The 66,830-nt window shown below is 40.5% G+C and overlaps 2 protein-coding genes and 1 pseudogene across 13 annotated transcripts; 2 read left to right on the top strand and 1 right to left on the bottom strand.

Moving 5' to 3' along the window:
* The first annotated feature begins 6,802 nt into the window (after window positions 1-6,802).
* LOC148359108 (cytoplasmic polyadenylation element-binding protein 4-like) lies at window positions 6,803-42,775 on the top strand. Of its 7 annotated transcripts, none has more exons than XM_088344203.1 (12): window positions 6,803-6,930; window positions 10,807-11,918; window positions 15,767-15,865; window positions 17,210-17,300; window positions 19,397-19,447; window positions 19,617-19,640; window positions 20,157-20,333; window positions 28,562-28,651; window positions 28,723-28,841; window positions 31,892-32,006; window positions 33,114-33,295; window positions 39,981-42,775. In XM_088344203.1, exons 2-12 carry the CDS (start codon window positions 10,863-10,865, stop codon window positions 40,206-40,208), a joined length of 2,232 nt encoding a protein of 743 aa, XP_088200329.1. In that variant the 5' UTR covers window positions 6,803-6,930; window positions 10,807-10,862; the 3' UTR covers window positions 40,209-42,775. The 7 variants fall into 7 exon arrangements, with proteins under 7 accessions (XP_088200329.1, XP_088200327.1, XP_088200333.1 ...); XM_088344201.1 differs by having other exon boundaries at window positions 17,207-17,300; XM_088344207.1 differs by lacking the exon at window positions 39,981-42,775 and adding an exon at window positions 39,271-39,964 and having other exon boundaries at window positions 17,207-17,300.
* On the bottom strand, window positions 29,332-29,477 carry LOC148359109 (5.8S ribosomal RNA; annotated as a pseudogene).
* Window positions 42,776-47,076: 4,301 nt separating the features above from the next.
* LOC148359107 (B-cell receptor CD22-like) lies at window positions 47,077-66,152 on the top strand. 6 transcript variants are annotated; one of them, XM_088343972.1, is made up of 9 exons: window positions 47,077-47,176; window positions 50,053-50,376; window positions 51,837-52,058; window positions 55,458-55,736; window positions 58,027-58,278; window positions 58,357-58,435; window positions 62,369-62,396; window positions 64,287-64,570; window positions 64,693-66,152. In XM_088343972.1, the coding sequence occupies exons 2-9, from the start codon at window positions 50,058-50,060 to the stop codon at window positions 64,769-64,771; spliced, it is 1,542 nt and encodes a 513-aa protein (XP_088200098.1). In that variant the 5' UTR covers window positions 47,077-47,176; window positions 50,053-50,057; the 3' UTR covers window positions 64,772-66,152. The 6 variants fall into 6 exon arrangements, with proteins under 6 accessions (XP_088200098.1, XP_088200095.1, XP_088200099.1 ...); XM_088343969.1 differs by lacking the exon at window positions 47,077-47,176 and adding an exon at window positions 47,249-47,816; XM_088343971.1 differs by lacking the exon at window positions 47,077-47,176 and adding an exon at window positions 49,803-49,857.
* Window positions 66,153-66,830: the final 678 nt, after the last annotated feature.

Here is a 66,830-nt window from a genome sequence, read left to right as displayed (position 1 = left end):
CTCCCAATATTGAAGTTGCACAATTCCAAACCAGTAAATTGTGCTACACATGCAGAACAGACAATAAGTAGCTACTGCATGTAAAAGCTCAGCAAAGCCACTAAAAATAGTCATAACAACATTGTCAGGGGCCACATGCAATACAGTATATAGCAATGGTTACCAAACTTTTGCAGGCTGGCGCCCCTTGGTCCCCAGTGCATTGTACGGCGTGATGGGCGCAAATGCCAGTCCAAGTGTAGATGAACCTTCTTCGTCTTTTACTTGTAATCCTTTTTATATGCCGTGATCATTTTTGAGATGCTGGTACAAATGACTTGTGTTTCCTCTGGACCTAGCGACTACGCGAAAGTAGTATTTCTGCAATGGGCGTTTTCTTTTGTTTCATTAAAACCAAGATAGGTCCAAACAAGTGATGTACTGCCCTTCTTCAGTGCAAGCTTCGTTTCCTTCTTGTTTGTTGACTTTTTTGAGTCTGCCATGACACTCAATGAGCTCACAAGGTGGATGTGGCATAGTATGGTGCTTGCAAACTTTGAATCGCTTGGGCTATTATTAAAACTTGCCTCTGATTGGTCGGCGCTCTTAAAACTCGAATTTAACCATTGTGGTTGGCCAAAACTCCGTCACTCACTACAAAACCTGGAAAAAAAACGCAGTACTTTGCGGTTTCACAACCGCACTACATTCAAACTCCTGACTTCGACTTCGGACTGCCGCCCCCCTTAGTACCCCCCTACCGCCTTCTTCCTCCTCACCGCCCACTTTGGGAACTGGTGGTATACAGTAGGTCAAAACCCTGTGACCTTGGTGTGAGCAAGCAGTTTGGTTGAATGAAGGAATAAAGGAAGGAATGAACTGTACTGTAGCACATACCTGTAAGCTTGTTGCTACAACACTGGATGACCCTTAGCATGTTGTTGTTTGGATTTTAATCAAATACACTCATTTGGTTGATATGGAAAATGAAATCTAGCCTCCATCAATATTAAAGTGTGCAGAGAGACCACCAAAAAAGTATCCTCTGAGCTGAGAAACCTGAGATAACCATCTTGGCTTCACAGTCACTGTGGGAACTTTTAAATAAATGAATGACTTGGTGTGCAGATAAATAAATACTTTAAAATCAGTCATTGTTTTGCTTAGAGCAAACGGATAATGTATCATAAAAATATCTTTAAAAATCTATTTAAAAACAACAATGCATTCAATACTAAGTCAAGCAGAAAAGATCAGTTTTAAAACATGAGGAGAACTGGGACAAAAATCAAACAACTAAATAGCAACGGTTTAAAGGAAGACGAACACTTGCCATTTATTCAGATAAAGATCTCAATACAGACCACTTTATACTGTATACTCCACGGTAAATGCAGCGCCTTGATGTCCATCTTGTTAGTTTATGGTAGCTTTTAAGAGCAGGCTGTGTTGTTAAACCAATCCAACAGGCCCTGCAGCACATAAATGTGGGTTGGGTGGTGCTAGCAGCAGAGGACACAAATGAAGGGTGGTTGTGCTTATGCAAATGGGAAACACATTAAGAGAAAATGTAAATGGAGGGGAAAAAACACATATCTGGTAGTATTTAAGGATTTTTGTATGTACTTAAGCATACATGTCAACCCTTTTGAGATTAAGAAACGGTGGATTTAATTCTGCATTCTATTTTTATGCGCGAAACATAATCTGTCTTCACAATATTAAAAAACAAACAACATGTGCTTGTTTAAAACATGAAGTGGCAAACATTGACCGAAACAAAAATAAAATGTGATCCTTGGATACATTTTTTGCGCACAGACTCATCTTGCTTCAAAATAAGGCAGCCGTTGAAAAGAAAAGAAAAAAAGGAAAGAGAAAGAGGAGAACTAAAAATGAAACGAAGAAAAAAATTCAAGTGAAAAAGGGGGAAAAAAATGAAGATTTTTTTTTTTTTAAGATGCCCAGCAATCATGTCACCTCCCTCTAGTTGAGACTCAAGTTATGACAAATAATTCAAATTTTTCGATCTATTGTCAGGACCAGAACGGAAACAGGACCCAATTGCGTAGTGTTTACCACAAGTTTAATTGAAAGAAAGAGGAAGGGCTGCGCCCACGATCCGGTGTTCGCTGGACGCGGGAAGCAAGTCGCTCTTGTACTCGGATTGTGATCGAAATACGGAAGTGGATCTTCCGTAGGGAGCGATGGCAGTGTCAGGGACGGAAAAACTGGTCGGTAGACGGGACTGGGAGAGCAAAACGTGGTCTGAAACGAGTCGCAAGCCAGAACTGGAGAGTAGACGTAGTCTGGGACAAAAAGAGGTCCTAAGCCGGGACGAGGGAGCAGACATGGTCAGCATTAAAAACAGGTTGTAGCCGGAGACAGACAGGAGCAAAAAAAAAACGGGACAGGTTGGAGTCAGTGTCGAAAAAGGCTTGCCTAGTATACACTGATGTTCACAGATGGACTGACAACAGGGGATTGACAGGACTGGGTTCAAATAGTGACAGGAAGCCAACCAGAACATGCGGCAGTTGGCGCCAAATGAGCGGGCACAGGTGAGTCACATCAGTAATCATGACACCTTTTAAAAAATACACGTTTAAATAAGAATATTTTTTTTTTTAATGAACAAAGTTTTTCCAACCACTAAGAGGCACTAATTAATACACACCGTTTCAGTTTGGTTCTGGAGCTGAATGTTATGTCACGGTCTAGGAACGGAGACGGGACTCAATAGCGTTCGTTTTACTCAGTTTTTATTAAGAAAGAGAACAGTGCTTGCATTCACGATCCGATGATCGTCGGTCACGGGTAGCAGATAGCAGGAACGCGGAAGTGGTACCTCCGTGTCGAGTGAGGGTAGTCGTGGGCAGCGAGAAAAACAGGTCGATGGCCGGGTCAGAGGAGCAAAAACAGAAACGGGTCCCGAAAAGAGGTCGGCAACAGGTATCAGGCAGGAAACAGGGCAGGATAGTGTCGGAGAGTACAAACCTTGCCTAGCTGAGAGCATAGGCTCGCAGACGGTCAGACGGGTTCCTTTTCGGAAGACGGGAGTTTAAAAAAGTCCAACAGCCAATCCGGTCCCGTGGCTGTTGGCTCCAACGGGGAAGCCGCAGGTGGCCCAAATCAGTAATCATGACATTTAGACTTTCTATTATCAGGCGGGCCGGATCAGTATAAGAATGTCAACTTGAAATTCTTATCTTAGGGTAGTTTTTTGTAAAAAAAAATTATGCTTTATCATTCATCTTACTTAAGTAGTCTACTGTAAATTTTAGAAATATGGATGACAAGGGATCTTTTCTAAGCACAACACATTTTTCACAAAGAATGGGGGTATTAATGATTCTTATTTTTGCCATTGAATGCGTTGACTATTTTGTTTTAACAGTTGAGTGAAGCAGTTTTACACTTGCACCAACTCACCATGCTATACAAACTCAAGTGGGAGCTATGACAAAAAAAATAATGTTTGCCGACATTGTCATACTGGTTTTTAATGAATAAAAATCAAATTCAAAATGAAAGTTATCAGAGCATGGCCGATAAGAGGCTTGGCTCAAAAAAGCTGACGGTACATCTTTTACAGGGTGTCCGTGGCACAGTTTTGAGGTAATAGGTTCAAGTACAGGTACCAGCCTTCCTGTGTGTTTTTTTTACATGTTCTCCTCCATGTTGGATTAATTGGTGACTCCAAATTGTCCCTAGATATAAGTAAAGGAATGGTTGTCCGTCTGTCCCTGCAACCAGTTCAGTGTGTTCCGTGCCTACTGCCAGAAGATAGCTGAGAGAGACTCCAGCCCCCCCCACTACCATACTGAGGATAAGCGGTGCAGATATCCTTAACTTCCCTCTAGCGGCCAGAGGGAGGATTTGGTTTGCATTTATTTCATAAATCATCACTATTGATTTAATCGCTTCTTTTTTGACATACTCAGAAATTTATGGCGGGCTGAATTAGATTATCCAAAAGGCTAGGTCCAGAAAGCTGACTGTATGTTTGACATGCCTGCTTTAATCAGATGGTGCCTGCAGCATTAAATAATAATATACCGGCACGTACAGTATGAATGGGTGATAATTATGCAACATGCTGCTACTCAATCTAAGACTCAAGGAAAGAACGGCAGTGATAAAGAAGGCCCAGTAGCGACTCCACTTCCTGAGATTGCTCAGGTGAAAGCACCTGAAGGAAAAGCTACTGGTGACATTTTTCAGCAACACCATTTAAAGCATCCTAAAGTAATGCATCACGGCATGATCCGCAGGATGCTCCGCAGTGACAGGAAAGCACTACAGAGCTTTATAAACACCGACTGCCCTCTGCCCAGCCTAGACGACATTGCCAGCTCTCGCTACTTCAACAGAGCTAAACACATCCTCAAAGACTCATCAAAGTCCGGCAAAACTCTTTTTGAACTGAAGCCAAGGTTCAGATCCCACAAGGCCCAGACAAACACACAGACTGATAGTTTCTTCCCCCAAGCTATCAGCACACAAGATCATAGCCGTGAAACACAGTTCTAGAGTGCAACGTCCCTGTTTCTAAGTACAATAACGCGGTTTTTAAGTGCAATATCCCAGGTTAAGTGCAATTTTGCTGTTGTGTACAGTTTTTATTCAGATGTTTCTTGTCTTTATTTGTTTTAAAACAATTGTGCAGTAGAAGTATTTTTGGAGTCGTTCATGCAGACTAAGTATTTTTCCCTTTTTTATTTTTATACTGTAAAATCTTTTTACATTGTACTGTTTACCGTATTTACACTTGAATTCATATCTATAATATTATGCAAATGGAAGGTATTTTAGTCATGTTGACTTGTCACAGTTTAAGTGCAATATCCCTGCTCAAGTGTAATATCCCGGTTGTGTATGTTTTTTATTTCAGATTTAAACGCTTTGTATTATAAGTGAACACTTTATATTTTTCTATTCATTAGTCTTTTTTTTTTGTACATTCTTGCCAACTGAAGTACAACCGTAATTAAGTTGTAGCAATACAATGATAATAAAGGCTATTCTTATTCTGATAAAATAGATTTTAAATAAATCCATTACAACAAGGTCTTTGAAAAACATGCAATCACAGTATAAGTAGTGTTGTAAATGACGCTGTTATGTAACGGCATTATTTTTGTTCAGTAATGGGGAAATCCATAATGATTTTTTTCTGCCTTTACAACGTAGTTACCAGTACTGACGGTCAAAAGTGGTGCGTTACGCAGAGTTTGATGCATGTTTACGTACGTTTTTGGGTGTTTTAGCATACGTTTTCCTGCATGTGTGTATGTTCTTAGATAGATAGATAGATAGATAGATAGATAGATAGATACTTTATTCATCCCCGTAGGGAAATTCACACTTCCAGCAGTCTACCCCGTTGTTTATTAAGAGATGAACATGATGCCCTAGGGGTGCTTGTAGCGAAGTGGATGACATCACGCCAGTCCAAAAGTTCAACATCCCTATGGCAGATGGAAAACTTTTCTTTGTGAAAATCCAGGGATACACCACCTCGTGTTAGCAAGTCCGCCTCCTCTCCGATTCCCCCCGGCTTTCGTGTCTCTGTTTAGCGGCGTTGAAGCCGGATTGCTCCGGGTAGCTCCGGGTGCTGTGTATTTACGTACAATTTATGTTTTTTCGTGTTTTTTGTGTGTTTGTGTACCTTTTTGTGTTTGTTTACCGAGGTTTTTTTTGCATGTTTACCTACGTTTTTGTGTGTGTTTATGTAAGTTTTTGTGTGTTTATGTACATGCTGATTGTTATTATATTGTTTACTGTTTGCACTTTGGATGTAGGAATAATCTGTTGCTGGTGAGGTGCAATAAATAATACAAGGTTATATAGTGCAACTACCAGTTTGTTCATCTCTATTCAACTGGCTCAAATATTGCTCAGAAAATGTCAAATTATTTGACATACAGCTACTTTTTTATCTATACATCTATCTGTCTACCCTGGTCATATCTCTTGAGAGGGGTGACCAACAGCAAGCCAAACACAGACACAAAAACAAAGAAAAGGGAAAAAAATGGACCATGGCCAACCCATATGCCCGAATACCCAAACAAGTTAAGCAGCTCGGCACCCAAGTTGGTCATGCTTTCGTCTCTCCAGATGAAACAGGACAAGAGAAAGCGGCCATGTCACTCGGGTCAGGTTGACACAACACACTCTTCTTTTCAACAGCAGGGCCCGACAGCTTTCACTGGTTTACCCCTGCCATATCATACAGGTGCTCTGCCCATCCCTTAGAACACGTCCAAACATCCCACTATCTTTTCACAGAACCTCTCCACACATTCCTATCACAAACAAGAGTTCTAGCTTCCACTACATTGAGACCTCTTTCATGCATAACACGATCATAACACCATCCATCCTCGTCAATTGCGGCCTTCCTCTTTCTCCTTCCATTTAATTCTGCTCTGTAGACCCTCTTCAAAGTTACGTAAATTGTAACTTGCCCTGGAACTTTTGTTATAGAGTAATTCAATTTCTAAATCAGTTACTTTTTAAAAGATTTAGTGAGTTACTACAACTGATTATTGTTTTAAAGTAACGTGCCCAACACTAAGTATGACTACTTTCGATTACTAGAATTCTCTCTTACTACTCCTCCTATCGATTCCCATGCAGCCTTATTTGGGAGGAGAACATGTGCCATTCGTTGAATTAAGGCGTGCCATAGGCGCGGCAACACAATCTGCATCCAATCAGATCCAATAAAAAAGACGTGACTGGGCGGGACTATGGTGGAAATCCTGACACTCATTGGCTCCCTGCTGCTACCCAAGGTGTGGTTTGTAGTCGGAAGTGTCCACCGACTGGCTCAGCTGTCATCTACATGAAAGGAGAAACCATTTACACCGGCCGTCTGGGAAACGCACAAAAAGCCTGAAAATGGAAACATCAAAACGATAATATCATGACGCCGAATTGAAGGTAGTTACCACCGAGTAGCCACCGATTGACTGTGGTTGTCACTGTGTTATAACAACGGGCGGGATTTGCGCTGCGTTGAACATTTGGATGGCTTGCTGCGTGTGACATTGAACATACAGGGCACGAAATTATGAGGTCGCTTTAAGAGCCAAGCTCAAATTTTAACTTTTCGTTCCCCGGAATTTCCTTTCTACTTTCCCCCATTACGGCGTCGTGTCCGTTTTTCGGCCTCGTCTGACGTTGTTATCCGCATAAAGCGCATTAATAGCAGCCAGCTGCTGTGCAAATATGCTAGCCATCTAAACGTCCCTTATGCTAGCATAGCGGCTCTGGGAAGGGAACTGCCCTACACTCAGGACTGACGACAGACGTCATCACCATTTTCCCGTCTTTAAATGGCCCACTACGAGGAGGTCATAGAATAGAAAGGAACATTTCTCGGTAGGTGTCCATACCGTCATAAATTCACTTTTCATTTTTGGTTGCGCTTTAAAATAGTCTGGTTGTAAGTGCATGATGAAAAGGACATATGCAAGGTGGTGAAGTCGATGTTAGCCTTGCTGCTAGCTACGCGACGACCTTTGTAGGCGTCTAACCGGCTGTTAGCGTCTTCTGATGCTGGTTCTGTTGGGTGTTTTCCCCTCTCACTTACCATTTATTATTTTAATGAGATATATCTTTCATTTTGGGGGTTGCATTTTGAAAGACAACGCAGTGCAAGTGCCGTACGTGTCCTTTTACCTGGGGTTTCCTTTCTAATTAAACCGAGGGTTTCAAACACGGTTCCCCGGAGTCAACTATAGCCTGCAAGATGGCTATCTGAGGTCCCGCCTTAATATGAAAGTTTAAAGGGACAATGTGTACTGTTTGGCTCTTCTTGGTGTTTAAAACCCTATTAATTTAAATAATCGGTAAAAACACATGAACTATGATGAGTTAGGCTCACACTGCAGGAAAATCAGTTTGTTTTTTTTTTTTTTTTTTTTTTTGCACAGACCCGACCTGTATTGGATCTGTTAAAGTCTGTTCGAATGGCACAAATCTGCTTTTTTGCACACCAGGCCCAGGCCACTTCCATATGTGGTCCTAAATCGGATACATATTTAATCAGTTGAAATGCGGTCAAGGAGCATTGATGTGACCTCCACATCGCCGAGAGGCAGGATGAAGCGTAGAACTTAACAACCATGGCGCATGAAAACACGGAAAACATTAATTGGAGAGAAAGTAAGGTTTTGTATTTAATTATTATTTGAGGGGAACCCCCTCTGTTCAGGCTCCAGTAGCACAATAACTATATATATATATATATATATATATATATATTCTGTTAGCATCCGTAAACACTGGGTGCATTCAGTGTGACATCACTCCTTTGCGCAGGCACCGTTTACAAAGTAGATCACATACAACTTGCACTTAGATGGAAATGTGAACGCTACCACAAAAATATCTGGATTGAGCCTTAAGCTCTGCAGTGCAAAACTAGCCATACAAACATGCATTTTTTTAAATACTTGAGAAATCTGCATTTATTTTACATATATAAGGCAGAAAAAACCTTGTTGCACAGTGCATACATTTTGAGCCATCAGACCAGCACTTGGAGTTGATGCGCGCCATCATCTAGAACAGGGGTCGGGAACCTATGGCTCGCGAGCCATATATGGCTCTTTCTATGAGTATCTGTGGCTCAGAGACCAATTTGATTGCATGCAAAATTTCTCCATCTTGTTCAAAACCGGAATTGTCAATCCTATTCAGGTACACGTAAAGCCAGACAAAGCTAAATGTAAAAGCAACACTTCGCAGTATATATAGGGCACGTTTTTCACTACAATTTACAGTCAAGGTGTCACACAAAAAAGGGGGGAAAAAAAAACTCGTTTTGGTTGTACAACGCTAAAGAATCCTTTATTTAAAAGTTCACTATATAATCTGTGTTCAGTGTTCAGATACTTTATGATGAATCCACAGAACTGTAAATAGGCCAAAACACCGGAAGAGAACTTAGTCATTTGATTGGGTGAGTGGGAGGGATGGGTGGAGCTATGCAAAAAGTACAAGCATTCCCTCCCATCTCTCGCCAAAGGTAAGCACATAAGGCTCCCTATTCTCAGAATGTTGTGACGTTTTTACAAAATAAATGCTTGCATCTGGTTTTGAGACTAATATGTATGAAAAAAAGGGTCAAAAGGAGTTTAACCGATCTTGAGTAATTGCAAGAAAGAGACAAGTTTAAAGTGGTCTGTTTGTTGAATTTGGGACAGGGGCTCTGGCATTATTCTCTTTTCATAATTTTGATCAAATCATCAAAAATAAATGTGCTGAAGACTAAGCTTTTGTCTGGGGCGCCGGTTTAGCAATTTAGTAAATTTGTCTCATAATATATGGTGTGGCTCTTTCCCAAAATAAAATTAATATTTTTTGCTTTTATGGCTCTTTGAGTCAAAAAGGTTCCCGACCCCTGATCTAGAACCTGCTACTTCAGTCAATATTTTAGAGCTGGAAGCTGTCAACTGGACGTTCTGTTAGCGGCGCAGTGGTTAGCGCTTGTGCGGCACAGTTCATGTCATGGGAACCTGTCGTGGGTTCAAATCCAACTCCAGACTTTCTGTGCAGAGTTTGTATGTTCTCCCCGTGCTTGCGTGGGTTTCCTCCGGGCACTCCGGTTTCCTCCCACATTCCAAAGACATGCATTTCAGGTGAATTGGCCGGTCCAAATTGTCCCTAGGTGTGAATGAGCGAATGAGTTGTCTGTCCCTGTGTGCCCTGCGATTGGCTGGCAACCAGTTCAGGGTGTCCCCTGCCCACTGCCCGATGATTGCTGGGATGGGCTCCAGCCCCCCGCGACCCTACTGAGGATAAGCGGTACGGCTAATGAGATGAGATGAGATGTTTGTGTATTGCAACATCTATTGCAGCATGTTCATCCTTGAAGGGGTATTCCTTGTGTTACCTTCTCACAGTTTACTTTATTTTTCTCATCCTGAGGTTTTTGAGTTTTTCTCTGCCCTCAAGTAGGTTCCAGATAAGGGGATGTTTTGAGTGTGGTCTTTGCGGCCCTTTGAGACTTTTTGTGTTCAAGGTCTAGACAAATAAACATAGCTTGACTTGACCTCACCTAGAGGGAGCTGAGATAATTGTCGGCTGTCTTGTTGCTACCAAATCTGCCTTTTTTATCTCCCCCTTTTTGCCTTCTATTTTTTTTCTCTTTTTTTTCCCTTGTTTCTTTTTTTCCTGTTTTTTCTCATTACACAAATTTTCTCTTATTAGCCCCATTTTGTCGTTCGTTTTTCTTTTGTCTCCTTCCCTTCCTCCCCTTTTCTATTTCTTCCTTATTTTTTTTCTTGTCATTTAGAGGTATTTGTTCTCCGTCTTGCTGCTAAAGGTACCCCCATCCAAAAAACAGAAACTTTGTTAAAGGCTTGGCAAAAAAATAGAACAATGGTCAAGTTTGTTCAAGTTTGTTCAAGTTTCTGTAGTTTGTCTTACTTGTATCACTTGTTTTCAGTTGCACTACAAAATAAAGTGACTTTAAGTGTTCAAATAATGCACACTGTCCCTTAAATGTAAGTGCGGCCCACGAAAAATATGGATTCAACTCCTACGGATTTAGTTTCATATTGATAATTAATATTTTTATTTTTAGATCTTATTTTTTGTAGCAAATTCTAAAAATTTGTGAGAAAAGTGGTTTCTTTGTCTGAGATATTTTCTTAGTGGGAAAACACTATTTGGCCCAATGTCACCCAGATCCTCACTTCAGTGGCCCCCAAGCCATATGAATTTGAGACCCCTGAATAAAAAATTCAATGTGTACCTGGTATTCTGTTAGGTCATCCTTGTGATCAGTTTGCACCTCTTGTTTTTCAGGACATAGCAAAAGACGGTGAAAACCATTACCTACTAATTGTGTAAAGGTTTCCTAAATGGGGGACTACGGGTTTGGGGTTCTGGTGAAAAACGACAGTGGTAACAAATCTGCTTTCCCAGTAAGGATCCCGCCTCACCTTCAACCCCAGCACCCCCACCAGTCCTCTAACCCGCCCAGCCCCCCCTCCTTTGTAAACAACACCTGCTCCACCAATGGGGGCAGCGCTTGGCTGTTCCCTATAGCCCAACACAGTAACATGCAAGATGAGACGCTGGAATCAGACAATTCCAACACTTTAGACCTCCGGGAAATGCAGGAAAAGTCTCAGGTCCAGACCCAGCCTCAGGCCCTCTCTCCAGGTCAGCAAGAAGCTGGCACTCCCTTAGTGGAGCTAGAGGGAGGTCTTCCTGAAGATAACTTGATGGAGAAAGGTTCATTGGAAAGCAGTGGTGGTAAAGAAAAGTTAAGGATGGAGTCACCAGTTTTAAGTGGGTTTGACTACCAGGATACCCTGGGAATGAGTACGGGGTGCGCACAGTCTCCCACTGCTTCGCTGACAAGCTTCAACAACTGGTCCCCTGCTGTTCCTTCTACCCAATCTCCAGTGGGAGGTGATGATGTTGGGGGTTTCTTTGGTCCTGCTGGCTCCAATGGAAACACAGCTCCTCTGCTGTTCCAGAGCTTCTCCCACCACACCATGCCTGGCTTTGGTGCAGGTGGCAGTTTCTCTCCGCAGATTGGACTAGTATCCCAGCACCATCCTGCGACACCCCACCCCCAACCCTATCACCCTCATGGGCAGGGCATTCCACCACAGCATCGGCGATCCCCAGCGAGCCCTCACCCTCCGCAGCCCCCATTTCCTCCACATAGTCATCGGACCGGAGGCTTTCCCAATCTACCCCATCTGACTCCTGCCCAGAGCAAACACCCTTCACCCTGGGGAAGTTACCAGAGCTCCTCCACACCCACATCAACCACCTGGAGCCCCAGCGGCTATGGAGGTTGGGGCGGTACACATGGGGTTCGAGACTACAGGCGTAGTGTAAGTGGAGTAATGACGGGCATTAATTCCATCTCTCCACTGAAGAAGTCCTTCCCTAACAGTCAGGTGGGTGAATGTTTCATTTAATGGAATTTTATTGGGAATTGTACTTTAGTTTTCTTGCTCTATTAAAGCAGATCCACCCTAACAGCATGGAAAGAACAGCAACACAATTGGCTGATAGTTACAATGATGTAAACAGTCCATTATATTCAAAATAATCAACAACAGTGACTGGAATCCTATATAATCTCCTTTGCAGGTGTCCAATATTGATAAGCGAAAAAATATATCAGTATGCTACATAAGTTACAAATTTCCCATGTTGTGCCTTAAACAAAGCTTAAAGCTAGATGCAATAGTACAAGATGGCTATGTACCACCTTTTACACTACTCAAGGTAATTATAGCTCTGTATATTGTTTTCTCTTTGTGAACGAAATATTCACAACTGAATTGTACATTCTGCTTAAGAGTTAACAGTGCGACTTTTTCAATTGACCATGTCAGTCATTACTGATGAACTTTTTATTAGTTATACACTAAAAATAATAATACAACTTTTAAAAGACAATTTTCTAAAAAGGGCCTTTTTGAAGCTGGCAGAAGTGCATGAGCTTTATCACCATTTAGTGGCACATTCAATGGTCACAACACTCAATAGTACACCACTGGTCCCAAACATTTCTGTACGGACCAGTCTATTTACAATATTCTTGTGGCCCGGCCTGGCCCAATAACATTAGTGAGAATAACAACAACAATAATAATAATAATAATAATCTTTAGACCTAAAGGGGTGTAGATTACATAAGAAAAGTAATTCGATTTTATTTTATCACTCTGTTTTTAGTCACAGTACCGTCCTGAAAGTTTTAACGCAAAAAAGTACGACGAGGAAAATACTTTATAGTGTATCAGATTATAAATCAGACTTTAAAAGGCGTTCAATTAATTCATTTCGAATTTTACTTTGGAATTGTGTTTATAGTTTATGTTGTCAATAAATTATTTTGAACATAGCCCCACGTATTCAACAACGTAGTAAAAATAAACCATATTTTACTCAGCTTGGTGATTTCCGCTTAGTTCCATTTTAAGGATGGAGTCACCAGTTTTAAGTGGGTTTGACTACCAGGATACCCTGGGAATGAGTACGGGGTGCGCACAGTCTCCCACTGCTTCGCTGACAAGCTTCAACAACTGGTCCCCTGCTGTTCCTTCTACCCAATCTCCAGTGGGAGGTGATGTCCAACTCAAGGAACAAATGAACTTTTCATATTCAATATTGTTAAAATTTTAATAATAATGTGTAAAATGTAAAAAATGTGTGATAATGATATAAAATCGAATGTGTTTTCTCCACCCCTTGTGGTCTAGTAATAAAAATATGTTGCTCACACTGCTGCGATCTGGGTTTGTTTCCCTTTGCAACCAATGTTGTGCTAATGTGGTCAGCGATGTTTTTCGACGGTAATATACAAACCTAAATCCTCGTGTATAATGTGCACCCAAAATTCTGAGTTATTTTCTTGGGAAAGATGTGCTTTCTACACAGATGAATATAGTATAAGCAAAAAAAAAAAAAAATAAGACTACCCTTTTTTCCTCACTAGGCAGCCTGGTAACAAACTCGCAGCCCTGTGGTTGTGGACCATTTTATTAGAGCACTCATACTCTGTAAACTGCATATTGCTTTTTACATATAGAAATTATTTATTAAATTGCAAGACAGCCATCAAATGTTAATTTATGTCTCCTGACTCAACTAGTCAATTTGTGTTAGGACAATATTCTAAAAATTATGTGTTGCGGATTATGATTTCAGGAGCAAAATTTATTCATTTTTATTCATCTGAAGTGGTTGCCATTTTGTCTGTTGTTGAGGATGAAAAATGTTGTGGTCATTTCTTGAGAAATTGCAAATCACAGATCATCTTTTTCTTGTGATGTTTACAATTCATGATCAGCGAGGCCTGAGTAACTGTGATTCCATTTCAGTCGACTGTGCCAAAATGGCCGCCCCTTTGAAAGGAAGTCAAAGCAGTGAGGTATACTTCCTAATTTCAGGGAGAAGCAATGACTGTTCTTGTCAAGAAAATGTTGGTTTTCACTTCCCCTGTAATGATACATGATACTATTCTGCTGATTTTACAATTCAACATACAATTGTTGCCCCTATCATTTTTTAGAATATTCTAGAGCAGTAATATTCCTCTGGCTTCTTGAGACTAATGTTTCCCTCAAGCAAAGAAAAAATTTCAAAACACTGCAACTAAGGATGCCTGATAATAATCTGATATCGAGGAAACAAATACTTTCGACTAATCATCACAGCTTTAATTCTAAATAATCTATTGTTGTTTTGGTCATGTCACTTAATTTCAAGCTTGTAGCGTGTGACTGAATAGGGAGTATAGGGGTTGACACAGCTTTGAGAGTACTATTCACTTTACTATTTAAGTATCGGTCATGTGAGCTACCTCCCGGATGGCCTACTTTAGTAGGTAGCCAGAGTGCTCTGAAACCCAAGAGTGCTAATGAACCAGCCATGCCCTTTTTTATAAATGTAATTCTGTCCTCGCTGCAATACTATAATTGAGTGGACTTAATCATAATACAACACAAGTTGAAAGTTCCACTGTCTTTTACTGCACTTTGAAAAGTCCCAAATGACATGACTCTACCAGTAGAATAATTATGGATTGATGTCAGCTTGAATGGGTGCAGTTATCCTGGTGCCACTAGAATCTAGTGACTAAATGAATACTCACAGTATTTGACATATTATTGAACAGAAACCATATTTTACTCAGCTTGGTGATTTCCGCTTAGTTCCATTTTCTTTTTTTTCTTCCGTCCAACTCAAGGAACAAATGAACTTTTCATATTCAATATTGTTAAAATTATAATAATAATGTGTAATAATGTATTTCCTTGCTGCCCAAAGTCACCTGGGATGGGCTCCAGCACCCCCATGACATTTGTGCGGCTAGAGCTGTTGGAAAACGAACAAATGAGAAGGTTCATAATGTGATAATTTTGTTGAGGTTATAGATACAACATCAAACACAGTGCTTTTGATCTCTCTTACCAAGATTTAAATAATGATCAATTGACAAGACAATGAAGATGAACACTTTTTTTTTGCCTGTACAAGTAGATTACATTTTTAAGGCATTTATGAATCTATAACGGTCGGCAGTGGCTCAGGAGGTAGAGCGCTCATCTTGGGATCAAGAGATCTCAGTTCGAATCCCGGCTCCTCCGTGTTACATGTCGAAGTGTCCTTGGGTAAGACACTGAACCCCTAATACCCCCAATATGCAGGTTAGCGCCTTACATGGCTGCACGGCCGCTATTGGGAAATGTGAAGCACACTGTAAAGCGCTTTGGGAAGCCTTACTTGAAAAGCGCTATATAAATGCAGATCATTTCATTTCATAGAACGTCTTTCAAAAGTTAACATCCTCACCAGACATAAATTTCTGATAAACTCTGCTGTCTTAAAGGTGGAGGAATGGAAACAGGCGGAACAGTGGTTCTGTTGGACTGCTGCCCTTAATCTTTCTTTCAAATGAATAGTGCCCTTTGGTCATCTTAATACAGCTTGTATGTGTCATATGCAAAAGTGTAATGGGCAACATGTTTTGGTGGTGGTGGTGTTGTCAAGTCGTATTAATTTGTATAACCCTTAATTACAAAAATTCTATTCTTGTTATACATAATGAGCCTAGAGAATTGCTTTGTTGCAGCTGCAGCTGTGGAAAACTTTTTCCATAACGTTTAGCGCTATACAAGGTTAGGTGACGTGTGATTGATTAAAATCCAATTTCTACTGTGTATTCATACCCACTGGTTCTATTTACACAAAATAATGTCTGCCTCTAAATGAAACCCGTACTGTTCTCCAGGTTCCTTCACAAAAGTTTCCTCGAAATAGCTCTGGCTTCAATCACAAGGGCTGGGTTGAGGATGCTGTGAACCGCAGTGATAGTATCTACCCTTTCCAGGTGTGTTTTTCAGTATTTCCATACATTTTGTTTATCATATTGTGGTAAGTCTCTAGGAAATTGGGGAAAAAATGTTAAACAGGTAACTTAAGTGATGGTTTATTAGTAAACATTTTCCACAAATGGTAAAACATGATGCTTTCAATAAATCATATTTTTAAAATGTCCATCTTACCACCACAAATTAGCAGAAATAGAAAAATAATGTCAAGTTCCAGGCATTAGTGTGTGCAAATCAATTCAAGACCAGGGTTTGGGTACCTCTTAGTCCTTAGTAGATGATGAGAGATGTTCTCCATGAACTGTATAGATCTGGGGTCGGGAACCTATTGCTCTTTTCATGAGTACAAATGGCTCGGGATTAAAATTTGAACAAAGCATAGTTCCCTGTTCCAAAATCGAGTGGTTTAAACTCAATGTTGGTATATGCAAACCGAAGCAACACTGACTTGGATTTTTGTAAAGTCCAATGTATACATATAGCTCATTTTCAACTACAGTTTACAATCAGTGTGTCACACGACATACTGCATTTTGGCAGTCGATAGCTAAGAAACTTTTTAAATGTTAGCTTAATAAACTGTATGTTCACTGTTGAGATACTATGAAGAAGACTCACAGAACAAACGGCAAATACCCAAAAACGCCAGGAAACCACTCCGAGCAATTTCATTGGGTGAGCGGTAGAGGTGGGCAGATATCTGCAAACAACACAAGACTCTCCCTTCTCTCTCTCACTATTTGGATTCTGCTCCAAAGGTAAATACGACAATATCCTCATTATTGACAGCATTTTGTGAAAGTTTTACAAAAAACTTTGCTTGCACCTTGTTTTGAAACCATTATTTAGGACAAAAATGACAGTCAGAATGAGCCTTTACGCTAGATTTGATCAAATAACACATTAAAAATGAAATGTAATGTGCTAAAGATTCAGCTTTTTTCTGGAGATCGAGTTTGGCGGTTCTTTTGAATTTTGTCTTAAAATATATGGTGTGGATCTTTCAAATTAAAAAAAAAAAAGATCTTTGCTTTTAAGGCTCTTTGGGTCAAAAAGGTTCCGGACCCCTGGTATAGATAGTACTCATGTGACTTCTACAACCCACACCTGACGATATGACTATACAATTAACTTTATTTATTTATATATTTAATTATTCATTTTATTACCTAACACTTAACAACCTTTTACTTTAGAGGTGCATAACGACATGATTGTTAGACACAGCAAATATAAATGTAAACAGAAAAGATCATGGCTAGCTGTGGGGCCTACCACTGCCTGAGATGGTGTTTGGAGTACTGTGGGGAAACCAATTGTTTTTTTTCCTTTTCTTTCAGCAGGAGAAAACCCGCTCCTTTGATGGATTCAACATGCACTCTCTGGAGAACTCCCTGATCGACATCATGAGGGCTGAACAGGATTCCTTGAAAGGTTAGTTCCCACAGTAACAATTGGGAGGACAAGCATGTTTCCACTGGCTATAAATAAATAGAGCCTTATATAATAGAAGTTGGCGGCACAGCGGCTGGTAGGTTAGTGTGCAGCCCCACGGTGCAGAGGTTTAGGGTTCAAGTCCAGCTACTGCAACCTCCCCGTGTGGAGTTTGCATGTTCTCCCAGTGCCTGCGTTGGTTTCCTCCGGGCAGTACGGTTTCCTCCCACATTCCAAAAACATGCATGTCAGGTTAATTGGCCGGTTCAAATTGTCTCTAGGTGTGAATGAGTGAGTGAGTTGTCCGTCTCTGTGTGCCCTGTGACTGGCTGGCAACCAGTTGAAGGTGTCCCCTGCCCAGTGCCCGAAGCTGGCGACCGTACTGAGGATAAGTGGTGCACATAATTTATGGCTGGATGGATGGGAGGGTGTCTTCAAATAATGTGTAATTAACACTACTTAAACGGTGGCCAAAGCTGAAATTATGCTATACTTTATGACTGGACCACTGCTTTTTTCTAAAGAACACTCATTTTTGCCACTTGAAAATGTCAATATTCTTGTTTCATCTTTTACTGAGGAAAAAACAATTTTCCCGTGACCACAAACCAGAGTAGATGGTACCTTAAGAGCAAGATCTTGGTGTGAAGGGTGTATTTGAAAGTAAATTTAGCTTTTTTTTTTTTTTTTTAGATTTGTTAGCGTTCTGTTAAATAGCCGATGGACTCAACAGATCGAGGAGATCAAGCAGGGCATTATCACCATCTACGTTAAAGAGTGTAATTGACTCTCTGATTTTTTTTCTTCGCATTATTTTGTCAAGGAAAGGCCCACGACCCATTGAAAAAAGGTCTGTAACCCAAAAGTGCATCCTGTCTGACCAGTTGAGAAACACTGTTCTAAACAATACGTGGGTACAAATTAGGTGGCCTTAGACATCTTGGGTTGAACCATTCCATTATGGCCAGACATTTTGGTTATTAAGACAATACAATTGATTGACCTACTAAATGTGTACCTTTTCCTTCACCTGTTTCTGAAATAATAAAATATATTAATAACTTTTAATATTCGACACGTACCATCATTTGTGAACTTAAAGCCTTACAAAATAGACAGCCAAACGATCATATTAGTGTGGTGTGTAAATTACGTAATTTAAGGATGTCCTACATTTTGACTGACTCTTTAAGCAGTTTTGCTTTTGTCTTCTATATAACGCACATTATTTATAACTGTGAAAACGCAGGCCAACTCCTGCGCATTTTTCTGAACTTTGAGAAATGGATCAAATATGTGATGCAAAATCATTTATGAGGTGACTGGCCTTACTGTTATCAACATATCAAAATACGGGAGCAGATTGCTTATGACGATCTTATTGATGATTTGCATTAAGGAAAGCCAGAAAGGTTGTTTTAGATTTTTTTTTTTCATTATACAACTTTTTTTTTAGCGTGTAGGGTTGTGTGATTTGTTGTGTAAGAATATAGGTCAGTTTTATTATTCTATTATTGTTCTCTTTACAATGTTCGATGACTATTTGCCATTTTTACGTATATAGTCTATCTGTATTTATTATTTAACCACCTTTGATAAACATTTTCCATTTTTATGTATACATTTTTGGAGGCGTAGTCTCACCTAGGATGCAATTTAGTTCATAACCGCCACCAATAAAAGTGTCAAGTACAAGAAAACAAGTATTTATTTTTGTTGACAGAACCCTATTAATACATTTTACACAGATGGTGCAAACATCTTGAAATTAATTCCCAAGTTACTGCTTTAAAATGTCAGGTTGCTCTTGATTTTATTCAGAATGTAGCAATAAGATTCTGCTGATGTTTGATGTTTTCCGCCTATTTTAAGAGTCGCTAATGAAAATTGAAAATTATTTCTTTTTAGTCGTTGCAGGATTGTGGAATTTTTACTACACTTGGAATGAATGTTTGAAATGAGACTTTGTTATTTTCAATACATTTTCTTATAAACACAAATTCAATGCAAACAACCCTTTTTTGACGGAAATTAGGTAATACAAGTTAGTTCATAACTTTATTTGAAGCATGTTCCCGTTTTGTCATTCAATGTAGGACGCTTCGGCTTCTCTCACCAGGGCGGGGACGGGCCTCTGCCTATGAATGGTATGTCAAATACCTGCCTACAAATCACCAGGGCATGAGTGAAACTTGCATAGCATTGTTTAAAAGAATAGTAGACCCTTATACTCAACCTAACACACAAGATAAAGAAAGATGTTTGCATTAAACGCTATAACAATCTCAAGGGTTTCTTGTTTTGTTTTACATGCAGCGAGAAGCTATGGCAGAAGACGAGGTACATTTTATGATGTATTTGAGGGAGGGAAAATCAGTCCTGCAACAATTTGAAACAAGTTCAAGAGTTTATTTTATGTTTTTATTGTATCATTGTAGCTCATTGTTTTTTGGTTTTAATTGCAATTTTGCAATCATATTCCAGATCTCTTCACCATGTTAGTAAAATGTGAACTTGTTTTTCTTTTTTAGCAGTACTGCAAGTCTAGCATTATAGAATTTTACGCTGGCATTTTTTTTCCCTCTGGCATATTGCGTTTTGTTAATGGTACCATTAGTGATCATATTAATAAGAGGAATATAACAATGTATCAATGAAAAGCTTGGGCTCAGTATAGGGTAAAAAGGATTGTTTTTTGTTTTTGCTTTTCTCAAAACATTTTTAAACAAATCATCAAAATCTCAAAATTCTGTTACACTAGGAAACTTTGTGTGAAATGGGACACGCTGTCGTGTGGGATTTTTGATCTGCTGTTGACCAGCGTGTTAATTTCATTTTTTGGAACCTTGTTTCTAGGTCATTCCTCTCTGTTCCCTATGGAGGATGAGCGCTCTTTCGGTGAGGATGACACCACTGACCAGGGCCTTGGTGGACTTGGCTCAGCGCACTGTTTCCCCCACCTCAACGGGGATCGTATAGAGCGCTACTCTCGCAAAGTGTTTGTTGGAGGACTGCCCCCAGATATAGACGAAGGTACAGTGACTTTATTATCTTTAAGTGCGCCATGGTTCCTATGCCATTACAGAAAATATAGAAAATGAGATGTCCTTAATTCACATAAGTATGGAACATCCATGAATGAAATGAGAAGTTTTTAAGACTGTTTTGCGTAGCATAAATAAAGGGGGGAAATGGGATTGCCTTAAAATTCAGACTACAAGCTGCTACTGTTTTCCTACAAAGTGGCTTATTCTTTTTTTCTGCGCCGCCAACCGTAAAGTCTCGAGGGTGTCAATCTTAATTTAGTAGCGCAGTAGTCAATCTTAATTGAATCGACATTAATATACCGTATTTTCCGCACTATAAGGCGCACCTAAAAGCCTTTATTTTTTTCAAAAGCTGACCATGCGCCTTATAATACAATGCGCCTTATTTATGGATCAACATTAAGTTTTCCAACTAACTTGCAGCCGCCGACTCGATTTTCCCCCGAACGCCAAGTAGTACGCGGTGGATGGTGGGAATTATTTACCGGCGTTTCATTGGCTAACCAATGTGTCAATCATCAGTTGAATCGATCACTATTGGCTAAAGTTATTCGGAGGTCAAGAGGCGGATCCTTCTTATCATTTACAGACTGCCATTGGCTCAAACGGCAAACAAAGCCTGCAATTGGCCGAAAAAGATGTGTCAATCATCAGTTGAATCAATCACTATTGGCTAAAGTTATTCGGAGGTCAAGAGGCGGATGCTTTTTATCATTTACAGACTGCCATTGGCTCAAACGGCAAACAAAGCCTGCAATTGGCCGAAAAAGATGTGTCAATCATCAGTTGAATCGATCACTATTGGCTAAAGTTATTCGGAGGTCAAGAGGCGGATCCTTTTTATAATGTACAGGCTGCCATTGGCTTAAACAGCGAAACAAAGCCTGCAATTGGCCGAAAAAGATAAATGCGTATAGCATGTGGCCGATGGCATAGAGAAAGCATTTTTTTCTATTCTGTATTTGTGAATATTGTATTCTCCTGGATTTACTACCCTCACGGATATAAGAGGACATTGCCTGCACATTATTATGAACACAATGACTTCGGTGAGCTATTCCCGGTTTTATATTGTCTTGTTTCAGACTGAACTCGATGTTTCTGTGATAAGCGTTGCAGATAATGGATGGAATGGAGTGTCTATTTTTAAATTAAACTCAATTCCAAGTGTTTATTGTCATATGCACAGTAAAGTTGCGAGCGAAAAAGAAAATAGATACGAAGGAATGGTTATCATTTCTTGAATCCCAAGACTTTAACCTTCCGAATGATGGAACGATGCATTTGAGTAACATCTTACGGACACCGCATTCTCACGTGTTCTCGACACGTCTTTGCGTCTTTGCAAGCTTTCGGAATGTTAAGGGGGTAATAAGTTGGACTGAACTATCTGACTGTTTTGTCCACGTTCCCATTGTAGCGCCTTATAATCCGGTGCGTCTTATATATGTCAAAAATAGGACCAAAAACTATTTTTTCGGGGTGCGCCCTATAACCCGGTGCGCCTTATAGTGCGGAAAATACGGTATATGCAGAAGTGTGGCAAAAATATTCTCAAAAGTTAATGATTCAGAAGCCCATATACAGACGCTTCCCTACTTACAAACATTCGAGTTACGAACAACAGTACCTAAAAATATTTTTTTCGGCATGTTAAAAACTATCCAGACATTGCTTTAAGTTAGATGTTGTACTGTGTGCACCTTTATCCGAGTAGAGTACAATGCTATCGTGCTTCTTTCCGCCGCGTGGCGCTTTGAGAGGTCACCAAGCATCCACCCCGAAAAAGAAATCTGGCTTGTAATTCCTGGTTTGTGTGTATACACACTGGACTATCTCTAGCATGCTAAAAACTTTGAAGTTGTTATTGTTTAATATCTCGTGATTCCATTTGATATGGTTGGTGAAAGGTTTACAGAAGAGATCGCTTTTTTTCGTCCACTTTTTACCACGGGGAAGGAAGTTGCCTAAATCTTTCAAAAGTAAATTAACTTACCTTTATTTATCTTTATAGTCAAGTCCATTCATGTTTTTTATTACGCCGTTAATCACAAGGAGTATCAAAGGGCTTCACAGACCTCAGAATGTCAACGCCTGATGTGTTGCTTTGTTTTTCAGTACTATGCTTTATTTTTCATCCTGCTTTGTAACGTTATAGAGCATATTATTTTATTAAACTTTATTTTTCCGTTTCAAAACAATACAACCTCCTTATACAAGCTTTAAACATACTTGTATAAACAGGGATCAGAATATTCCGCGGATCCGCGGATTTCCGCTGTTTTTGAACCCCAAAGGCATTCCGACTTTTTCACTTTTTCTCTTGCGTAGCAAACAAATTCAAAATCCGACTGTCTCACTCTTTCCTTTATTGCTCTGGCGCACCCTGGCGGCCGTTAGAAAAATTGGCCGCCCTGGTTTATTCCTGGACGCTGGCTATTTCAGCTGAAAATGAAAATCTCCATTCTGATCCCTGTATAAACCCTCAAAGTGCATTCCATACAAAATATAGCACTGGAGCAACTTGCAAACAAACTAAACTTACAAACGATCGTCTCGTTCGTAAGTAGGGCAGCGTCTGTAATCACAGCCTGGACACATGCTGAGCTCTCCCATCTCTTAGGCACATAACAAAATGATAGAAAGGAAAGCAAGTGTTATGTCTACTTAAAAAAAAAATCATTATACATCCTGACTATAGTTATTAAGGAGGGATAAATGATAATTATTGGGCTTAAAGTTATTGGACTGATAAAAGCCCAATATGAGTCACAGTTTACGGCCCAATAGGAGAAAAAAAATCCTGTTGATTAGTAATTTGCTGCCCCACTAAAACATTCAATCAGCACACACTACATGTTGAAAAGATTCCAAGCATTTATATACATGCAATGTTTTTTTTTTTTTATGTAGTAGTGGCAATACTTGGTCCACTGTCTTTTTTTGTCACATGCGAAAGAGATGGGAAAGCTTAAGAACAGTGGCATGGCTCAGCATGTGTACAGGCAGTTGTGGTTATACGGGCTTCTGAATTTTAGTCGGTAAAGTACATAGAAATTCTCTCTTATACATTGAAACCAAAAGGCAAGCCCCATTTACAGGCTCAATCATTTGTTTATCAAATAAAAGTACAGTACATCAAAACGTTTTTACAAGTAACTTCTGCACTGTCAAATGTATCATTTTAATCAATGTGAACTGACAGCTTCAAATTGCAGGAATTAGCACCGCATGCCGCAACCTAAATAATTGGATTTAACTGGGGAAAATACAAAAAAAACTTATTTAAAGTGCAGTCAAACAAATAATGACTCGTTTGTGTTTCACTGCTGTGCAGCGTTTTCTTTTTTCTTTGGTGCAGGTGTTTTTTTTTTAATTTTTTTTTTTATTTTATTTTTTTCTTGAAGAAAATTACATAGTTATTGGCCGTTGTTATCACTCTTTCACTTCTTGGCAAAAAGTTCTTCATACACCGACATTGCACTGTCAATTACATTGGATACCTTTTAATAAACTGCTCATTAAAGGGTCCATGACCCACTTGCTGAAAGTCACGAAACATAAAAATTGCAAGTCAATTGTGTTGTATGTAATGTAAATTCAGTTCTTTCACGTCTACAGTACATATGATACTGCAATGTCGTTGACGCACCAGTAGGGAAGAGGCGGTGTAACTGTTTAGCCAATCAATATTCGGGACACACTGCCAGATACAAATACCCCAATTAGCAAAACTGCAAAAAGTAAACCACAATGTAGCAAAGGATCACTGTACTGCAGTTTTCCTACAAAATGTAAGATCCACTTGGAAGAAATCATCATATTTGGCTGTCTTTTTGCTACTATGGAAGTTAAAAAGATAATTTTGGAAAGCTAGCTTGTCTAGGTCGTACTTTATCAGCCAATGTGTTCCGCAGCTGGGTGTTATGTGTTGAACAGTATCTTTTGTCATTGATAAGAACGTAGTGAACATTGATATTGTTGCCGATTCTCGTAATTTAGGCACACATCTCTATCGGCTTCGCTCTTGCAAGCTTTTACTCACTCATTTAATTCTCTAGCAATTCACGGTAGCCACTTCACTGCGGCACATGGATCGCCACTATTGTAATTGGTAGCTGCCGTGTGTTCATCTTTCTTTGTCACTAGCATTCAACAGCTGGTCATGCAAGCAAATGTCGCTGAGTCATGTCTGCTGCACAATTACTCTTTGGCTGTACCAGGCTTTTTCTACTATGTTTTTACAACCAAAAGGCGCACATGAGTGTCAGTTTTCCTTCAAATTGTGCAGCACACCCTATCGTGCGGCGGACGTAGCTGAGAACAGCACTAGACTTCTGAAGCGTGGAAAGTAGGATGTACCGCTCAAGGGTGAGTTGTGGGCATGTATATAAAAGAACAGGCACTTGAATTATGCAGAACATGTTGTATAAACAACCCTGAAAGTGGCAAAGAAACACGCCTACAAAGCACAATTTAAACTGACGCCTACCACCATCGCGGATGAACATGGAAACAAGAGCAACCAACGAGAATTATTGGATCAATGGTTCACAGTTGGAGGAAGCTGAAAAACGATCTCCAAGTAAAGAAGACTCAGATAAGCTTCTACAGAAATAAGGTGAGGTGGCCAGAATTGGAGGAAAAACTCAAGCAGTGGATCATCGAGCAAAAAACAAGTTGGAGAAGCGTTTTGACAGTCACTATTCGGCTAAGAGCAGTAACACTAGCAGAAGAAATGAGAATTGAACATTTCCAAGGAGGTCCTTCTTGGTGCAAACTCTAATTTGTACCATCCCCTTTTTAAAATGATGTTTTATCCCTGTGTTTTTCTTTGTAATCAATACTTAAATCACAACTGAACTCTGTTTTTCCTCCGTTGTATTTTTAAATACTGTACGCACACTTGTTAGCTTGTCTGTGTTATTGTAACGCGGCCACAGCACAGGACACCCACGCCTTATCAAGCGGTGCGCCCTATGTCGTGTGAGATACAAAAGTAAAACCAGCTACGAAGAGTGCCCCTTTAAACAAGCTGGGGCCTATGATTGTGAAAATTCTGTAACCTTTTTCGTAGCTTCTCCTACTTGCCACTAACGTTAGCTGTTTGCGGCCTAAATCAGCCCTGACCAACTCTAAGTAACATCTTGGTTGCCTCAGCTTTTGGAGTCTTTTGTGGTCATTCACAGCGATTCATACCAGCCTTTATGTCCTGTAACTCTCTGAAATGTTTGAATAAGAATCAGTAAAAAATTGTGTTTCACTTTTCTCCGGACAAATCTTGTGGTTGTAGGCAACGGCAATCAAATCCCTTTTACAAAAGCACCAAATTCTATTCTATTCTATTCTATTCTATTCTATTCTATTCTATTCTATTCTATTCTAAATTCTACTTACTGGTACACCAATTGTATAAATGACATATGAAAAAGCATTCGATTTGATCTCATCACAAGACTATTTTTATCCACAATATTAGAGACTAATGTTAATTTTGTTGTGCATTTCTCATCAATTCACAACAAAAATGGATTTTCTTCTATTCCAAGCATAGTAAGTGACAAACATTGTTCAATATGTGCGTCCATGATTAAAATCTTTTGACAATGTAAACAATAAACACAATACCAACATAAAATTTATTATGTATTATTTCATGTCCTTCAAAGTCCCATCGATCATCAGAGTTGTTTTCCTCGTCATGCTTTTTTTTGCATTTATTTACTTATATTTAACAACTGTTCTGTCTCCCATTTTCCTTTGGTCCTGTGACTAAAAGTAGTGTGATAATGTAATAAAATTAAATACCTCTTTGTACAGTGCATCCGGAAAGTATTCACAGCGCTTCACATTTTGTTATGTTACAGCCTCATTCCAAATTGTATTAGTTTAATCTCTTATCTCAAAATTCTACACAGAATACTCCATATGACAATGTGAAAACGTTTTTTTTTTTACTTTTTTTGAATTTATTTAAAATAGAAAACTAAGAAATCACATTTACATAAGTATTCACAGCCTTTGCCATGAAGCTCAAAATTGAGCTTAGGTGCATCTTTTTCCCCTGATCATCCTTGAGATCTTTCTACAGCTTAATTGGAGTCCACCTGCAATAAATTCAGTTGATTGTACATAATTTGGAAAGGCACACACCTGTCTATATAAGGTCCCACAGTTGAGTGTGCATGTCAGAGCACAAACACCAATTATGAAGGTCAAAAGAACTGTCTGTAGACCTGCGAGACAAGATTGTCTTGAGGCACAAATCTAGGAAAGGATACAGAAAAATTTCTGCTGCTTTGAAGGTCCCAATGAGCACAGTGGCCTCCATTATTCGTAAATTGAAGACATTTGGAACCACCAGGACTCTTCCTAGAGCTGGCCGGCCTTCTAAACTGAGCGAGCGGGGAGGAAGGGCCTTAGTCAGGGAGGTAACCAAGAACCTGATGGTCACTCTGTCAGAGCTCCAGCGTTCCTCTGTGGAGAGAGGAGAGCCTTCCAGAAGGACATCCATCTCTGCAGCAATCCACCAATCAGGCCTGTGTGGTAGAGTGGCCAGACGAAAGCCACTCCTTAGTAAAGGGAACATGGAAGCCCATCTGGAATTTGCCAAAAAGCACCTGAATGACTCTCAGACCATGAGAAACAAAATTCTCTGGTCTGTTGAGACAAAGATTGAACTCTTTGGTGTGAATGCCAGGCGTCATGTTTGGAGGAAACCAGGCACCGCTCATCACCAGGCCAATACCATCCCTACAGCGAAGCATGGTGGTGGCAGCATCATGCTGTGGGGATGTTTTTTAGCAGCAGGAACTGGCAGACTAGTCAGGATAGAAGGAAAAATGAATGCAACAATATATAGAGATATCCTGGATGAAAACCTGCTCCAGAGCGCTCTTGACCTCAGGCTGGGGCGAAGGTTCATTTTTCAGCAGGACAACGACCCAAAGCACACAGCCAAGATCTCAAAAGATTAGCTTCAGAACCACTCCGTGAATGTCCTGGAGTGGCCCAGCCAGAGTCCAGACTTGAATCCGATCGAACATCTCTGGAGAGATCTGAAAATGGCTGTGCACAAACGTCTCCCATCCAACCTGATTGAACTTGAGACTTATTGCAAGAAGAATGGGCAAAACTTCCTAAAGATAGGTGTGCTAAACTTGTGGGATCATATTAAAAAAGACTTGAGGCTGTATTTGCTGCCAAAGGTGGATCAACAAAGAAAGTATTAAGCAAAGGCTGTGAATACTTATGTAAATGTGATTTCTTAGTTTTCTATTTTTAATAAATTCAAAAAGAGTAAAAAAAAAAAAAAACTTTTTCACAATGTCATAATGGAGTATTTTGTGTAGAATTTTGAGATAAGAGGTTAAATTAATACAATTTGGAATGAGGCTGTAACATAACAAAATGTGGAAAAAGTGAAGCGCTGTGAATACTTTCCGGATGCACTGTATGGCGTATCCCTGGTGGTCCAGTGGTTGGCATGCTGCGCTCTCATCACCGTGACCCGGGTTTGATTTCCATTGCATCCAATGTTTTGAGATTGTGTTTCCTACGGTAAAACCTTGTTTATAGCGTGCACCCAAACTCCATTTTTATTTTTATTTTTTTATTTTTTTTAGGTAATTAAAAAATATGGTGCATTTCACAGAATAAATACAGTATTTCTTACTGTCATTTTAAGAACCACAGCTTAGGGCCAGGGCAAACAAGGGTGTGTGAGGTAATCCATTCTTCTAATTTCCAATATATCAAATATGTGGTTAAAGAAAATACTCTCAGTTTGGAAATGTACATTTCTGTTAAATGTCGACAAAGGGGGTACTTAAATATTTTTGCTTTCATCGATTTACTTTTTTTATGTCATTATTGCAGGGTTTTTTTTTAAGTAACTAGGGTCAAATCATTGAAAAATGCCATCATTTTGTGATGTTCCATCAATGTGTGGTCAAAGGCCAGGTGTTATAATTTATTTTTGTCCACTAGATGGTGTTGCTACATTCGAGCAGCATTAGACCAAGGTGGCATTGGGCAGTTACAGTATTCAGAAATGAATGCTCCAATTATAGTTTCATAAAGAAATCATTGTGTAATTGTGAATTAACCTAACACCCACGACCAGTAATTAGCAAGCCGTATTAGGGTATGTCTCAATAGATTTGACTTTCGGCAAATAAATAATACTGAACATTCAAAACATTTATGTTACAGATGAAATTACTGCCAGTTTTCGGCGTTTTGGTCACTTGTTTGTTGACTGGCCTCATAAGGCTGAGAGCAAATCCTATTTCCCACCAAAAGGTGAGTATGGCTTTATCAATTTTTTGATGTTTGAAGCTTCCAATCAACTCTTGCCACGATACCTTTTCCAGGCTACGCCTTCCTGCTCTTCCAAGACGAGAGCTCAGTGCAGGCCCTGATCGATGCCTGCATTCAAGAGGATGGCAAACTCTACCTCTGTGTCTCCAGCCCCACTATCAAAGATAAACCTGTGAGTGTCTGCATGCGTTTGAGGTCAAAATGTCGCTCTGTTATCACTAATAGGTGAATAAATTTGGTTGCGCACCGTGGTTGTAAGCTTAGCCAAATAATTGACGAAAGAATACCAGGGATGAAAAGCAAAAAATAGATTTAATTTTTATGGGGTTTGAGTCTGCACAGGATTTTAATAGTGCCTTAATTTTATTGTTTAATAGTATCACCTAGTTCCATTCATATTTTTGTGAAGTCATATACAGTAAGACCTCGGTTATCGCGGTTAATGGGGACCAAAACCACCCGCGATAATTGAAAATCCACAAAGTAGCGGCGCACCTTAAATTTTTATTATTATTATTATTTTAATTGTTATTTTTTAGACCCGGTTAATGGGGACCAAAACCACCCGCTAAAATCTGCGAAGTAGATTATTTCCTTCCAAAAAAAAAAAATCTCATCTCATTATCTGCACCGCTTATCCTTATTAGGGTCGCGGGGGGGCTGGAGCCCATCCCAGCCATCTCCGGGCAGTAGGCAGGGGACACCCTGAACTGGTTGCCAGCCAATCGCAGCTGCAAATCACATTAGTTCTCGCAGCTAGCTGCGTTCTTCATCGACGCATGAGCCGAGCGATCCACCGCTAAGAGTCGTACAGCTGGGCGATTTTACGTCCGCCCGGGACGATCGGTGACAAATTCACGACAGGGTTTTTACCACGGGTGCCATTCAATCGCTCCCGTGAGCGAGCCCCTAACCCGCAGCGCGGGTACTTTCGGGCGCGATACGCACAACACCGACACAGTTACGGGGGTCCCGCGCACGTCCGCCGCCTGTCGTCGCGCCGCGCTACTGGGGTCGCCGGAAGATCACGCCCGCCGCCTTTTCTCGCGTCGCGCCGTGCCGTGTGACGCCGCGTCCGCCGAACTCGCTCCGTCGCCCGGCCCAGGAGTGACCTCCGTCGACTCAAGAACGCTACGGAAATCCTTTAAAAATTCAATTACGGACATTGTACAAAAAAAAAATACAAAAATCTTAATGCAGAAATACTACAAAAATACTACATAAATACTAAAAAAATGCCGCTAAGGAAATGTTACTTAAAATACTACTAGTCAATTCATGTTTATTTGCATAGCCGTTAATCACAAGACCACTGATTATTAAGGTTGCAGACCATTATCACATCATCCTCTGATCTAAAACAATTTACTACAGTAATACTCCAAAATCACTGCCAAACGAATAATGTAGAAGTACAACATGAATACTACGAGAACACGCTAATGTATACATTATTAATGATTGCATTTAATCTTCTTAAGCTGTAATAAACCTTACAAACACAAGGCAGTCCCCTGTATACTCACTGCAAGACGGACTATGTAGAATAAAAACAAATATCATTTGTGTCAACAAGTTAATTTACCAAATGAACAACACAAAAAACTCCAGCATCTTTTAGTTCTTTTCCCACTTGTTGCTTATTTTCTTAGCAGTATGTTTTAATTATATTTTTCCCCTTACAAAAACTATTACACGGCGTACACAATTTGAAATGGTCCAAAAGCATTACCGTAAATTCCGGACTAGAAGCCGCTACTTTTTTCCCAAACGTTCAACCCTGCGGCCTATTCAGGGATGCGGACAATTTATGTAATTTTTCTAACGGCCGCCAGCAGCACTCGAGTACAAAAGGTAAGATTTAGACCGGTGGAATATATGCGCCGAGGAAGACTGCAACTTCTTGGCTTGTGCATACATACTTGCTGTGTTTTGCGGAAACGTGGCTCACGTTTAGCATTCCGGACGCTAACGTGTAGCCACCCGGAGCTATCTGGCTTCAACGCCGCTTTACAGAGACACGAAAGCCGGGGGGAATCGGAGAGGAGGCGGACTCGCTAACATGAGGTGGTGTATTCCTGGATTTTCACAAAGAAAAGATTTCCATCTGCCGCAGGGATGTCGAACTTTTGGACTAGCGTGACGTCATCCCCTCCGCTACAAGCACCCCTAGGGCATCATGTTAATCTGTTAATAAACAACGGGGTAGACTGCTGTGTGAATTTCCCTACGGGGATGAATAAAGTATCTATCTATCTACAATGGAACCTCGGTTCTCAAAACATAATCCGTTCCAGAACCCTGTTTGAAAACAGATTTGTTCGATCACCGAAATCATTTTTCCCATTAAAAATAATGTAAATCGTTATAATCCATTCCAACACCCTGAATGTTTAACGTAAACATAAAGCTAACCCAGGCTAATCGTCCGTTCGCGTTATCATAATCTTCCGCACGAAAGATTACGCTAACATGAACGTGTAAAAATAAAAAAAAGGGCTAAAACACTTCGTACACTTATGTTAAAAGCAAATGCAAAACGAAGCACATTATATTATTATCAAAGCTTTGAAAACTCTCGGTGTACAGTCTTTCTTTGTAAATATGTGTAACCATGTATGATATGTATTTGCAACTGTATATTTTTGTAATGTATTTATTTCAGACACTTATTCTGATATGTTTTGCACGGGCGAAAAAAAACGCGGGCTGACGGGAAGTGGGGACCGGTAAGGTGAGTGTTTCTGGACGCGGCGGACAATTATGAATATATATTCTTCCCACCCTTACCTTTGGAAATACACACTTTTTTCCTTGGATTTCTTTTAATGAGACCCGGACTCTGCAGGTCTGCATCAAACCTTAAGTACCAGTATCATTTTCCGTTCATTTTGCCAGCTGTGATTTTTGGACTGTGTACTTTTATGAAGGACATTCAATTTCAATTGCGGGACTTCAAGTCAGGCTTCGGTTAATTTTGTGTTTGTTACATTATTTTAACGTGGGCGCATGCGGCTTATATACAGGTGCGGCCTGTGTAAGTACAAAATCGGTTTTCCACTTCAAATGTGGTAGGTGCGCTCTATAGTCCGGAAGTTACGGTAAATTCGGGGAAAACATGTAGGTTGACTTGTATTTGAAGTCTGTGTTGTAGTTACCAATAAACTTGACAGTACTTTAAACTTAATTCGCTTCTGTAATATGTTTCTTTTCATATGTCAGGTTCAAATCCGACCTTGGAATCTAAACGATAGTGACTTCGTGATGGACGGCTCTCAGCCTTTGGACCCCAGGAAGACCATCTTTGTCGGAGGTGTCCCTCGCCCATTACGTGCCGGTACGTTTGTCTTCCCATTTACTACAAGCTTCTCTCATCACCCACCTTAATTCACGTTTGTTATCCAGGCATGTTTTGGGGGGCATTTGGGTATTGTGAGTTTTCACGGAAAAAGAGCAAGCGCATATTGCAGCATAGACATATCTCGTGACCACCGGTAGGTCGTTACATGTGACCTCAGCCGCGGCATACACGTAAATGATGTTTATGTAGCCATGACATGTTTATGCTGTGAAATTTGCTAACTCTTACTGGAGAATCTGTCATCATGATAGATTAGAAAGTAAACAAATTCAAAGGATGCTAATTGATGAGATTCATCATAACTATTCATAGAATCCCTACTTTCGAAATTGAATTTTCATTTCTTGGCGCGTGTATCGACGTGACGACGTTACGATGGCGATCAAGGCGTGTTGCAGTGATGTGCAGAGTTTCCCATAGGTCTCTTGCACTAAGGTGGAAGAAAGAAATCCATGCTAACTGATTAGGCGAAGTGTGAACTAGTCCCATCAGTGAATGTCAAGCCGCCTGGATGGATTTGGGATGAATGTGTGTTTACTTCACCACCAAATAGACACGCGATTGATTTCAGAATCACGTAGTTCAGTGAAATTATTTTTGCCTGCCACATCGGTGGCCCGGGTTTGATTTTTAGGTCTATTCCTCCTTATTTTTTCTCTTAAAGGTGTTTTGTTACTTGTTTATCCAGGAGTACCATATCTAATCTCATTGTAAACTATGTTCACTCATTTTTATCAATGAAAAAGACAATTTTAATTTTAGTTTTTTGTTGGAGGGGTTATTTCCCTGAGCCTTAATAAAGAACAAACTCTCTCTTCGACAAGGGAACATATACAATACATGGGAGCTTGATATATATATATATATATATATATATATATATATATATACACGAGATGACACTTTTCAAAGACTTTATCAATACCATATTTGCAAGTTCATCTCTTTTTGGAATCTCAAAAACTGCAACAATATCCATACCAAAGCTCAATATTTTTGGGGGGGTTGTACAGTCAACGGGAACGTATTTCCTTCACACCTTTATAACACCTAACCCATTTTTATGCTTGGTTATCCTTCTAGTGGAGCTGGCAATGATAATGGATCGTCTCTATGGTGGAGTGTGCTACGCTGGTATCGACACAGACCCGGAATTGAAGTATCCCAAGGGGGCGGGGCGAGTGGCTTTTTCCAATCAGCAGAGTTACATTGCAGCCATTAGTGCCAGATTTGTTCAACTGCAGCATGGGGAGATTGACAAAAGGGTAAGTCAGTCAAATGGTTTAATTGGTAATTTATGATTTATTTTGGAGTTGAGACTAGACCAGCAAATGTTTAGCATTTCTGTGCAAATTCTAGAATCAGCTGTGATGTCCTGATTTGTTAATTCAGCCCTGTCACTACCTAGATATTTTCCAGGGTGGGTTTGCAAACTGAAAACTGAGGCACTGTATGCCATTTTAAATAGACAAGTGACTTTATGACCCCAATGTGCTACCAAGAGTCGCCATACCCCAATCCTCATCAGAAAGAAAAACGAGTGTTGGAATACATCCATATGAATTTCTTTGTTGGTGACATCCACATCTATTTTATCTCTGAGGTTCAAACCACTCTGAGAGTTCCTCCATTTTTGGGTACTGTCTTAAGATGTTTTCTTCTTTTTTTTCTCTGTATTGCAAAAATAATCTTACCAACAAAAAGACCAAAATTCAGTACACTTTTACCTTAAATTGTTTGCTCAGGTTTGCCCCCTTGATATTCTTGTATTTGTATAAGCCACGCCCACACCTCATGTGCTGCCTACCATTCGGCGACACACAACCAAATATGCACATAAACTGACCTATTAATGCCATTGTTTTATTTTATATAGAAAATATGGGTTGAATTCAATTTTGTAGGTAGGGAGATTATCAGAATATCAGTTGGGAGAAAATCATTGTCCTCGTACTCTGTGCTTGAGACAGCACCACTATAACTGTATTCTGTTGTCCTTTGCAGAAAACATAAACACCCCCACTCATTTACGCTCCTAACGAATTGAGGGTTGTATGTTACATCATACACAAAAGAGGAATAGTAGGTGCTCCAAGGATGTTGAAATTAATTATCAGCTTTTATTAAGAAGCGCGGGCAGTACAGCGGCGCTGTGGTTAGCGCGTGTGCGGCACAGTTCTAAGGTCTTGGGAACCTCCTGTGTGGGTTCAAATCCAGCTACCGGACTTCCTGTGCGGAGTTTGTATGTTCTCCCCGTGCTCGCGTGGGTTTCCTCCGGGCAGTCCGGTTTCCTCCCACATTCCAAAGACATGCATTTCAGGTGGATTGGCCGGTCCAAAATTGTCCCTAGGTGTGAATGAGCGAGCGAGTTGTCTGTCCCTGTGTGCCCTGCGATTGGCTGGCAACCAGTTCAGGGTGTCCCCTGCCCACTGCCTGATGATTGCTGGGATGGGCTACTGAGGATAAGCAGTGCAGCTGATGAGATGAGATGAGATTAAGAAGCGCAGTACTGCACAATGTGGTAATGACTTTTTAGTTACAAAAGTTTAATATGAACACTGGTTATACAGTGTATCCGGAAAGTATTCACAGTGCTTCACTTTTTCCACATTTTGTTATGTTACAGCCTCATTCCAAATTGTATTAATTTAATCTCTTATCTTAAAATTCTACACAAAATACCCAATTATGACAATGTGAAAAGGTTTTTTTTTTTACTTTTTTTGAATTTATTAAAAATAGAAAACTAAGAAATCACATTTACATAAGTATTCACAGCCTTTGCCATGAAGCTCAAAATTGAGCTTAGGTGCATTGTTTTTCCACTGATCATCTTTGAGATCTTTCTACAGCTTGATAGGAGTCCACCTGCAGTAAATTCAGTTGATTGGACATGATTTGGAAAGGCACACACCTGTCTATATAAGGTCCCACAGTTGAGTGTGCATGTCAGAGCACAAACACCAAGCATGAAGTCAAAAGAACTGTCTGTAGACCTGCGAAACAGGATTGTCTTGAGGTACAAATCTGGGGACGGACACAGAAAAATTTCTGCTGCTTTGAAGGTCCCAATGAGCACAGTGGCCTCCATTATTCGTAAATGGAAGACATTTGGAACCACCAGGACTCTTCCTAGAGCTGGCCTGCCTTCTAAACTGAGCGATCGGGGAATAAGGGCCTTAGTCAGGGAGGTGACCAAGAACCCGGTTTTCACTCTGTCAGAGCTCCAGCGTTCTTCTGTGGAGAGAGTAGAGCCTTCCAGAAGGACAACCATCTCTGCAGCAATCCACCAATCAGGCCTGTATGGTAGAGTAGCCAGACGAAAGCCACTCCTTAGTAATAGGAACATGGAAGCCCGTCTGGAATTTGCCAAAAAGCACCTGAATGACTCTCAGACCATGAGAAACAAAATTCTCTGGTCTGATGAGACAAAGATTGAACTCTTTGGTGTGAATGCCAGGCGCCATGTTTGGAGGAAACCAGGCACCGCTCATCACCAGGCCAATACCATCCCTACAGTGAAGCATGGTGGTGGCAGCATCATGCTGTGGGGATGTTTTTCAGCAGCAGGAACTGGCAGACTAGTCGGGATATAAGGAAAAATGAATGCAGCAATATATAGAGATATCCTGGATGAAAACCTGCTCCAGAGTGCTCTTGACCTCAGGCTGGGGCGAAGGGTCATTTTTCAGCAGGACAACGACCCAAAGCACACAGCAAAGATCTCAAAAGATTGGCTTCAGAACCACTCCGTGAATGTCCTGGAGTGGCCTAGCCAGAGTCCAGACTTGAATCTTCCAACCTGATTGAGCTTGAGACTTATTGCAAAGAAGAATGGGCAAAACTGCCTAAAGATAGGTGTGCTAAACTTGTGGGATCATATTCAAAAAGACTTGAGGCTGTATTTGCTGCCAAAGGTGGATCAACAAAGTATTACGCAAAGGCTGTGAATACTTATGTAAATGTGATTTCTTAGTTTTTTATTATTAATAAATTCAAAAAAAGTAAAAAAAAAAAAAAACTTTTTCACATTGTCATAATGGAGCATTTTGTGTAGAATTTTGAGATAAGAGATTAAATTAATACAATTTGGAATGAGGCTGTAACGTAACAAAATGTGGAAAAAGTGAAGCGCTGTGAATACTTTCCAGATGCACTGTATATTTCATAAATACTGTTGGCAAAAACATGGACCAATTTCCCTTAAAGGGCGTCCTTCCAATTTTCCAGACATCACTGCGTTGGTTTGGATTAGACTGCATGCGTTGTGGAAAATAGCACCTCGCTGTTTTCCTCGGTGCCCCAACGAAAATAAATTAGCCGCTGTGTTTAAAATCTAGCAGAAAAGTAGCGGCCTGTACTCTAGAGTTTATAGTAATTGATGGTGTAACACTTTTGATCTTGGAAGCTTTTTTTTCTGTGTAGCTGTATCTGCAGTACACTAGGGGCAGTGGCATTTTCATTGGCAGTGTTTTGTTTACGTTTAGCACCGGTGCTTGGTATATATAGCACGAGACATGTTCCAGTAACTCAATGAAAAAAATACTTAACAGGGATAGTCTGAGACTGGGAAACAAATGAAAACAAAGGTCTCCTGAAAGCTAAGATAAGGAAATTCGATGAAGTGTAAGTAGTAATTGGTTCACTGTCACCACTGTGTTGAACGAGGAAATACAATGTACCTGATTTATTTCGAAATGTTAGCAGCAGACAGCATAAAGTCAAATATATTAAGCTTCCCCATAAATACCATCCATCCATCCATTATCTGCACCGCTTATCCTTAGTAGGGTGTCAGGGGTGCTGCAGCGCAACCCAGCTATCTTCAGGCAGTGGGCAGGGGACACCCTGAACTGGTTGCCAGCCAGTCCCAGGGCACACAGAGACAGACGGCTCACTCGCTCATTCATACTACAATTTGGACCGGCCAGATAGATAGATAGATACTTTATTCATCCCCGTAGGGAAATTCACACTTCCAGCAGTCTACCCTGTTGTTTATTAACAGATTAACATGATGCCCTAGGGGTTCTTGTAGCGGAGTGGATGACGCCACACGCCAGTCCAATAGTTCGACATCCCTGCGGCAGATGGAAATCTTTTTCTTTGTGTCAGGGATACACCACCTCGTGTTAGCGAGTCCGTCTCCTCTCTGATTCCCTTGGCTTTCGTGTCTCTTTATAGCGACGCTGAAGCCGGAATAGCTCCGGGTGGCTACACGTTAGTGTCCGGGGTGCTAAACGTGAGCCACGTTTCCGCAAAACACAGCAACTGCGCTCCCTGTGCGCTTCGATGTTTTCCACCAGCACTCGTTGGTCTTATTTGGTAGTGAGTTCACATTTACCATGATTACGGATGGTACCGAAGACTTATAACGCCGCTAGCCGCTTAGCTAGCTCCGGCTCTTCTTCCACCATAGGCCCCCTCATCACGCCGGCACGAGAATTCTTCAGGGCAGTGTGTTGATTCCTCGAATAAACGCATTTTTGTGCGCTAAAACCCATGTCCATAGGATAGGAAGTCATCCAAAGTAGTTGTTAAACAGGAAGTAAAACACCAAAGATAGGAGCAGACAATAAAACAATAAATCACAAAAAGTGAGAGATAACAGGGCAGCTGCTGGAAAAGGCAGCCGCCTTGTGGCTGCGCCGTTTTGACATGCATGTTTTTAGAATGTGGGATGAAACCGGAATGCCCGGAGTAAACCCACGCAAGCACGGGGAGAACATGCAAACGCCACACAGGAAATTTTGAGCCCATGACCTCAGAACTGTGCCACACACGTGCTAATCACTGGGCTTCTGTGCTGCCCCTCCTTTAAATACATTACACCCTAATCCTGCTGATAACGAGAGTTAAGAAGCCACAGCAACAATATTCGTTAGTTAGTTTCGTTTTTTTTTGTTTTTTTTGTATATTTTATTTAATTTAACTATGTGTCAAAACCTGGTGTGTCGGGATGTCATGGCAGAAGTGTCCTGCAGACTCCAGCAGTTCATCTTCAATTTCTGGTGCTCCCCTAAGAAACGGAGAGAGCAGAATGGAGCGGACGTCACTCCCAGTGTCAGTGCTGCAGGCGCTGGTGGGAGTACAGCCGTGTAGCCTAAAATCAACTCGGAGGGGTTTCAAACTCAGGAACACGATATAAAAACTAAGAGCCAGAAATATGGAGTATCTTCGGAGCAAAATTGCGACAGTGAATTGAGAGACTTGAGATTCGGCAGGCCACACATAACGCAGTCTGACTCTATAGACAACAAAGTAAATTAACATTTTTCTCTTTTTTTAAGTGCGTGAAGATCACGCCGACACGCCTGCTCTGGTGGCTTGTTATTATGTTATTGGCATTTGAAGCGTCACCGCCCCCTACTTGTCGCACCCAATAGGACAACTCCGTTTAGAAAACCGGCTCTTTTGGCACGGCTGAGAAGAGCCAGCCTGCTCTTTCGGCTCAGAAACCGCTCCTTTGATTTTTTTTTTTTTTTTTTAAATGTTTGTTAAATGATATCATCAATAATAATAATAAAACATTATTTACCAAATAATCATACATTTGTTTTGCAGGAATCCCTGGAAAACATATTAAAAATAAATTAAGATATTCACAGATTGACAAAAAATACTTTTGCTCACTGAACAGATTTAAAGTCGAACAACACCACAACATCCCTGAAAATTTGAAATAATAAAATACAAATTAAGAATATTGACTCTTCAGTGCTGTAAATGATAAAATGTAAATAGTTTATTATTTTGCAATCTATTTTAACCAATTTAGAGATATATCACGCAAAAAAACACAAATTAAAATAAGTACCAAACAAAGGAAAAGAACAGCAGTCTCTAAGATTGAATGCACTCTGCTTCGGGGCAATTAATAACCATAAAATTAGTCCTAATTCGGCTCACTTTTCTGCTTTTGATACATACAGTACTATCTTTCGGTTTTGCTTTCCGTGTTGAACTGTTATTACCCAACACCTATTGAGCCCTTTCCATGTTTGTAAACAAGTGTGATGTAGCCAAGCTGGGCGTTCATTGTTGAAGCAGAACAGCAGAATTTATTCAATTGACAAAAAAAAATGAAGATAAGAGTCAGGAATAGTTCACAATGACACAAGGTATCTGCTAGCATCAAGATAGCAACTTTATTTTTGTCATCAAAGTCAACAGCAACAGCCTTTAAAGCTGAAAATATTCCATGAGACAATTGTGGCAAGCGCCCTCTTCTATGCGACAGCGTGTTGGGGAGGCAGCGTCAAGAAGAAGGATGCCTCTCGTCTCAATAAACTGGCTAGGAAAGCGAGCTCTGTTGTGGGCAAAGAGCTGGACAGCCTAACAACAGTAGCTGAGAGACGGGCACTGGAAAAGCTGCGGTCAATCATGGACAATCCATCGCATCCACTACACAGCATTATCTCCAGACAGAAGAGCAGTTTCAGCGACAGACTGCTGTCACTGTCTTGTACTACGGACAGACTGAAGAGATCTTTTCTTCCTCATGCCATGAGGCTCTTTAACTCTACCCGGCAGAGTAAAAGCCCACAGTAAACCACACCACCTACATTGCATATTACCGAATCTTATTGCAATATGTATTCTGTGTAGCACTATTTAGTTATTCCATATAACACGCTACAGTGGGCATTTGCACGTCACACTGGGTATTTGTATATTGTATTCTTTTTGTTTTATTATTGTATTGTTCTCAGCTCAGGGATGCTGCTGGAAATGTGAATTTCCCTTCGGGGATTATTAAAGTATCTATTTATCTATCTACACAAACAATTGAAAAATTTTCCCTGAAAGTGCTTGAATTTGGCCATAGGAATATATGTATGAACCCTGAACATTTACAAATGGAGAATGGTTGAATTTTGCCTTGCGTTTAGAAACTATTGACTGTGTGTGGTCCTCCATTTTACCATTCAGCACCCGTTTGCTTCCCAGGTGGAAGTAAAGCCATACGTGCTGGACGACCAGCTGTGTGACGAGTGCCAGGGCACCCGATGCGGGGGCAAGTTTGCGCCTTTCTTCTGCGCTAATGTCACCTGTCTGCAGTACTACTGTGAATACTGTTGGGCGGCCATCCACTCCCGGGCTGGCCGCGAGTTCCACAAGCCCCTGGTCAAGGAAGGTGGTGACCGTCCACGCCACATCTCCTTCCGCTGGAACTAGGGCAAGAGAGGAAAACTAGGTTTGGGGGGGAGGGTCTTTGAGGAAAGGGTAGCTTGGGAAAATACATGAATGCACTTTTCTTTTAAGTTAATAAAAAGATTTAATTTATATATATATTTTTTAAATCAGGCCCTCTAAACATAGTTAAGAGAGAAAAATCCCATTTATGTTTTGGCTACAAGTGCGCATGAACATATGAATGCATTCGATTTGGATTTTGATGTTTTCTTACTGTTTTTTGTTTGGCGTTAGCTGGAAAAGTTGCTTCCATTTGTTGTCCAGAGTAACAAAATTTAACTGAGGTTCATCCTAATACGTATATCAGTACTGACTACGAGAGTGGCAGTGAAGAGTACTTCTTTCTTTGTTCTGTTTTATTTGCGTGCAAAATTTAAGAACAAGTACCATATACCAAAGTTTGAGTTGGGTTTGACTAGAGGGGGAAAATGCGGTTGATTTGTCGAGAAACCGGCTAACGTCACATTTCGGCGTCAGGCCACATTGCCGATTGTGCGGTCGTTTTAAGTGCCGGTTCGTGAATTGACGCTTGGCGACCGGAGAGGGGTGAACCAAAGATTCGGGTGAAAACGCATTGTAAAGAGTAGAAGTAGTAGTCTGGCAGAGTTTGAGCTCATGAAGGCCCGGCCCTCGCGGCTCAGGTATCTGCAGTCGTATTTGCTCGCTATATATTGTCAGGGATATTAGCACTGGAAGCTAACACGCTAACGTAGTACAAACCTTTTGGGCATGCACAGTCCATTCTCCCTGAGCTGTCCTCATCGTGTACCACTGCACGCTCCACCCGGATCGGAGCTTCCCGCACCCGTGTTGTGGTTTCGATCTGGTCGTAGCTCGAATTTGCTGTCACAGTGATAAAGATATTATTTTATACATGGCCTGCTGATTTTTGTACAGTGTTTTATAGCTGATTATTTTGTCATGGACATATATACATTTATTATGCACTACTTTTCTAAATATTTTTTTCAATAGTCATTTTAGGCACATTTTTCACAGACGGGAGAACTCCTTTTGCAATACCTCATTTTTTTCACTCTGTGAAAAATAATTTTGTACCTTTGTTACTAAGAGACCTGCAATTACGGTAAACCTAATTTAAAGAAAAGATGAATGATATTAATATAATTTTCTCAATTAGCTTTTATATACTTAAGTGCTGGTAAATGTGTCTGGTGCGTCGGTGTGATACTGGAGCTTGAAAATAGGCCGTCGTTTGCCAATCGTGCATAGATTCTCCTCTGTCCTGATGAATATTATTACAAGATCCTAAGGCATGGCAAAACCTTTCTAAAAGAGTTGGATAGTCTTCAAAATACTTCTATATTCTGGTATTTCACGCTTAGGTGTAGTTGATATGAAGAAAATCAATGTTTTGGCTGCGGTCAACATGTAATCATCCTCCTCTCACCTGAGTGGGTTTGAATATTTAGATCCTCTTTCTGGGACTGCCTGTAAGTTGTACTTCTTCTCGGCATGCGTAATTATGTAATACAAGAAACTACATGACTAGTGGTAATGCCGGACCTAAAGATGTAATGCACTAGCTCTCTTTCCTTCCCTGCTTTCTTTTTCGGAGAAGATCATCCTCTCGAGCAACGACAGAGTATGCCTTCCTCACATGTTTATGCAATCGACTACACTTTTGTAAGTAGAGGGCACTCAGTAGGAAATAGTCGAGAGGACTTGACCCCTTTTGTGATGTGGCATGCTTTGGGACATAACCTGAATGTGATGTAATGTTGCAAGTAAACTGTGAGCCGTTATGTGCAATACTTGTTTTTTTCGTTCCTGAATCGTTGCCGTCACTTATTGAATCCATAAATCATGCAGTCACGTTATTGTTCCCTCCTTTTTTTAATTTGTATTATTGTGAGACAAAACATATATATATATATTGGAAAACAAAGCTAATTTATACATGAATTTATTTTTAAGCATTTAGTTTTGTGCTTACGTACTTATTTTGCTACTTACATGCAACTGTGATTGAAAACAATGTATAAAGAAGGTTGCTAATGTATTACATTTGCTCTATTTTCAATTGAGATGTATGACTATGATTTTTGGATCAGATTTCTGTTCTATTTTTGGGGTGATGTGTTTAACTTTGTCGACGTCTAGTTTTTCTAATTGCTGTTTTGTGCTCTCCATTTCCAGATGAAAAAGAATATTGAGTATGTCTCTTAGTATTACTTGATTGCAGGTGTTAAATAGTTTTTAATTGTATACTGGCAACGTTATATTTATTAACCTTTTTTTACCTAACATAATTTGGATTTTTATTTAGCATTTTCACATTTCTAATTTGGAGTTTTATTCAGTAATTTCACGTTTATACACGAGTTCTAATTTTTTATTTTTTTCTTCCTGACTCTTGTGCGCTACGATACATAGTTTTTTTTCCCATTGCTGGTTTGTAGAAGTGAAGTCAAAATAAAAATCTAATGTTCTTCATTTGCCGCCAACCTTGTTTGTAACTGTCTGCATACATTTGAAGTATTTGTAACGTGAGATGTTTGAACGAATAAAACAGCTGTGAGGAAGAATTCATTGCTTGGCTTTCTATTTCACGGGGGACCCCCTATAACACCATCCAAGTGGTTAAAAATAATGTATTCATTTTTGTTTCTTTATTTTTTTTTTCTTACAGGGTTAAAGAGTTGTACTTTATCCAGCTCAATCAATCAATTTGTAATGCTACCACATTTAAAAATGCTATTAAAATCTACTTGAATATCTGGAAATGATTCATGAGTGGGTTCTGAACACTATATGATTAAAACGTCATCCATGCAGTCAAGTCGCATTTATTTGTATAGCCTTTAATCACAAAATGTCTCATTGGACTGCCCAGGCCACAATTAAACCATCCCCTCATCTGCACCAACATGCAGACATGGACAAACTTAAAAACCTCAGCATGAGGGAAAAAAAAAACCTAGAGAGGGGGCCACACAAAAGGTTATCCCCCTTCCAGGTTGACAAGGCTGCAAAAGCATAAAGTAACAATACAAAAAACGTAAAATTAAAATCCCTGGACTATTTGGAAATCACTGGACAGCGAAGATGTTGAAGACGTCACACTGTCGTTCTTCAATCTCGTCAGAGGAATTCTGCTGGCTTTTCAGGCACGGCTGAGGAAAATGTCTGATCTTTGATCAGACCGCTGCAACTGGGGTCTTACTTCAACGCTGTGATGCCATCTTGGCCAACAGCCTCGCCAACCACCACGCACAAAAACGCCATGGAAAAACTGACCTTCGCAACATGTTGAATGACAGGTTCGACGTCCTCAACATCAAAATTTAATAACTGCCTGAAAGACTTGCTGGAATGGTTGCATCTGATCAAGAGGGACTTTTGGCTTTTATTGTAGATATTAAACAAATATCAAATCAAAATAAAAACAATCAAATGAGGAGGGGATGTCAAAGCGAACATTAAAACAGCGTATCATGCTAAACATGATTTTGCTGAACTAGATTTTACATTTTTGAATAGATTTTATGGTCAGAATTTCTAGGCGGTGCCTTGGCTGGGAAGGGTCTGGTTTGGAAGCCTCAGCATTGCATCTCTCTGCTTTTAGCAAATTATGTGGTGCTGTTGGCTTCCTCAAGCCATGATCTTCAGCTTCCACTGGAGCTGTTCGCAGTCGAGTCGGCCTGGATGAAGATAAGCACCTCCAGGACCATGGTTCTCAGACGGAAAACGCTGGCATACCTCTTCACTGTAGGGGATGAGATCCTGCTTCAAGTATCTCAGGGCCTTGTTCAAGGGTGAGGGTAAGACGGAACAGTAGATCGACAGACTGATCAGTGCAGCGTCTGCTGTCATGCGGACCCTGTACTGGTTTCTCTATTTACAAGTCGATCGACGTTCCTACCCTCACCTATGATCATAAACTGTAGGTCATGATCCAAAGAACAGATACAAGCGGCTAAATTGAGTTTCCTCCGCAGGTGGGCTAGTCTCTCCCTTAGAGATAAGGTGAGAAGCTGGGCTGGGTATAGGGAGGTCTGGGCTTCCCTGCTGAGGCCGCTGCCCTCGCGACCTGACCCCAGATAAGTAGAAGAAAATGGATGGATGGATAGATGGATCGGATACCCATAGCAACATGATGCTGGACAATTATGTCAACACCTTCTAGGGGAGCCTCATTTTATGTAAAATAAATATAAATTTCTCGTTTTACAAGTATTTAAAATATGTTAATATAATAGTTTATGTATTATATTTTCTTGTTCATATCCTCATTGTTTTTTTTTTTAAAAAAAGGACATTGTTTATTATTTAGTATGCCACGTGGTAAAATAAAAACTCCAATCATGTAAAACCAAAAACATTGATTTGAACCACAAGCAAGAATACTATCATATAAACTTGCTTTTCTAAATGCTCTTTTGTTGAGAAATTTGAATTTATTTTTTATAGCATGAGCTTCACCCAGAGGGAGCTGATTGTCTGCCATCTTGCTGCTAAAGCTACCCGCCAAAACCAAAAACCTGCCTTTTTTTCCATGCGTTTTTTTCTCATTATTTCTCTTGATTTTCTTCCTGCTTTTTTCATGTGTTCATTTATTTTTCCTTATTATTAAAAATAAAAAAACAATGGTGCATTTTGTTCACTTTGAGTCCATCCATCCATCCATTATCCTCCGCTTAGGTCAGGTCGCGGGGGCTGCAGCTTTAAAAGGGAAGCCCAGACGTCCCTATCCCCGGGCCCCTCCATCTCATCCAACGGTATCCCGAGGCGTTCCCAAACCAGTCGAGAGACATAGTCTCTCCAGCGTGGGACATGCCCGGAACACCTCCCGAGGGAGGCGTCCAGGAGGCATCCTTATCAGATGCCTGAGCCACCTCAATTGGCTCCTCTCAATGTGGAGGAGCAGTGGCTCTACACAGAGTCCCTCCCGGATGACTGAGCTTCTCACCTTATCTCTAAGGGAGAACCCAGACACCCTGCGGAGGAAACTCATTTCGGCCTCTTGTATCCGGGATCGTGTTCTTTCGGTCATGACCCAAAGTTCATGACCATAGGTGAGGGTAGGAACGTAGATCGACCGGTAGATCGAGAGCTTTGCCTTTTGGCTCAGCTCCCTCTTCACCACGACTGACCGATACAGGGTCCGAATGACGGCAGACGCTGCACCGACCCGTCTGTCGATCTCTTATTCCATCCTACCCTCACTCGTGAACAAGACCCCTAGATACTTGAACTCCTCCACTTGGGGCAAGATCTCCTCCCCAACCCGGAGGGAGCATGCCACCCTTTTCCGACTGAGTACCATGGTCTCGGACTTGGAGGTGCTGATCCTCATCCCGGCCGGCCGCTTCACACTCTGCTGCGAATCGCTCCAGCGAGAGCTGAAGATCACGGCCTGAGGAAGCCAACAGCACCACGTCATCTGCAAAAAGCAGTGACGCAATGCTGAGGCCCCCAAACCGGACTCCAGGCAGCCCTGGCGGAGTCCAACCCTCACCGGGAACAAATCCGACTTACTGCCGGCAATGCGGACCAGACTCTTGCACCGGGCATACAGGGACCGGACAGCCCAGATAAGACTGTGCGGTACCCCATACTCCCGAAGCACCCCCCACAGGGCCTCCCAAGGAAAACGGTCAAATGCCTTCTCCAAGTCCACAAAACACATGTAGACCGGACAGGCAAACTCCCATGCACCCTCAAAGACCCTGCAGAGTGTGTAGAGCTGGTCCAGTGTTCCACGGCCAGGACGAAAACCACACTGTTCCTCCTGAATCGGAGACTTGACCTCCTGGCGGACCCTCCTCTCCAGTACCCCTGAATAGACCTTACAGTGAGGCCGAGAAGTGTGATTCCCCTGTAGTTGGAACACACTCTCCGGTCCCCCTTCTTAAAGAGGGGAACCACCACCGCAGTCTGCCAGTCCAGAGGCACTGTCCCCAATCTCCACACGATGTTGCAGAGGCGTGTCAACCCTGACACGGCCACAACATCCAGAGCCTTAATGAACTCCGGGCAGATCTCATCGACCCCCGGGGCCCTGCCACGGAGGAGCTTTTTGACCACCTCGGTGACTTTAACCCCAGAGATGCAAGAGCCCAACTCAGAGTCCTCCGGCTCTGCTTCCCCAGAGGAAGACGTGTCGGCGGGATTGAGGAGGTCTTCGAAGTACTCCGCCCACCGATTCACAACGTCCCGGGTCAAGGTCAGCAGCGCCCCATCGGCACTATACACAGTGTCGATGGCACACCACTTCCCCCCCTAAGAAGTCGGATGGTGGACCAGAATTTCCTCGAAGCCGTTCGGAAGTCGGCTTCGATGGCCTCGCCAAACTCTTCCCATGCCCGGGTTTTTGCCTCGGCAACTGCCGAAGCCGCATTCCGCTTGGCCAGCCGATACTTGCCAGCTTCTCCCAGAGTCCCACAGGCCAGGAAGGCCCGATAAGACTCTTTCTTCAGCTTGATGGCATCCCTCACCGCCGGTGACCACCAACGGGTCTGAGGGTTGCTGCCGCACCGACTTTGAGTCTCAGTAGTTTATTTTCTTCCTTGCGCTTTGAAGAACTTGTTTTCAGTTGCACTGGGCAATATAGCAAAATTTAGTGTTCAAATATTACACAGTGTCCGGTTAATAAATAGCGTTTTTACCAACAGGCATGGCGACATAAGACCCAATTTCTCTTTAACCTTTTGCAAGGAAAATTCTTAAATCAAATGTTCTTATAGACTCCTGTGGCTTGTCTAGCCTACTTTTTTCATATTATAGAAATTCTTAGTGTTTTTTTACAGGACATATTGAATTTGGTGGGGGGACAATACCAAATTACTTTGGGCGTCAGTACCTCAAGGGGTAAAGTGCTCGTCTTGGGACCAAGGGAATTGCAGGTTCAGTTCCCAGCTGCTCCGAATCCAATGTTGAAGTGCCCTTGGGCAAGACAGTCAACGCCCAATACCCCCAATGAGCAGGTATGTGCCTTGCATGGCTGACTCTGCTATCAGTGAGTCTGTGTGTGTGTGTGAGAATATGTATTAGGTGTTTTGAGAGGTCTTCAGTGACTGTGTGAAACGCTATAGAAATGCAGTCCATTTTCCATTGAAAGATACTATACTGTGATCTCGCAAAATAATGAGTAATAGTATTTTACAATAATAACTGCGTGCTTACATTTGCAAAAGATTGGGCATTTCCAACTTCCCAGTTCAACAGATTGCATCATCATTTTGGCACATTAACTAACACTAGAATGCTCAACAGAAGCTTAAAATTGAATAACTCTTAGGCTGGAATTTTGCTCATTATGTTTTAATTGAAAAGGAATGTGTCTGTAAAAGCACTTTAAATGGTAATGGTATGTCAGTGTGTATTATTTTCAAAAATGACACGTTGCGTGTGTACTGGCAATACTAAAAACGGAAGCACAAGGGGACCTCTTCACTCTTCACTTCTGCTTATTTCATCAAACAGTTGTGTGAAATCACATACAAGGCAGAATGCTACAATGGGAGTATAACATGGGCAAAGTGAAGACGCCTCTTAACAAATCAAACATACTTTAGACTGATTTAACAATGGAGGGAAGTTGGATCATTCTGATATTCATTTCAGGTGAGTTTGATTTTAAGTGTGAATTAATCTGATACTTTTCTTTAATATAGGTTTATACAAGGAACGCAGTGACGTGCAGTGAGGTTTGTCAGATTTTCAAATAAACATAACAGCATAGAAAAATGTTTGATTGTCTTACCTTAACAGAAGTGTCAGTAGATGGATGATCTTCCATTAGAAAAAAAGTACATGCAGTGAGAAAAAAATGGATCCTTGATCTCACCATCACCCTCTGCCATGAGGCAAGATTTTTTGCATGCCTCACTCTGTTTCTGCAGATACTCAGCACAATAATATGTATGTTCCATAATACTCCTCATAAACGAACACATCAATAAAAGCGTAACAGTGATGGTTGTGTTACCGAAGAACAGTCATTTTTTACATTTACTAGATACTTAAAAATAATTCAGTTACCCCACAGAGAGTACCAACACCAAAAAGTAGTGCACCTCCCTGAAAATAACTACCCAGTTACATATTAGTGTATATACTCGCATAGAAGCCGACCCCCTTTAAAAAGTCACATACCGTATTTTCCGAACTGAAGAAAGGAAGAAAAAAAACATGTATAAGATGTACTCGCCATTGAATTCGCATATTGGGGGAAATTTGGTTGATAAAATCCTTCACCAAAAACATACATTTCCTCTTGAAAGGTAATCTAAAATAAAAATAAAATGGAGAACACGGTATACTAATGTTACGAGCACATGCATATCTTAGACACGCTCATAACATATACTGTACATTATCTAACATATTAACAGTACTTTGGGTAACTCTCGCATTCGTCTCTAACATTCGTCTCTGGTACCATAAATTATTATAGTGTTCTGATAAGAAAACATTGAAAGCCTTTTCATTGGTCATCTACATCTTTGGTGGTTCAGTGGTTAGTGGTCGGCAGTGAGAGTGCCTCGACCAGGGTTCGATTCCCGTTGCATTAAATGTTTTGCGATTCTGGTCAGCGCTATATTTCGACTGATGAAGCATTGCACAAATACGGTAAAACTTCGTGTATGAAACCAAACTTTTGAGTTCTTTCTTACAGGGCTTCGTACAGGTGCTTGAATTTCTCGAAAATGCTTGAATTTAAATGTTTTGTTTTCAAAGTCATGAAAATGCTTGGATTTGTTAGCATTGAAAAGCGTCTTGGCAGTCTGACTCTATAGACCATGCAATAAATGAAGAAGAAAAAACCAAGACCCGAAAATGACACTGACGCGCCTGCTCTTGTGGTTTGTCATTATAGGGTTGTCATGTGAATCGTCACCGCCACAGCTTTGCTTTAAAAAAAAACAAAAAAAACTTTTTTTTGGCTTGTTTTACTGAGAAGAGCACCAAAATGCCTCCTTTTCTCTCTTTGCCTCTCTATTTTCTTCTGTCTTTGTGAGTCTCTCTCTATTTCTTCTTTCTTTCTATTTATTTCTTCTATTGTTCTATTCTAACCAATTTAGACACAGATCCCCTGATAAAAAAAAGATTGAAATGATTAAAAGAAAAATCAATAATCTCTAAGATTGATTGCAGACATGGGACCAAGTCACACATGTGCAAGTCTCAAGTAAGTCTCAAGTCTTCACCTTCAAGTCCCAAGTAAGTCCCAAGTATTTTTTTCTTGGGCAAGTCAAGTCACAAGTCAAGTCCCGAGTCTTAGATTGCCAAGTCCAAGTCAAGTCACAAGTCATAAAAACAGCGACTCGAGTCGACTCGAGTCCAAGTCACTAAGTCTCAAGTCCCCATGTCTGATTGATTGCACTCTGCCTCAGAGAAATCAATATAGTTAAAATAAGTCAAACTTGGGCTAATTTTTCAGCTTTTTACACATACAGTACTATGTTTCTTTTTGTCTTCCGTATTGAACTAAATTGTAACCCAACACCTATAGAGCCCTTTCCCTGTTTGCAAACAAGTCTGACAAAGCCAAGCTCCGTGTGCATTGTTGAGGCAGAACGTCAGAATTCTCGTCAATTTAAAGCAGCCAATTGACACAGAGAGATTGTAGATTAGAGATAGGAACAGCTCAAAACAGCTCAAGGTATGTGATAGCAGCAAGATAGCGGCTTTATATTAGTCATTGAAGTCAATAACAACAAAAAACAAGGGACTGAAAAAAAATCGCCTTAAAATTGCTTGAAAGTGAATTTAGCAGTGAAAAAGGTGTGTGAATTACGTTTTTAAAAAGTGAGTTATTCACCCCCCAAAAAAATACAGTGACTTCCTTTTCTCCTAGGTGTAATGGGCGACTGGGGAGTGACGTTCAAGGACCAATGTGCCTTGCAAGGGGCGACAATGGTTATTGATTGTCAGTATGACTACCCCTTTCCTCAAATTGTGCGTTCTGTCAAGTGGTATCACGGTCTACGGCAGTCGGGCAGGTGGTCTCTCTCATCTACTCCTATCCCGACCCACTTTGAATATCTGGGAAACTACAAGGGAGACTGTAGGCTGAGGATCAAAAACATAAAACACACGGATGAAGGATATTACCTATTTCGCTTTTTGACCATACTGAGCAGTTGGACCAGCAAAAAGCCACTTCATTTGTCAGTCAAAGGTAGGAACACTTAACTGTTCATATTAAGATGTTCTTCATTTACAGTAGTAGTCTCAAACTTGCCGCCCTGGACGGTGTGTGTTATTTCACCACTAGATGTCACTGTATTGTGTAGTGGAAGTCCTACTTAAATACTCAGCAGGATTGTTACAGAAGAAATACTACAACAATACAACTACAGTAATATTACAAAATACTACAGAAATACTACAAAATACTATACTATGGAAATACAAACACATATCACAACATGAATACGATCATGACAAACTACAACAGAACTAAAACAAAAATATAACTCTAGTATTATTACAAAATATTACAGAAATACTACAAAAATTGTAGGATGGAAATACAGAAATACTGATATTGTAATACTTCTACGGAAATACTACAAAAATACTACAACCAAAATAATACAGCAGAAATACTACAGTAGTACTACAAAAAAAAGAAAATACTACAAAATACTTCACAAATACTACAAAACTACTACGGTACCATGGAAATACTACTGCAGAACTACTACAAAAAAACTACAGTAATATTTTTACTAACCGTACTGAGGGGTACAGTTAGTGCTGTTGCAGCAGAGCGTGCACCAAATAACATATATTCTGAAAAGCAAACAATAATAAAAATAAAATACAGTATTCTCAAAATATTCTTCTGAAAAAAAGTAAAGAAAAATGTACAACAAAAAAACACATTTCAATAAAAATGAACATTTAAAAAGCCCCCCGCCCAAAAATAAATAAGTAATAGTAATAATGATAATGACAATAATAATAATAATAATAATAATACAATCCAGCTCCAGACTTCCTGTGCGGAGTTTGTATGTTCTCCCCGTGCTTGCGTGGGTTTCCTCCGGGCACTCCGGTTTCCTACTACAATCCAAAAACATGCATTTCAGGTGAATTGGCCTGTCCAAATTGTCGCTAGGTGTGAATGGGCTAGTGAGTTGTCTGTCCCCGTGTGCTCTGCGATTGGCTGGCAACCAGTTCAGGGTGTCCCCTGCCCGATGATTGCTGGGATGGGCTCCAGCACCCCCGCGGTGTAGCTAATGAGATGAGATGAGATGAGAAAATGACATTTTCTGAATGCTATCGTGATGCAATTGAAAGATTACATTTCAGCACAAATGTGATCCAAAATAAATGTTGAAGTGCCTCTCGACTGGTAAGATGGCTGAAAATCCTCCCTGCTGTCATCGTTATCAGGGTGGATGAGCCACCCTCAGATCCCTTTCTATACATTGTTAGTCTGTGCCTTGCCATGATTTTAATTATTTTTTAATATTATTATTTATTTTTGTGTGTGTCTATTTTTTGCTTTCCGGCTTTTCATGGAAGAAAAAGGAGATTTGATTTTCTTTATATACACTGAATGTTTGTGTATGGAACTTTGTGGTGCACTACATTTTACAAATCCATTTTTATTCTGAATGTTTTAAACAGATCTAATAACCAACGTAGAGCCGAGCACGGCGACAGAAGGCCAATCAGTCCGTCTGAGCTGCAAGAGCGATTGCGGCACACATGCGTATGCATGGTACCGTGATGGAAAGGCAATACCCAAGCCGGTTTTCCTTGCCAGCAGAAATGATTCTGGGAGGTATCATTGTGGTGTCCTTGGACAACAGCAGATCAAATCGGCCTCCGTGGCCCTCAATGTTCGATGTGAGTATGCAGGAAGAGTCACGTTTATTAGTATAGCCCAGGAATTGGGAACCTACGGCTCGCGAACCATATATGCTCTTTTCATGAATACATATGGTTCAGAGATAAAATTACATATATATATATATATATATGTATATATATATATATATATACTATTATTTACTATTATATACTACATCAGCTATGTGCGCACTAGACTCGACTCTGCGCTCAACGGAATTGAAATGCTTAAAGAATTATGTGTGATAATGATTTTATGTTCGAGCCATATGTACCTATGAAAAGAGCCACATCTGGCCGGTAGGTTCCCAAACCCCAGCTGTACGGGGAATGACTTTACGTTTTCTGACTTCAAGATTTATTTATTATCAAGATTTATCTATTTTATCTACTAGGTGCTCATTTGTTTTGTTATTTTTCAATCGACTATCATGCCATCTTTATTGGTTTTATAAATTATGTTGTGAGATATAAATGATTTATATGTTATAGCTCTAATTTCCTGGTGTTTGTTAGAACAGCCAGGGAGTAGAGATGGTGTCCCGGTCCAATTGGCCATCGATACACAATTAATCAACTTCAATCGTAGCAAGTTTGCCTTTAGTACTTTTTGCCACTCATTACTGTTTCTTTATCCTAACAAAGAATAATCTTTGATCTCGTCCTTGGCTTTTTAACAATTCATTTTGTTATGATGTTGGAACGCTGCACCGATTGGGGGCAGCCTGTTTCTCTTGCAGGTTCCCAAGCGATGAATCCTGTGAAAAACGATGGAATTTACAGTAGACAAAATTTTTACTCAATTAAAGTACAGGTATTTCCGAATAATATGTCTCAAGTGAAAATAAAAGTAGTCATCCAAATAACTTACTTGATTAAAAGTAAAGTACTAGGTGAAAAAAACTAAAGATCTGAGTAACTGTAGCAACGTCTTGTTTTTTATTTTTTTGAAAAACATAACATTCAACCCTATAATCAAACTATCAGAGTCCGTCCAATCAACAATAAACTACATTCACTTTAAAAGTAAATTAAAATAATCAAGGTAAATTCAAGTACTTTTATAAAGAATATAATAATAATAGTAAAAATCAAATAAACAAATTCAACACAAGTGACACATTTAAAGCCCCAGTACTTTTAACAGGCTTTGCAGGCAAAAAAAAAAAAAAAAACAACTAGCCAGCCCTGGGGTCGGCATCCCAAAATGTTGAAAGAGCCATCTTGCACCAAAAAAACAAACAAAATTAACAAAGAAATTCGTAAGGAGCTGCAAAAAATTGAAAACTTCATATAAGCCTAACCTGATGAACACAACACATGCTATATTAGCCTACTATCAAAATGACTAAGTTGGATGCAGTACATTCTATAGAGAATGACGTTACTACTCCGTTGTATGATGCCGCCTTAAGTTTAACTTTGTCACTCTAAGAATGTATTACAAAATTTTTAATTGTTTTGATCAAATTGAAAAAATGCAATTAGGAAATCAATTTTTATGTTATTTTTATTTTAAGGGTTGAAAAACAAAAATGCAAAATGTGCACCTTATATTGCCAACAAAATGACTGAATTAAAACACAGCATGCATTTATATAAACAAAATAAAAACCATTTTCTGTGCAGTTATTTTCTTTTTACCTTTGATGTCCATGGCGGATTACACAAAAACGCGCACTCAAACACACACACACCTATTTGCTACCTGTGCGGCTCCTTTAAAGGAGGCGGGGCTTGGCCACACAGCCCAGCTCTAAGAAAGAGCCTCTCACTCAGGGGACATGGGAACGAAAAAAAACAAGCAAAGGGGAATGTGTGTACTTCAGTAACTGGTTAATTGTCGGCTAAACTAGAGTACCGTATTTTCCGCACTATAAGGCGCACCTAAAAGCCTTTATTTTTTTCAAAAGCTGACCATGCGCCTTATAATGCAGTGCGTCTTTTAAAATTGCAAAGTTTTCCAACTAACTTGCAGCCGCCGACTAGATTTTCCCCCGAACGCCAAGTAGTACGCGGTGTATGCTGGGATTTATTTACCGGCGTTTCATTGGCTAACCATTGTGTCAATCATCATTTGAATCGATCACTATTGGCTAAAGTTATTCGGAGGTCAAGGGGCGGATCCTTTTTATCATTTACAGGCTGGCATTGGCTTAAACGGCGAAACAAAGCCTGCAATTGGCTGAAAAGGATGAATGCGTATAGCATGTGGCTGACGGCATAGAGAAAGCATTTTTTTCTATTCTGTATTTGTAAATATTGTATTCTCCTGGATTTACTACCCTCACGGATATAAGAGGACATTGCCTGCACATTATTATGAACACAACGACTTCGGTGAGCTACTCCGGATTTTATATTGTCCCTGTATCTTGTTTCAGACTGAACTCGATGTTTCTGTGATAAGGGGTGCAGATAATGGATGGAATGGAGTGTCTATTTTTAAATTAAACTCAATTCCAAGTGTTTATTGTCATATGCACAGTAAAGTTGCGAGCGAAAAAGAAAATAGATACTAAGGAATGGTTAGCATTTCTTGAATCCCAAGACTTTAACCTTCCGAATGATGGAACGATGCATTTGAGTGACATCTTACGGACACCGCATCCGCATGTGTTCTCGACACGTATTTGCGTCTTTGCAAGCTTTCGGAATGTTAAGGTGTTAATAAGTTGGACTGAACTATCTTACTGTTTTGTCCACGTTCCCATTGTAGCGCCTTATAATCCGGTGCGTCTTATGTATGTCAAAAATAGGACAAAAACTATTTTTTCGGGGTGCGCCCTATAACCCGGTGCGCCTTATAGTGCGGAAAATACGGTAGTTTTTTTTCTTTACAAATCTACACAAGTAAAAATTATAGTGCTTTAAAAATACTCCCCAAAGTACAAAATGTCCCAAAACCTGTTCAAGTAAAAGTAACTCATAACTACCCACTTCCGTTTTTGACTCAACTTTCTGGATTGTCTGGTGTATTTGCGGGGTCTTCCCAGGTTGTGTCCTCCATTGCGGTCTCATAACAGTACTCATCATAGAGGCTGTGTGGTCCTTTACCTTGATCCTGCATGTTTAGAAAGTTAATCAGAGGAAATCAACTTAGCAAGGGTCAAATTATTTTCAGTGCTTAAAAAGATAGGTAGTCTAATCCCTTGTTTATTGCAGTAAATGGGTACCAGAGCCTGTTGCCATATGTTAAATTTCAGAAGGTATCGAGGTTGCTTTGAGATCCCGGTTAATTTTGCAAATCATTTAGTATTATTATAGACAGAAGATCAAAACACTGTGCAATATCAATCTGTCAGTGTCTTAGTTAGGCTTTGTAGTCCTGGGACAAGAATGAAATGTAAAACCTTTAGATTCTGTGTTTTCAATGGACCTTTTTGTTTGAATCAGATGCTCCAAGCAACATAGTGTTGTCAGCAACGCCAACAGACGACATTGTCAACGGGAGCTCTGTGACTCTCAGCTGCAGCAGCGATGCTAACCCACCAGTTCCTCAAAGTGGCTACAGGCTGTATAAGGGCAATAAATTGCTGGATTATGGCTCCACCTACATAATCTCTCGCCTTCGTCCCAGCCACACTGGGCTGTATCACTGCGAGGCCTCCAACAACATCAGCTTTAGAGGTGTCACGTTTGTAAAGTCGACAGATCTAAATCTGGACGTGCAGTGTATGTATCCTCACTAGTTGATTTAAATGTATTTTTTATTGCACTGTGTAGGTTGATTTTTTTTTTCACGTACAACTGCCACCACTGGCCTTAAGTCTTTAGTTTTCAGCCTTACCATGGGAAGACATGAAGTGAACATACCATCTGACAGGCGCAGTCAGAGTTAAGACATCAGGGCCCTTTTTATTTACACTGGATTGAAGCGTAGGTGGAGAATGCATCACAGTATGTAGAAATATCTTTCGATTTAACATTTTAAAGTACACAATACAACAAAAACAAAATGGGTTTTACTAAAAAACCTCCAGAAACAAACAAATAGTCTCTGGTGGGGATAAGAAGGCATACAGGAAGGAGGTGGATACGCAGACCATGTGGTGTTAGTAAAATAAACCTATACTCAACACCACACAATCCAAGGAAGTCATACTTGACTTCAGGAGAACACACACAAACCCAGCCCCATTCATAATAAATGCAGTCTGTGTGGAAAGAGTGCACTCCTTTAGACTCCGAGGGGTGCATCTCTGACGACCTCTCCGGGTCCGCCATCACGAGGGCTGTGATGCGGAAGGCCCAGCAGCAACTCCACATACAGAGAGACCCCAGGAGGAATAACCTCAAACAGAGGTTGCTGGTGTCCTTTTCCAAAGCCACAGTGAAAAGCAAACCGCCCATAGTGAAGGGGCTAATTCATATGGTGTGCTGGGAGCACGACATTAGACAGGAAAAACATACACAGCCCAAAAGATCATTGGCTGCTCTCTACCCAGTCTAAAAGACATTGCCGGCTTGGATAATGTAGCAGAGCCATTAACACACACACACACACACACACAAAAAAGATAATTCCCACCCTGGCCACCACCTCTTTGACCCGTTGCTCTTTGGTAGGCTTACAGGTCCCTCAAAACTAAGACAGACAGGCTCAGAGACAGCTTCTTCCTGAGGGCCATCACGTAACTAAACAAACGCACACAACTGTAAAAAATCTTGCGACAATTTTAGGTATTTATCTTTCTGTTGTTGCCAAATGAAGCTGTGAATAAAATGTATACTTTTGCACGAAACTGTATAGAAAAATCTGTAATCCCGTTGCATACAATGTTGCATAACGTTGATACCAACAACAATAAAGACAATTCAAAATTTTGAATTCTAAGAATTCGAAGAGGCTGTAGTGAAATTGTTTCAATTTGAGGCAGCATCATGCTGGTAAAATCAAGTTGTTTGCTGATTACAGTGATTAAATTTTAAGATGATCTCATAAAACAAAGAAATTTAACTGAATATGTGGATAACTGGATTAGTGTGTGGTTGAATTAAGAAATGCTGTGCCCTGAGTACAGTAGTTCCATTCATCTGGCTGAGGTATAAAATATCCTGGAATTTTACAATTTTGTCCCATATTATCAAATTTTAACAAGAATCACATTGTGTTTTCAGAATGCAGCTAAAACAAACGATTTGATTTTTTCGTTTATAGTACCTGCTCTTTATTGTTCTTTTTTTGGTAGGTTTGTTGCCCTTTTAAATCTATTTTATAGGTAACATACGCAAGTAGTAGAATTGTCATAGTTTGTACCAAACAATAGGATGGCTTACTGGCAAATAAAGACAATATAAACATTTCAGGAAGATAAAATGATAGAAATTAAGAACTATGTGAGACTTGAACACTTTTTACATCTATTTATTCAATTCTTAACTGCTTGTCTTGGTCACAATATCTCTATCGGGGACTATCTACAGGCCGTTTGATAATCAGGTTCCAGACATTTAAAGGGACAGTGAGTAATATTAAGTTCCTCCTAGTGGTACACAAACCCAGGTGGCAGGTACAAAAAACCTTCATTCGTTAAAAAAACATTGCTTTGAATAGTGGGCAAAAATGCATGAATTATCATACCAATGAAAACTTGGCACTGGTTTTCTTAGGCGTTAGACAATACAATGCCATCTAGTGGTAAAATATTACACAATGTATCTTAAATAAATGCAGTAGTCGAAATTACCAGATTTTATGAACTATGTAATTGCATTGGTATGTGTTATCGACACATCCGTCACAATGGGAAGGCCATAGAGGGCCTGTCCCCCCAAACTAAGGGCTTGTGTCCCCTTTTTTTGGGGTGGGTATTAGATACTAACACGCCCCATGCATTTGATGTGCCCCTCATCACGCCTCTCTGTTTCGGTATTGTTTACACAAGATTTGGATGCCAAGTGTTAATGCCGTAAATAATTTTTTTTATCAAACACGGTCTATCAAATGTTTTGTTGTCAACAGATTTGCAGAGTGTTACTGATGGCGGCAATGTTAGCCTGTCGTGTGGCAGCACAGCAAACACAGCAAGCTATAGCTATGTATGGTACAAGTGGATCAGCTCCAGCTCAATACTCCGAGTGGGCTCCGGGCAGGTTCTCTCCCTTTCCTCTGAGGAAACACTCCACACTGGACTGTACCTGTGCCAGGCCTTCAATCAATTCGGAGTCATGAACTCCACGAAAGTTCTAGTTGCAAAGAGGGAAAATTATTCCAGTAAGTGTTATTGTGATATTTCACTTATCAAACAATTTTATCACTGCACCTAAAACATTTTTTAATAAATGTGTACAGGTCTCCTGAATGTTGCAATACTTGGTGGATTGGGAGGCTGTGTTTTTGTTTCATTTGTAGTAGCTCTTCTTGTTCTCTGGTAAGTTATTGATGTACTTAGTAGTAGGGTGAGTTAACAGTTTTATAAGTATTAAAATTGTTCTGCACTTCCCTGTATGATTGAGGACATTTTTCTACCCGATTGACCCGGTCTTGTAATATTAAAAAGTTTGCATAAAACTTTTTTCCCCAAACATTTCATTTTCAACTCTAAAGGCCTTTTATAACACCATACAAGTGGTTAAAATAAATGTACTTTGTATTTTTCCGTTTTGGGGTCTTACAGGGTTAAAGAGTTGTAATGAATACAGCTGAAACAACTTTTTGGAACACTTACACATTTAAAAATGTTATCAAATCTAAAAACAGAGTTAACTCGGTGCTTTGCAGCAATCAGCTGTTGAGGAGAATCCTTGCACTATGTTGTTCACCAACGAGTGCCACTCTTAAGGCCCAGTCACACAGCCTTTCACAGGCGTATCGCGGCTGAATCACGGCCAGAAATTTCTGCCCGTGAAGCAGACACTGTTGGACGCTTTGAGATCGCGATACAGCCGTCTTTACACGCGGTAAGAAATTCACACGCGGTTGGCCGTGTGAAAAAGTTTTGCGCTGCTCAAAACTTTAGACCACGGGTAACCGCGGGCGGCACACGTGGTACACACGAGGTAAAGACGTGGTACGAACGTGCTAGGACGTGCTCCGGCCGCGGCCAAGACGCGGTTACACGCGGGTTCGACGCAAAATTTTAGCAGATAATTGCGGGTGGAGCACGGTCATAGCACGTTTGTTCTGCGCCTGTATCGCGGTGTTTTCACGTGCATTAGCCGCAGTTACCCGCGATAAGGACACGTAACAGTCGCCGGCATCTGTTTCGCGGGCATACCATGGGTAAACAGCGGGTTTAGCCAATTTTGCACACTTTCCCCCGCGTCTGCTTCACGGGCAGAAATTTCTGGCCGTGATTCAGCCTCGATACGCCCGTGAAAGGTTGTGTGACCGGGCCTTTATTTTGGGGAAAACAGCTCAAACCAGGGGTGTCCACATTTTGCAGAAAGCGGACCAGATTTGGTAAGGTGAAAATGTGAGAGTGACGACTCTTTAGCCCGGATTTCTTTAACAGTCTTTAATAAATCCACCCTACGTGAAAGGTTTGTAGTGCTTGGCGATTACCATCGCGACCTCATAGCTTGCCTTTGTAGCTCGCCTTTGTAGCATTTTCATTTGACTCGTGGGGTCTCGTGATGAGCGCTGCTGTGCCGTTAAAACAGCTTCCAGTTGCTTAACCTTTTCATAGCTGTCGTTTTGTTTGCATTTTGTAATCAGTATTTATGGCAGTGCCTCTTACTATTATATTCTTTGAAAACAGCCTCAGTTTTTTGGCAATTTATATGAAAACATATTAAATATTCCACTGGTCCTGGAAGCAGCAGCCATCACAATCAACTTTCCTTTTTTTTTTCTTTTAATTTGGGGCGGCTGTGGCTCAGGAGGTAGAGTGCTCGTCTTGGGATCAAGAGATCGCAGTTCGAATCCCGGCTCCTCCGTGTTACATGTCGAAGTGTCCTTGGGTAAGACACTGAACCCCTAATACTCCCAATAAGCAGGTTAGCCTTACATGGCTGCACGGCCGCTATTGGGAAATGTGAAGCACAATGTAAAGCGCTTTGGGAAGTCTTGACTTGAAAAGCGCTATATAAATGCAGATCATTTCATTTCATTTCTTTTTTTTTTTTAATTTAAAATCGTCTTGCCCAATACAGGGTGGAATAAAATTCTCAAAATCCGAGGGCAAGGTGGCCAACATCTGGTGAAACTGCAGAAATGTATTTTATACTGAGGGGATCAATACTGGCGGGCCACATGTTATTAATTCTATGACAGAGGCCGCAGGCCAGTAAAAAATTAATCATGGGCCGTAACTGGCCCCTGGGCCATACTTGGGACTTGGTTTTGGTTTAAACCGTGAGCAACTGTGGGGACCTCTCATTTTAGTTTGTTTTGTCAGTGATGGTGGTAATGCAATTTGTGTTAAGCAAGTAAAGCTCACTTGCCAAAATTGAATTTTTAAGGGGTACTAAATGACAATTACCGTATTTTCCACACTATATGGCGCACCTAAAAGTCGTAATTTTTTTCAAAAGCTGACCATGCGCCTTATAATACAGTGCGCCTTATATATGGATCAATATTAAGTCGCAAAGTCTTGCAACTAATGCAAGCAGCCGCCGACTAGATTTTCCCCCGAACGCGAAGTAGTCCGCGGTGTATGCTGGGATTTATATACCGGCGTTTCATTGGCTAACCAATGTGTCAAGCATCATTTGAATCGATCACTATTGGCTAACCTTATTCGGAGGTAAAGGGGGCGGATCTTTTTTTATCATTTACAGGCTCGGATAGGCTCAAGGGGCAAAAAAACCCTGCAATTGGCCGAAAAAGATGTGTCAATCATCAGTTGAATCGATCACTATTGGCTAAAGTTATTCGGAGGTAAAGGGGGCGGATCATTTTTATCATTTACAGGCTCGCATAGGCTAAAGGGGCAAAACAAAGCCTGCAATTGGCCGAAAAAAATGAATGTGAATAGCATGTTTGGTTGTCTACGGCATAGAGGAAACATGTTTTACTGTTCTGTATTTGTAAATATTTTACTCTCCTGGATTTACTACACTCACAGATATAAGAGGACCATGGTTGCACATTATTATTGAACGCAACGACTTCGGTGAGCTAGTTCGGCCATATATTTTCCCAGTATCTTGTTTCAGAGTGATCTCGATGTTTCTGTGATGGGTCTTTTTTAAATTAAACTCAATTCCAAGTGTTTATTGTCATATGCACAGTAAAGTTGCGAGCGAAAAAGAAAATAGAAACTAAGGAATGGTTGGCATTTTTTGAATCCAAAGACTTTAACCTACCGAATGATATTTGGAACGATGCATTTGAGTGACATCGTACGGACACTGCATCCGCACGTGTCTATGACACGTATTTGCTTCTTTGCAAGCTTTCGGAATGTTAAGGGGGTAATCAGTTTGACTGAACTATCTGAATGTTTTGTCGACGTTCCCATTGTAGCGCCTTATAACCCGGTGCGCCTTATGTATGGAAGATATAGAACCAAAAACTATTTTTTGGGGGTGCGCCCTATAACCCGGTGTGCCTTATAGTGCGGAAAATACGGTACCTGGAAAATAAATTCAAGATAACATTAAAACAGCAGATCTTTTTCTTTTGAATGATTATAAATTCCAACTACGTTTCTGGACTTTGAAACTGTGAGTCAAGCACAGGATGTAGCTAGTTTCTCATTTTTTGTGCTTTTGGGGCTGATTTCTGGTGAAAATCTTATGCTACAAAATAATGTTTCTCATTGCTAAGATACAATTGTTTCATGCCTATTGTTTATTGGGAAAAATCACAGGCTATTTCTCTTAAAACGCGTAAGCCTCCATGTAATGTTCCCAATAAGCCAAAAGCTGTGGCATATTTGTATGAATGGTACAGCTAATTCTCAGTGTGAAACAGGAATTAATTCCAACAACGATAGCAAGGATATGGGTGTGCCCCCAAAAGATAAGCCTATTGGTCAGGGACACATATTCAGACTGGGTACGTAATACATTTTATTGATAAGCGGGAAGTGCGGCCAAGGTGTTCGAATGATGAACAATATTCTTCAAATTCTATTCATCGCTAGGCTGAATGCTTATAACAATCTTTTTCTTGACATAGAATGTCAATGGGAGAAGCACGTTGGCGTCCCTTAATATTCAATGATAGTCTGGGGAAGGGATGGCAAAGCTTTTGTGGCCCGCCAGGCCTACAAAGCATTGGGGGAAACACTGACTACCACAATTTGACTGTGGTGTACAATTTTCATTGTCATAGTGAGAACCAAATTTGTAAAATAATGTTTCACTGTTTTCATCTTAACAATTTGTCCATTTTATTATTTCTTCTGTTGTAGGAAAAAACTGAAGAAAACAGAGAAAAAGGTGTGCAATCTTCATCCATTCTTTTTTTTCCTACAAATTCCTGGGTTGCAAATCAGATATTAACTTTCATATTTGTCAATGAAAATTTATTCTTCTGTCTGTGTCCCGAATTCTATTACATATCAAGTCCAGCCAGTTCAATCACAGTCAATATCCTAAACTGGTTCTACTGTTAATGTGCCAAAGGTGTGTTATGACTTTTTAAATGCAGAGGCTACAGTTATTCTTAAGTCCAGAAAAAGCAGTCACAAGTAAAATATTGAATTTTGTAATGGATTTGGAAAAAAAAATACTAAAATCCTTAAATGGTAAATGCCATGCAGCAAGCCAGCTGAGTGGTTAGCGAGTCCGTGGTACAGTTCTGAGGTCATAAGTTCAAATCCGGCTACCAACCTTCTTGTGTCGACTTTGCATGTTCTCCCAATGGTTGCAAAATTTTCTTCCAGGTGCTTCATTTTTCTCCCTACATTCCAAAAACATGCATTTTGGATTAATTGGCAGGTCCTAATTGTCCCTAGGTATGAATGAGCGAGTGAGTTGTCTGTTTCTGTGGCTCTGCGACTGTCTGGCAATCAGTTCAGGGTGTCCCCTGCCAACTGCCTGAAATGGCTGGTATTGGCTCCAGGACCCCAGCGACCCTAGTGGGGATAAGCAGTGTAGATAATTGATGGTTGGATAAAAGGTTAAACATTCGTTTCAACATTTTTGGTCTTTTTAAGTCATTCCATACTTTTTGGAAGTAGTAGTGGGTAAATATAACTCGTTACTTTTTGAAAGTGACGTGCCCAACTCTGCCTATCAATTACTCATAAAACAGCCACTAGCACCCCAGTGAATTGCTGCCCTGGCACTGGCATGACAGCAAGTTTAGCCTTTTAATACTTCCATGGGTCCTGCTAACATCGCAAATTCTAACATCAACAGCGACTTCTGGGTGACTGCCTGTCTTTGGCAATCCCTTTTTTTGTCCCTGCTGACATTATGTCCATTGTACCGAAAATATGACACCAAACCAAATGTCTTGTCTCTCAAATCTGGCAATCTTTTTTCTATGAAAGTTGTTAAGGTGGATGTTTCTTTTTTTTTTTTCGACGTGTGCGCTTTACCAACATAGAGTATCTGTGAACTTGCTACTGTGTGTCTCCCCTTGGAATTCTGCAGCAGTCTAAAACTGTGCAGTACGTTAGCGTGAAAAAAACGTTATAAAGGAAAGAACTCGTGTAAAGTAATTTAATTAATAACTCCAAAGTATACCCTTTTCCGCCAGCTAGACAGTGAACAATGTCCCAAATGAAACGACTTATTTTCTTTATTTGCTGTTTATTTGGACAATGGCCTTAACTATCGCTGAAAACCAAAAAAATTACAAAAAAAGAACCGCTAGCTTGCTAACGATACAAATACATTTTAAGCTAAACTAAGACATGCTTTACAAAATTCAAATAAGTGTATGTAATGTTGTACCAAATGTTCCCGTAAACAATGGTCTTTACTAAAGTTATCACAAGATGTTTTATACTTGCATACAGTTACTATCCAAAGCAAAAATCAAGAGGATTTTGTTGTTGGAGCGTTCAAATGTTAGTGTCTGGGCTGATGCCAAAGTTCTGCGCTTCTTTTTTGTTTCCTTTTAGCAACAAACTATAAACACGTTAATCAAAAGATGGCACTCGAAGACAACTATATGTATGCAGTAAATTAAATTGTTACTGTGTATTTTCAATTATATTCACTGTATTTTCCGGTGGATAAAGCGCACCGAAATATAGGACGCATATTCAAATTTCTGGGCAACTTGGGGTTCTTAGGTATGCCTTATATTCTGGAAAATACTGTATTTTGTGTAGTTTTTGAATGACCACTAACCAGTTATAAATATTGACCAACCAGGTACCGTTTCCTTTCCAAGAAGCCACCACAGAAGTTTCAACCAACAGTGTCTCTTCCAACACCAATGAATATGTGCCACCTCCTCAATATGCAGCACGAAAGTACTCCAAAAAACAACACGCAAATGCGGTGCACCTTTACGGAAATGTCAAACCCTGGCGCCAGGGCTCGCGCCCACACTCATCTAATTTACTTATTCCCATTGAGGATGAGGTTACCTACTCAACAGTCACCATTGATAGAAAAAAAGCAAATGTTGACATAAATAGATCACAAGAATCCAGGTATTAGCATACCACAACAGCAGCTAAACTTAATTTTGATGCACCTTATTAATGAATAAAGATTTCAAGAGGGTGGTGCCTTTTGCTCTGTACTCATTCTGCCTTTCACTTTTCCTCCGTAGGTTCGAAAAGGAGGAGACTGCTGACTCAGTAATCTATAGCACTGTGGCTAATTCGGGTGGTGGCGTCAATCCTCTGTGATGTTCAGGTTTTGTGTCCATCATTGTCAGTGCTCAACTTGATCCGAGGCATTTTTGTTATTTATTTTTTATGTTTTAAACATGCTATGACTATACTGAGTTTGATACTGGATCTGTGTACTGTACTGCAACTTATGTGGGCAGAAAGAGTCTCTTATGTTGAATAAGAATAAAAAATGGCAAGGAACAAAACGTTTTTCTTCGTAAATACAAATACTTGTGGGAAAGCAGGAAAACATAATATTCCTACTTAAATATAGGTGTTGAATTATATTTGTGTGTGTGTGTGTGTGTGTGTGTGCGTGTGCGTGTGTTTGCGCGCGCGCGCCAAATATGCAAAAACAAATCTTTCTACTAAAGAATTAGTGATGTCACCGGTGTTGGGTATAACGCCGTTATAAATGAGGCCGTTACGTTTCAGGTTTTTTTTCGTCAGTATCAGGGTAATCGAACTAATTGTTTTTCCTCCGTTACCACACAGACACGGTTACTGACAGTCAAAAGCAGTGCCTTACTCTTGCTGCAGAACAATAACAGCAGAGTCCCCCCACAAACCTGACGCCTTATATTTGACAAGGCTGTTGTTGTTGGTACGGCAACTGACTCATGACGTTCACGAACAAAATGGCTCTGTGAAGTGAACGAAAGGGAGCGGCTCCCCACAAATGAACTTCCGGTCTTAGGGTCTGGCATACCTCCCACCACCAGAGGGCCCCAACTGGTGTTTTGAACTGGGCAAATGTGTGTGCATATATTACACACCCAATTAACCTGAAATCTTTAAGAGAACATTTTTGTTCAGCAAACTTTTGAGTTCTTCTGTCATCCTCATGTGTAATTTTTATATTCACATTCACAAGAGAAACCTTGAGAAGGGACCTCACAAGTGGTAATCCCCCTTTCAGGATGACCAGGGTGAATTAGATTTAGCATTACAGTACACAAACATAGTAAACACTATGTTACATATTGAAAATTTGTCGGGAAAGTGCATAACAGCAACAACGCCCCCAGCCTGTAGACTAGTCCAGAAGGTCTATGCAGCTTCCCATCTCTGCCAGTTGGTCAATGCAGGCGTTGACATGCTTCAGGTCAGACGCTGGTCCGCTGACTCATCTCAAATCGTCCCACTCCTTTGTATCACCACCAGGCAGGCAGGTGGAAAAAGACAGGACAATACAAAATATGAGGTAGGAATCAATCATAAGCTTTGGAATAGAAGTGTGTCTTAAGTCTTGATTTGGAAACTTCCATTGAGGCTGCAGATCTTATCTCCGGAGGCAAGGCATTCCATAGCACCGGGGCCCGGATGGAGAACGCTCTCAAGCCTGCAGACTTCTTGGTTCTCTGAGTCACAAGTAGACTGGCATTTTCCGAGCAGAGACTCCGTGCAGGAACATAGGGCCCGGTCACACAGCCGTTTGCGTCTGAATCACGGCCAGAAATTTCTGCCTGTGAGGCAGACGCTGTTGGACGCTTTGAGATCGCCATACAGAGGAGATACAGCAGTGCTTTACACGCGGTCGGAAATTCACACGCGGTTGGCAGCGCGAAAAAGTTTTGCGCTGCTCAAAACTTTTTTTGAGAACTGTTATGCACTCTACCGTAAAGCTTATTATGCAGAAATAAGCTTTATGGTAGAGTGCATAACAGTTTCAATACGAGCGATTTGAATAGAAAAAGGCAAAATAAACATGTTACCTGCTCAAAAGTGATTTGTATACGGCGTGCATTACCGTTCGATTACATTCACAACAAATACAAAGACGGAATGGTTAAAGTTGTATTACATTCCCAACAAATGCAAGACGAAGTGGTTTTGGTTATATGTTCGCCATTAAATTCCCTAAAAGTGATATAAAAGTGAGATAAAACGATGTAAAAGTGGTTGTAGTAGCGAGGGATGCAAATCACAGCAAGGATGCATTTCTCGGCATAACGCCGGCTCGGCAGCTTTTACACCCGTGGTCCACACGAGAAAATGACGCAGAAATGACGCGATGAGGAAGCGGAACAGTCGCCGGCGTCTGTTTTGCGGGCATACCACAGATGAACAGCGG

This window comes from Urocampus carinirostris, chromosome 9 (genome assembly GCF_059441175.1).
Source record: "Urocampus carinirostris isolate Australia breed hairy pipefish chromosome 9, RoL_Ucar_1.0, whole genome shotgun sequence".
Classification (NCBI taxonomy): Eukaryota; Metazoa; Chordata; class Actinopteri; order Syngnathiformes; family Syngnathidae; genus Urocampus; species Urocampus carinirostris.
The sequence above is the reverse complement of the archived record's forward strand: the minus strand, read 5'-3'. Positions and strand labels throughout refer to the sequence as shown.

Bases quoted from the DNA above. Each gene is read 5' to 3' on its own strand.
- LOC148359108 (XM_088344201.1), top strand. From the start codon at position 10,863: ATGGGGGACTACGGGTTTGGGGTTCTGGTGAAAAACGACAGTGGTAAC. The intron at 11,919-15,766 runs GTGGGTGAATGT...ACTGTTCTCCAG, and splicing joins AGTCCTTCCCTAACAGTCAG to GTTCCTTCACAAAAGTTTCC. The intron at 19,641-20,156 runs GTACATTTTATG...CCTTGTTTCTAG, and splicing joins AAGCTATGGCAGAAGACGAG to GTCATTCCTCTCTGTTCCCT.
- LOC148359107 (XM_088343969.1), top strand. From the start codon at position 47,780: ATGGAGGGAAGTTGGATCATTCTGATATTCATTTCAG. The intron at 50,377-51,836 runs GTAGGAACACTT...TGTTTTAAACAG, and splicing joins ACTTCATTTGTCAGTCAAAG to ATCTAATAACCAACGTAGAG. The intron at 52,059-55,457 runs GTGAGTATGCAG...TGTTTGAATCAG, and splicing joins CGTGGCCCTCAATGTTCGAT to ATGCTCCAAGCAACATAGTG.